Source organism: Tasmannia lanceolata, unplaced genomic scaffold (genome assembly GCF_043159265.1).
Source record: "Tasmannia lanceolata isolate RefF3 unplaced genomic scaffold, GAP_Taslan_0.1 ptg000023l, whole genome shotgun sequence".
Taxonomy (NCBI): Eukaryota; Viridiplantae; Streptophyta; class Magnoliopsida; order Canellales; family Winteraceae; genus Tasmannia; species Tasmannia lanceolata.
The window spans coordinates 16762450-16834538 of NW_027518700.1; the positions used below are offsets into that span (position 1 = coordinate 16762450).

A 72089-nucleotide genomic window follows, 5' to 3' on the forward strand; every position below is an offset into this window, starting at 1 on the left:
CAAAGATACATTCACAATTTACTTGGGCAGCATTCAGAGCAACTAAAACTTCTAAAGCTTTATACAGACAACCACCAAAATTGTTATTTACAAACCTTTCTCCCTTTAGTATTTATAACACTACTCTACCAATACATATACTCACACATATACTAATCCATAAAATCTCTCAAGTACTGGGTAGATCCCTCGCCTCAAACAGTCTCGGAGCCTAAAAAAATTTGATCAACCACAGTGACCTCGAAAGCCAACAAGTAATATAGCTCAACTAAAGTTAAGTCTAGGCATGCTGAAAATAAATACAGAATAGAAAATCACATTTTCAAAAATTCATAATTTACTGGGTACATACAGAGTTTAAAATACTGAATCAGAATCACTACTCATATGTATCAGAAAATGTATAATAACAAAACAATGCTCATGTGCTAGGAGGCGATAAAAGAACTGCTTTTGCAGTAGATATCAGATACAAGTCGACAGGGTCAATTGTTGAGCCTCCTTTGACATATGAGGGCCAACGTATCATCACATTAGCGAGGGCACAGACACACCACCCATCATGAGCCATACACGAGGGGCATTACTAAAATGCTAACCTCATGAATTTTCTAGATATACTCAGAATTTCAAAATCTTATACTAAATCATGTTTTTCTAAGAATAATTTTATTTGTAAAATCTTTTCAAAAATTTCCATGCGAAGACCGCTAAAGTTAGGCTAAATACTTACAGTATAAGTACTCCCAAACCTCTACGAACAACTACTCAATTACCTGCATAAAGAATTATATACAAATTAAATAATAACCTAAAATAATTATAACAAGCTATAGCACACTAAGAAGGGTTCAATTTTACAATCCAAAGCCTAAATCAGAGATTCCCTAGAAGTATAATTTTTCTCCCCAAAAATCCTCGAAGGTTATGATTTCCTAACCACTTGATGGAATTGCCCAGGGCCGGACTCGTTGGAAAGCTCACGATGAGATGATTCCAACGAGTCCAACTAATCCACCATAAATCTGTCGGAAAAGATTTCATAGTGAAAATAGGCAAAATTCCCCATTTACAAAACCTTAAATCCTATTCTACAGGTTGATAACTAAAATTTCAATACCACTCACCTCTAACGCCAAAAATCCGTGCTCAACAATTTTCTGGCAAAAATTCCCTTCTCCTTCTCTCCCTCAGACCCTCTCTCTGCAATTATGTAGAAGAGACATGACGTTTCTGTTATAAAAATCTAATCTCATGTAAATGACGAAAATACCCTTTATCATTTGACTATTTTGAAATTTTGAAGAGGGGTATTTGGGGTATTTCAACTTTTAAGGACTCTTTTTGCACTACATGGAGGTGGCCCATGGAAGAAAAGGAGTTGAATGTATCATATCCTTTTACAGGCTCCTCTGTCATATCCGCCTCTTCATCATGATCCTAACCCTTCGATCATTTGTGGTTCTAAAATTGATAGTGTGGTATAGGAACCTCTGCAGATCAGAGGGTTAGTATCTTTCTAAGGAGATGATTTCAGGGAGTGATATTTTCAGCCCCCGGCCACACGTGCAGTACGCATGCGCCCCCCTTTTAACGTGATTTGAGGTAAAAAAAGCCTTAAAGTTGCCCATTGTTTATGTCAAATCACGTTATAAGGGGGCGCATGCATACAGAGGGAGGAGAGGGGATATCATCTCCCATAAATATATGAAATTTTATATGATATTTGCGTAAATCTGGATATATTTGTTGGTGGGCATGTCGTAAAGATAGAATTCTGTAGAGTTGCTTCAAGGCGCGTAATCGCTTTCCTTAAGACAAATTTTGCCCCACCAATTGTGTGCAAAGGGGATCCGCGAATTGCCTCCAAGATACAATGAAGCCTTGTTGTAAGATCCTACAAATGTTTAATGGCGTTGACGGTTTGCACAAGTGGAATCAAACCCAAAACGCCTTTTGAAGAACTTCAAGCCTTAGAGAAATCACTAAAACTGTTTCTGCAGAAAACAATATTTAGTACATTGTTTTGAATAAAACTCAACCTTTTGAAAACAAGAGAATAGGAGATTGAAAGAGAGAAAGAAAATACAACACTGACTGTCCTTGAAAAGACAGATTTCTGTTCTTTTTATAAAGCACTTGATGTCTTTTCAGTGTGAAAAATATCCCTTCAAAACAACCTTTGAATTGGTTTGAATAATGGCCATTTGATCACAATTCTTAGCGATTCAAACGTTTTGGATCATCCACAAGGTGTCCCTTGTGTTTGAAAATCATCCATGACTGCTGGGAAGCAAAAGACACGAAAGAAGTTTGAAAACGGAAATGAAAAATCATTTCAATTTTGCCTCAACGGATAGAATTTCAAACTACCGTGGTCAGCCGGGCTACTGCGATCACCCGCCGATAGGCTTCTTGACTTTTTATTTTTTCCGATCCAAAGAACCGCGGTCGACCGGCCATACCTTTCTGGAAATTGTTTACATTTCCAGTAACCAATCCACAGTCGACCGGCCCAGTTTGAAAAATGTTTTTCTTTTAAAAATAACTTATGAAAAAAGGTTTTCAAAATCATAATTTAACCAATATCATTTTGAAAATCTCTTACAATATTTCTCAAGAGGTATGGTGGGGCCCACCTTGTCGAAGATCCAACCCATTCATTTGGATCGCCCCAATGTAAATAGGTTCGGGCCCAAATATCATCTCCAAAGGATGACACCCCAACCGCCCATTTTGTACATGGAGAATGCATAATAGAAACTCTACACATCAGAGGGTTAGGATCATGTGGAAATGATTTGGTTCTTTGAACATGATGAGCACTGTTAGGCCTAAAAGCGGTAACAGATACGGCAGTGACGTAAGAACTGGGCTTGAGGACCCGAGGAGCCGAAGTGAAGGAGCTGAGTCCTGTACAAGAGCACACGAGGTCAGAAGACCAACCCGGAGTCGTTGCTCCGGACGGGCCCTTCGACACTCAAGTCAATATGAGCAGGAGTGCAGAGCCAATAATTTAGGATTGGTAGCTTAGAAGTTATTACCCTTTACCTCGAGCCTTAAGAGGCCTTTTATAGAGAGACGCCTGGGGTGGTTGGATTACCTACCCCAGGACAGGTGTCGACCCTCCTGTGGGTTTAGGTTTACCTACTCATAGGTAATTACCGAATTGCCCCTGGGCCAACGCTGGATTTGTGGTGGGCCATCCTGGGGCCACATGTCGACAGCTGATTAGCTGCTGTTTTTCATACCCTATCAGTTGCCCCCCAGTTCTCCAAGTCATTGTAGTGATTTGGGGAAGTGTGATGAGTTATATTCCTGAACGGTAGAACGAGCCGATGTTCGGGACGGCTCGATGGAAAACCCGTCCGGCCTGGGGAATCTGTCCGGAAACTCTGTCCGGCTAAGCCGTCTGTCTGGCCTGGGGAATCTATCCGGAAAATCTGTACGACTAAGCCGTATTTCCGGCCTGGGAAAATCTGTTCGAAAATTATGTCCGGCTAGACTGTCTGTCCGGCCAGGGAAATCTGTCCAGCAAAAGCCGTCCGGCTAAGTCGTATGTCCGGCCTGGGAAATCTGTCCGGAAATTATGTCCGGCTAATCCGTCTGTCCGGCCAATCCGTCTGTCCGGCCTGGGAAATCTATCCGGCGAAAGCCGTCTGTTCGGAAACTTGGAGTGAAATCTGTCCGGCCAAGCCTTCTGTCCAGCCTGGGGAATCTGTTTGGCCAAGTCCTGTCCGGCTTGGGCCGGGCAGATTTTTGTCGTCTAGCGAAGGCGTCATATTCTATCCGGCTTTGGCCGGGCAGATTTTTGTCGTCTAGCGAATGCGTCATATTCTGTCCGGCTTGGGCCGGGCAGATTTTTGTCGTTTAGCGAATGCGTCATATTCTGTCCGGCTTGGGCCGGGCAGACTTTTGTCGTTTAGCGAATGCGCCATATTCTGTCCGGCTTGGGCCGGGCAGACTTTTGTCGTTTAGCGAATGCGCCATATTCTGTCCGGCTTGAAACGGGCATATTTTTGTGTATGGTTTGGACCGGACACAATTACTCCGAAGGTATCCCGCGCTCAAGCAGTTTAAATAACCGACCGTTTTCCGACTGTATTGCACGCGCATTTTCCGCCTCGGGATGTGAGCCCTTCATTAATGAGAAACACGTGGCACCATGCAAGGGCCCTCGAAGCACGTGCCTTTCATTAATGCGAACCGCCTTAAGCCAAGGCCTATAAAAGGAGGTTTTCACTTTTCACATTTCACTTATACTCTCTCGCTTTCTCTCCCCTTTTTCTTTTTCTTTCTTGCTCCGCCTGTTCGGCTCTGATAGCTCGGGGTTGTGGTCGTCCGCGAGTTAGGAGCCTTTCTCTTCAGGCCGGTAATCCTTCTTTTAGTGTAGCTATTTGATTTCTTTCAGCGTTCTTTATGTCCAGTAGTGCTTCAAGTTCTGAGTCCGGTTCTAGGTCTGATTCAGGGGAGTTCGGGTCCTCTAGTAGTTCGGCATCTAGCTCATCGGAGAGGACTCGAACTATTCTGACCAGAACTCTTGGCCCCTATATGGCGAGTCCTGAAGTTAGCGTAGAGGTCATAGATAGTGGGGACGAGGTGATTTTGGATTTGAATAGTACTCTGTCCCCGACGGATAGTTACTTCCGAGCAGAGGCGAGCGTTGGTAGTGACGCCGCCGAGGCGTCCACAACATTCCTCCCGGGCCGAGCCGTTGAGGTCATAGCTAGGGCCCGGATGGACGCCAATCCCCAATACAATGTTCAGGCTCTTTACGAGGAGAATATCCTTGATGAGTCCAGGCTGGGGGACATTAGGGATAGGTACTGTATTCCCCAAAGGTTTGGGCTGAGGGCCGCGATAGAGGGAGATAGGACTTGCAACGACAGCTCCGATGTCTGTATATACGACGAGTCGTTAAGGGCTGGGCTCAGGTTCCCTCTGCACCCATTCTTCACCGTGGTCCTTCAATATTACGAGCTGGCTCCGGCTCAGGTCGCGCCGAACTCATGGAGGACGCTGATCGGGTTTATATACCTTGTCCAGGGCCGGCTTCAAAGAAGTTTGTCTGTGCCGTTGTTCCGCATGTGTCGCACCTGAAGAGGCATAAGGACGGGGGTTGGATTTACATTAGCCAGCGCCCTGAGGTGAAAATGATTACCGGCATTCCCTCCTCCATACATCTATGGAAGAACTGGGTTCTTCTACGTCGAGGACGGCGAGCCCACTGAGCCCTGGCCGGTTCCTTTAAAGTGGGACACCCCAGATACACTTGCACTGAGCCGCAAGCCGCTCTTGGAGGGCGAGGATGTGAGAACGTCCACCCTAGTCTGTGAGGAGTTACGCCGGGAGGGCCACATTCACTGTGCGGACTTCTCTAAGGAGGAGGTTTTGGTCGCGCTCGGCATCAGTACAGCGACCCCGGAACCTATGTGGCGAGTCTTGATTTTAAGTCCTCTTTTCTCTTCTTTGTTCCTGACCGGTTTTTTGTTCGTGGTGTTTGAATTTCAGAAATGCAGTCGCAGTCTCAGCTGGAGAAGGTGAGGCAAGGGGCCTTCATCAGGGGCCAAGGCCAGCAGGGCCAAAAAAGGAAAGCCTCCGAGATCTCAAGTCCTGCACCATCTAAGGAAGCACCGCCACCCAAGGGCAAGCCAACAGTGAGGCTCGTCGGCGCATACGGGCGGGGAGCGAGAACACCCAAGCCAGGGGACCATTCTACCAGAGTCCGTCCCACCCCTGCGAGGTCCGGGGACAACCTCTTTCGGCCCAACTGGGCCGTTCAGAAGAGCGACACCGGCCTAGGTGACAGCCATGTTGCTAGGGAGATAATCACCAAAGGCCAACTGAACCAGGATCAGCTCCAGGTTCTTAACGAGCCTCCGAATGTGGCCGACGAGGCCATTTTCTCCTCGCTCTATCAAATCGGTGTGTACTATTACGACTTCTGCGAGAAGAGTCGAAAGTTCTCTTCCGCAATCACCAAGTCTGAGGAGGAGAACGGCAAGTTGGTCCAGGAGGCGGCCGAGCTCAATACGTCCATTAATGAGAGGGACGACGAGATAAAATGACTCAAGTCCGAGAATGTCGCCCAGTTGCAGAAGGCCACCGACGCCCTCGAATCGCAGAGAGGGAGAGCCCGGGAGAGGCAAATAGCGGCCGTGGCAGACGCCGTGCAGAGAAAGGAGGATGAGCTAATTAGCTTGTCCACAGAGTCGTACAAGCTAGGGTTCATGGATTGCCTCGAGCAGGTGAAGGGATCCAACCCGAATGTCGTTCTCACATGCCTTGTTTGCCCTGACCCGCCAGCGGGTCAGGGCGAGGACGGGCAGGATGCCACGGTGGGGGTACCTTCGCATCAGGGTGACCATGGGGTGCCTTGAGCTGCTCATTTTTCCTTTTTGGTAGTTCACTGTATTCATTTTGTAATGGCCCTTGGAGGCCCTACCTTTTGTAATGGCCCGCGGAGGCCCTACTCTTTTATGAAATAGAAGTTGCATTTCGCCGTCCACTATTTCCGCTCATGTTTGCTATTGGCTAATTATTGATTAACTCAACCCTGTGGGCCAGTAATACGTGTAAAACAGTTCGTTTTCGAGCAGAACGCTACTTGGGGCAGGCATCCAAGTTTTTGTTGGCCCGGGTCTTTGTAGAGACGAACCGGGGTGAATCAAGCAGTGAGTACCCACGTTCTGGTGAACTGGGTTTCCGAGATGGTTTGGTTTTTGTGCCCGGGCCCGTTCCCGACAAGGAGTGCGCTCCCGGTCTTTGTGGAGACGAGCTAAGGCGAACCAAGCACTGAGTACCCACGTTCTGGTGAACTGGGTTTCCGAGTGGGTTTGGTTTTTCTGCCCGGGCCCTTTCCCGGTCAGGAGTGCGCTCCCGGTCTTTGTGGAGGCGAGCCAAGGTGAACCAAGCAGCGAGTACCCAAGTTTTAGTGAACTGGGTTTCTGAGATGGTTTGGTTTTTGTGCGCGGGCCCATTCCCGACCAGGAGTGCGCTCCCGGTCTTTGTGGAGACGAGCAGGGGCGAACCAAGCAGCGAGTACCCAAGTTTTAGTAAACTGGGTTTCTGAGATGGTTTGATTTTTGTGCACGGGCCCGTTCCCGACCAGGAGTGCGCTCCCGGTCTTTGTGGAGACGAGCTGGGGCGAACCAAGCAGTGAGTACCCAAGTTTTAGTGAACTGGGTTTCTGAGATGGTTTGGTTTTTGTGCGCGGGCCCGTTCCCGACCAGGAGTGCGCTCCCGGTCTTTGTGGAGACAAGCCGGGGCGAACTAAGCAGCGAGTATCCAAGTTTTAGTGAACTGGGTTTCTAAGATGGTTTGGTTTTTCTGCGCGGGTCCGTTCTCGACCAGGAGTGCGCTCCCGGTCATTGTGGAGACGAGCCTAGGCGAACCAAGCAGCGAGTACCCAAGTTTTAGTGAACTGGATTTCTGAGATGGTTTGGTTTTTGTACGCGGGCCCGTTCCCGACCAGGAATACGCTCCCGGTCTTTGTGGAGACGAGCCAAGGCGAACCAAGCAGCGGTATGATCTGAGGAACTCGGAACTTTACAAAGAAGTAGTGGCCTTTTTTCATTATCCACACAAGCGTAACTACAATGGCATCCGCTGGAGACAAGTCGGGTGGCAGGCTATTAATAGTATTTTCTGAGGTCTTCGGCGGGTTCAGTCACTTGGGCTTCGTCTCTCAGATCAAGTAGCTCAATTGGCAACGATTCCGATGCATTTTTGCCTTTGAGCGCCATGGCATAGCACTACCTGGACTGTGGTTGATCTCCTTTGACCTCACCCACGCCGTTTGGTGTTATAAACTTCATCTTCTGGTGATATGCTGAGGCTACGGCGGGGATGAGGTTCTGGTCGGGTCGTCCCAAGATAGCGTTGTAGACCGAGGTGGCTCTCACTACCAAGAAGTTGACTATCGCGAAGGCTTGACAGGGCGGCTCCCCGACGAGGACTGGGAGTTCAATCTGCCCTTCTACTTTCACGATCTCTCCCGAGAAACCGAACAGGTCTGAGTTTACTGGCCTCAACCGGTCGTCTCCTATCATCATTTGCTTAAAAGCATGATAGTATAGGATATCGGCTGAACTTTCGTTGTCGACAAGGATTTTCTTCAGCTCCCAGTTTGCGACGAGCATGGTTATGACCAGTGCATCGTCGTGAGGTAGTATCAAGTTGTCGAGATCTGCATCTAAAAAGGCGATTTCGTTCTCCGTCTACATCTTTTTCCCGCACGTGCTCACGGCATTGACTCGGCGTGCGTAGGCTTTTCGAGCGGCGGATGATGTGCCCCCAGCGGCCGGTCAGCCCATAATCGTGTTGATGACCCCCTTTGGCTGGGATCAACGCGCCTCTGGTCGCGGACTGGAAGGCGGGGGAGATTGATCCCGCGCAGGGGGTGGCTGTGACCGTCGAGGGCTCTGGCCCTGGAGACTCTTCTCCCTGCGCTCTCTTCTGTGGCCGTCATCTTTGACATACTTTTTCAAGAATCCCCGACCAATCAGCAGCTCGATTTCTTCCTTGAGATGCCAGCACTCGTCTGTGTCGTGCCCGTGGTCCCTGTGGAACCGACAATACTTCGACTGATCTCTCTTATTTCCCTTGGAGATCATTCTGGTCGGCCACCTTACGAATTCTTCTCCTTTGATTGCAGCCAGTATGTGTCTCCAGGAGATGTTGAGAGGGGTAAAGATTTCTTCCCTCCTCTAGGGGGACCTCTCTCTTCTGGGGGCCTTATCATCCCTACGCTGCTTGATAGGGTTCTTTTCTTCGGAGGTTCTCCTCCGGTTTGAGTCTAAGGCCACTAGAGTCTCCTCCACGGATATATATTCCTCGGCCCCTGCCATTAGATCCGCCAGTGAGTGCGGGTTCTGGCGAGCAACTGATCGGCGGAAATTGTTGGATTTGGCACCTGCAAGGAGAGCATTCATGGCTACTGATGGATCCAAATTCGACACTTGGAGAGCCTCTCTGTTGAAGCGGCTGCCGAATGTTTTCAAAGGTTCATTATCATCCTGCCGCAAGGCCATCAAGGATGCTGTTGTTTTCCTTGGCCTCCGACTGCTCATAAAATTGCGGACCAGGTCGTCCCCAAAGTCCTCAAAGTTGCTAATGGAGTTCGGCTTGATCCTCGAGTACCAGTCCCGGGCTGCACCCGTCAGTGTGGTCGGGAATGCTCTGCAGAGGAATCCGTCAGAGGCACCGTGGAGGAGCATCATAGTCATGAACGTCTCCAGGTGGTCCACAGGGTCGGTGGTTCCATTATATTGCGGAACCGTCGGCATTTTGAACCCTCTGAGTGCTGGCGCGTTCCTAACATTATCAGTGAACGGAGGTTTACTTGAGTACGTCTTTACAGTGGGCCGGCCTTGATCCTTTGCCAGCTCTTCTATACGGTGGTCTATCTCTTCTATCCTCCGTAACATTGGGTCAGCCTTCCGGTCTGCTCAGTCCAACGACTCATTTTTCTCCACCGATGGGCTCGCAGCAGAGCCGGACTGACTTTCCGGACTCCTTCGATGAGGCAGGAATTTTTCCTGCGGTGCGCGGTCTTCCTGGGCTCGGTGCCTTCGCGCGAAGCGGGACCGTGACCTCTGACGGTGGTGGGGCTCTGTATGGGCATGCCTAGTTCTGGAGTGATGGACTTGCCTTGTGGAGTGGTGGGTCCGGTCTCCACTGGGGCGCGCTGGCTCTCCCCTGTGGGCATTCGACCTTTCCTGTACAGGTCGTGGAGCTTCTGGGGGATGTTGGGGAGGCGCTTGGATCAGGTGTTGGTACTGACCGACAAGAGCCGTCATTTGTTGAAAGATAGCTTGAACTTGATCCGGAGTGGGCGTGGGATTGAGGTGTTCCGAATGAGAGGGGCTCTGCTCTGCTGTAGCAGAGGGAGCCACCACCTGCGAGGCGATTCGCTCGCTCCGGGTCCTGCGGGGTATTACGGCTAGGGTAGTTCGTGCAGTTGGTACCCAAGCACTCTTTCGCCCTGCCATTTTGTATAGGGGATTCGAACACCTTTTAGTTCGGGGTCCCACGGATGGCGCCAATCTGTTAGGCCTAACATCGGTAACAGATACGGCAGTGACGTAAGAGCTGGGCTTGAGGACCAGAGGAGTCAAAGTGAAGAAGCTGAGTCCTGCACAAGAGCACACGAGGTCAAAAGACCAACCCGGAGTCGTTGCTCCGGACGGGCCCTTCGACACTCAAGTCAGTATGAGCAGGAGTGCAGAGCCAATAATTTAGGATTGGTAGCTTAGAAGTTATTACCCTTTACCTCGAGCCTTAAGAGGCCTTTTATAGAGAGAGGCCTGGGGTGGTTGGATTACCTACCCCAGGACAGGTGTCGACCCTCCTGTGGGTTTAGGTTTACCTACTCATAGGTAATTACCGGATTGCCCCTGGGCCGACGCTGGATTTGTGGTGGGCCATCCTGGGGCCACGTATCGACAGGTGATTAGCTGCTGTTTTTCATACCCCATCAAGCACTATCATAATTTTTGAAAAATAATGGTATCTATGGGTGGACATCGTATAAAAATTAAGTCCCCATTCGTTTTAGACATCGTATAAAAATTAAGGTCACATTCGGTTGAGAACCGGTTGGGTCTAAAACCGAATATTGGGCTCATTTTGAGCCATTGGAGCCCAATAATCAGTTAGGCGTAAATGTTATTTTCAATTCAATAATAAGTTTTGGATTCGAATTCCAATAATCAGGGAGAGCTCCCCCTTTTCCGTTTGACTCTTTGGTCTTAAGAATTTGTTAAAATCCGAAACTTAGGCCATCTTCATTTTAGAGTATAAACCGATTGAGTCCAAAGCCTATTACCAGACATAAAATTAAAGACATAAAATTAAACGTAATTTTCAGTCCAATAATAAGTTTTGGACTCTCAATCGGTTGTCATAATCTAAAATAAACATGGCCTAAATGTTATTTTGAGTCCGACAATCATTTTTGGATGCAAAATCGATTCTCAAAATCCAAAATGAACCGGCCTAAATCCATAGTTTGGATCTTCAAATATCGTACACATGAATACCATAAAAAGGCTATTGATATCCACACTACCATATTTTGATAATAGGGCAAACTCACCTTGTTTTACACTTTTTAACTAGAGACTGAGAGCTGACTTAGGATTTGTAATAGCCTTTGACAGCCGGTTATGTAAAACAGGATCGGTTTCCTTTAACGAACCCTTGTTTTACACTTTTACATGATTTCGCTCCATTAGTCGGGTATCACTGCCCTTCCAAAAATTCTAAAAGTAAAGTGATATGTTTGCTTTTTTTTTACTTGGGAGAGCTCCCTCTAGTAGGGATGTCCACTGATCTAGTTCAGATTGGATCCATCTATATCTTAGTCATGATCCATTCAAATCTCTTATCTGTCAGATCGGATTTGGAGTGTCCTTCGGATCATACTTCCTATGTCTTGGTCATAGTCCATTTCAAATTGGATTGTCCATCGGAATGCCCTAGTAGGTAATACTTATTTTTTGCATAGATAAAATTCTTAGAAAAGGGCGAGCGCAAACTTGACTAGTAGCTGAGAGGTTGAGCCTCAACGACGATGAGAAGAGGGTTTCTCATACTTGAGAGAGATGAATGAAATAAATTATAAAAATACGAATTGTTCTAAAAGATGCATATGCCGTATTTTTACTAAAATACTCCTAAAATAATACTTAAATTTATAAATAAATAGAGGGTATTTTCATAAAATAGTATAAGAAAATCGGATTTAGGATTGTCCCCGGGGTTTTGTTGGTTGTTCGATCCGATCGGTAATGATATCGGATCCTACGATAAGGTGTCAAAATGAGTCCTTGGATCCTAGGGTGCAACTCGGGTCGAATTGAGTCGGGTTGAAGCAAACCTGAGCCCGACTTGACCCAACTCTCAACCCAATGGAGGCTAACCCGACCCAACCTGAAAAATAAATATCTCAACCCGAACCTGACATGACTTCCAAATTTGGGTAGGGATGTAGTGTTGACATGTTGACACAGTTATGTTGATATCTTACTAGTAATCATGCTTTGAAGTGGTGATTGCATCTCTTTCCCTTTTAGGTTCTGGATTTTTGCTTATTAGTCCCCACATGGCAAAATAATTGCTTAATAGTCCCTAAGAAAAGCATATTTTCCAAACAGTCCTATTGTTGAAAAATAATTGCTAAAAGGTCCCTAAAACTAACATACGTCAATTTTCTCCATTTAAAATTTTAAAATGGCAGTTTTACCCCCAACTCCTTTAACCGTTTTTCGCTTATTTTATTTTCCTTCCAATATTTTTGGAAATAAATTAGGAAATAGGTGAAAATAGTATCTATTCCAACACTTTTGACAAAAATCTTGTAAAATCCTACAAAGTTTGTTAACGTTTTAGCGAATTGTGACTTTACCTTCGGTTGACGTTATCCCTCTAAATTAATCAGACATAATTCCCCTCTTAAATCATTGAAGAAAAAAAAATTCCTAAGAAATAACTCCCTAATTTTTAATCATAAATATTTTTCTTGCAATCCAACCCCGATAGGAATTATTTGGAAAAGTTTGAAAGGGAAAAATACTCCTAAAATTTCTCACCTTATTTACGCATGAAGAAAAAAAGATAACTCCAGGTCTCCAGCCGACCCTTATCTTTTTAGTGGGGTTTTCAATTTAATATGAAATTCTTCTAAATTAATTTTTTGTTGAAGGTTTTTTGTCGAAAATTTTGGAAGAGATCGTATTTTCACCTATTTCCTAATTTATTTTCGAAAATGTTGGAATGGAAATCAAAATAGGCTAATACTGTAACGCCCCGGATTTTTGGAAATACCAACTCGGTGCGTAGAAGAATATTACATCATCTTTCTCAAAAACTTTCATTATTCCCAAGATCTCAAATTCAACAACTACGTTTAGAGGGTTTACAGAAATTAGGTCTAACTTATTACATCTTAATTCAATACATAGTTGATACATATTTAAAACATATTTGTCCTTTAGAACAGTTCTGGATTCAACTCTAGCATTCCTCATCTTTCATCTATACTTCACCTGGGGGTTGGAACAATAAAACAAGAAAAAGAAAGGGGTGAGCTCAAATAGCCCAGTAGGGTATAAACAATAAGTGATGTAGAATTGTCAAGCTCATAAGAACATGATATTTTGCAGATATGACGTCTCACATTATAAACATGGAAAGAAAGAATAAGCACAACATACTTTCCAAACGTATAGAGAAAACTTACAGAACTTGATATCAAGAATTATATATATATAATTATATATATATACTTTATTAAGCATAGATGCTTTCATTCATAGTCATATCTCGGCCCATTCATAGCCATACTTCGGCTCATAATCCTCTAGATTTACACTCTCTAGAGTCGTCTTTACCCACGTGCACATGGAGGACTATAACGCGTCCACCCGTCATCATATCATAACTCAGTCCATATTCAGAATTAGGGTATCACAAGATAAACTCTAAACATAAACATATCTCACGGAAACAAGTTTCGAGGATACAAAATAGAATTATAGCTTTATCAGTAAAATCATTTATCTGAAAGGAATGGGGTCTGAAAGAAAGGATCCCCTTTGGATTCTCATCAGTTGTGGATCTTAGAAGGATAAAAACTCTTATAGCAATTGCGTATAAAGAGAATCAAAGAATATGAAATATTCACATCCAGTATATCAAAAGAGAATCAATGGAGAAAACTCTTACATATAGCAAAAGAGAATCAATGGAAGAAAATCCTTACATATAGCAAAAGAGAATCAATGGAAGAAAACCCTTACATATAACTTTTCGGTCACAGGTGTTTTGAGCTTACACCTTGGAGTGGATAACCTGTAAATATATTCTAATTTTATCAATTTCATGTTTTAAGGCAGTGTCTTTTCTGTCCAGGTAATGTCCATCTATGTCCAAAATAATATTCCCTGTGTTCAGTGTTCTTTCTATTAAATTTTTAAGATCATGGGGCCCAGCATGCACTATTCATATGGACCCCACATGTTACTATTCATGTGGACCCCACAGGTTACTATGCTCAGCAGTTCATCATTCTTTGATTTAGTTTATTTCTTGGCTACTATGCTCAGCAGTTCGCCTTTCTTTGATTAAAGTTTACTTTATGATTACTATGCTAGCATTTCACCGTTCAAATAAGATGGGCTACTATGCTCAGCAGTTCGCCTTTCTTTGATTAAAGTTTACTTTACGGTTACTATGCTAGCATTTCACCGTTCAAATAAGATGATAAAACTTGCATAATCTATAGCGAGTTATCGCTTCTTATGCATGCTTTATCCTAATATTTACATAGGTGGTAGAACCAACCATATTACCCATAATAAATACTTTAACTATCTATATGAAAGACTTACTTTGGTAGTGATGAAGTGGATTTCCTTTTCCTTCTCCTCTCTCTCTTTTTCCCTCTCTCTCTTACTCTTTCTTCTCTCTCGTTCTCTTTTCTCTCTCTCTTTTTTTTTTCTTCTTCTTCTTCTCTTCCTCTATTTATAGGTATTTTTTTTCAACTACAGTCTTAAATTCACAACTACTCTCTTAAATGCTTTTACAAAAATATAGGAATAGTAAAGGTATAAATAAATGAATAGTAAAGGCTGCTTGAATAGTAACAGGATGATTAATATTATTTAATTATTATTTTCGTCGGTGAAGCGCAACTACTCATTAATGATAGTGGTTGTGGAGTGACCCGCTTAAACCAATGAGTTAATGAAAGTGGTTGCGGTGTGTCTTTCTGGTAGTGGTTCCCACTAGTGATGGGTCCCGCTGGCGTTGGGTCCCGCTATTTGTGGGTCCTGCTTGTTGTGGGTCCCACTGGTGGTAGGACCCGCTTGTGTGGGGCCCGCTGATGTGGGACCCACTGTTGGTGGGACCCGCTTGTGAATAGTACTCGGTGGGTCCTACTGTGAATAGTAATTTTGAATAGTTTATCTCAATAGTGAACTTGCATAGTATTTCTGCATAGTAATCTTACGTAGTATTTCTGCATAGTAATCTTGCCTAGTGACTATTGTGAATAGTAATTATGAATAGTGACTATTGGTAATTTTTAATATGTGTAAGTATCTACTCATTTTTAGTTGACATCTGGGGCGGTGGTTTAGTGGTAGGAAGTCGTTCAATCCTCGCTCAGCGTTGGGTTCGAATCGCGTACGCCCCATTATGCCAGATGTCCTCATGCCCGATTAACTCGGGGAAAAATGAGTAATGGCCGATGATTACCCACCTATGAGGCCATTTTTATTTATTTGTATATATATATATATATATATATATATATTTTTTTTTTACCGGTTATTACATTCTACCCCCCTTAAAAAAAATTTCGTCCTCGAAATTTTCCATACTTTAAGAAGTAAATAGATGAGGATACTTTTGTTTCATCTCCTCCTCTGGTTCCCATGTTGCTTCCTCGGTGGCTTGGCTCCTCCACAGAATCTTCACCAGTGATATTCTTTTTGTCCGAAGAATTTGTTCCTTTCGATCAAGGATTTGTACTAGTTGCTCTTCATAAGACAAATCTTGTTCCAACTGCATTGGTTCTGTTTGCAGTACATGTGATGGGTCCGCCAAGTATTTCCTTAAAAGTGAGACGTGAAACACATTGTGAACATGTGACAAGGCTGGTGGCAAAGCTACACGGTATACTACTGGTCCAATTCGTTCAAGTATTTCATATGGTCCAATATATCTGGGACTGAGCTTCCCTTTCTTTCTGAACCTTATCACACCCTTCCAAGGTGATACTTTTAAGAATACACGGTCACCCACTGCAAACTCCAGGTCTCGACGACGATGATCGGCGTAGCTCTTCTGTCTGCTTTGAGCCGTCCTCATATGTTGTTGGATCATACGTACTTTGTCAGTAGTTTCTTGTACTAACTCTGGGCCTAGAAGTTTTCTTTCTCCGACCTCATCCCAACACGTCGGTGTTCTACACTTCTTACCATAGAGAGCTTCATAGGGTGCACTCTCTATACTAGAGTGATAACTGTTATTATAAGAAAATTCAACCAATGGTAAGTGTTGGTCCCAATTACCTTGGAAGTCTATTATGCAAGCTCTAAGCATATCCTCCAGTGTCTGAATTGTCCGTTCGGATTGACCTTCTGTTTGAGGATGAAAGGCAATGCTAAAGTTCAACTTTGTCCCCCAATGTTTTTGTATACTCCTCCAAAAATTAGATGTGAAGCGCGGGTCACGATCAGACACAATGGATGCTGGTATGCCGTGTAACCTGACTACTTCTTTGATGTAGAGTTTCGCCAATTGATCTAAGGAAAAAATTTCTCGTATTGGGATAAAATGAGCTACCTTCGTCAGTCAATCAATGATGACCCATATTGCGTCATTTCCTTTCGTAGTCCTCGGTAGTCCCGTTACGAAATCCATTGCTATCATATCCCACTTCCATATAGGCACCTCTAGTGGTTGTAAGGCTCCCTTTGGTAGCTGTCGTTCTGCTTTAACTTGTTGGCAAACCAAGCATGTAAACACATACTCAGCAATCTCTCTCTTCATATTATTCCACCAATAATGAGTTCGAAGATCTCGATACATCTTTGTACTCCCTGGGTGTATGGAGAATGCCGAATTATGTGCCTCAGTTAGCAACTTCCTTCTTAATTCTGGATCGGAGGGCACACACAGTCTTGTGTTGAATCTTAAGATGTCATCTTTATCAACATTGAATTCGGAAAGTTTGCCTTTCCGAACTGCTTCGATCTTTCCTTGTAATTCAGGATCGTCGACTTGAGTGGCCTTGATTTTCTCCAATAGTGATGGTTGAGCAACCATCTGTGCTATGTAGCCCTTGGTTCGCGGTTCTACTATTTCCATATCCAGTTTTCTCAGATCTTGGAGTAAATGCTTTTGAGTGGTTAGCATTCTTGCCAAGGTTCCGGAAGTTTTTCTACTCAATGCATCTGCCACTACATTCGCCTTTCCAGGATGATAATGAATGGTGCAGTCATAATCCTTTAGTAACTCTAGCCACCTTCTTTGTCTCATATTCAGCTTCTTCTGGGAAAATATGTATTTGAGACTCTTGTGATCAGTATAAATTTCACACTTTTCCCCGTAGAGATAATGTCGCCAGATCTTCAGTGCAAAGATTACTTCCGCCAATTCCATATCATGCGTGGGGTAGTTTTGCTCGTGGTATTTTAGTTGGCGTGATGCATAAGCTATAACTTTATCATTTTGCATTAATACGCAGCCGAGCCCTTCCTTTGATGCGTCACTGTAGATCACAAATCATCCGGTTGGTGTTGGTAATGCTAGCACAGGTGCGCTGACGAGTCTCTTCTTTAACGTTTGGAAGCTTTCCTCGCATTCTTTGGTCCAGATAAACTTCACACCTTTCCGAGTTAATTTCGTTAATGGATTTGCTAATCGAGCGAAGTTTTCCACGAACCTTCTATAATAGCCGGCAAGTCCCAAGAAACTCTGAATTTTTGTTGCTGTCGTGGGTCTTTGCCATTCTTCAACGGCTTTAGTCTTCGCTGGATCCACAGAAATTCCTTCTCGGGTGCTGTGTGACCCAAGAACGCCACTTGCTGCAACCAGAATTCACATTTACTGAATTTGGCATACAGCTTCTTCTGTCGAAGTGTTTGTAAAACAATCTTCAGATGTTCCTCATGTTTTTCGCGACTCTTAGAATAGACAAGAATGTCGTCGATAAACACCACGACAAACTTGTCAAGATAGTCGTGAAATACTCTGTTCATTAGATCCATGAATACGGCTGGGGCATTCGTTAGTCCGAATGGCATGACAATGAACTCATAATGTCCGTATCGCGTGCGGAACGCCGTCTTTGGAACGTCTTCCTTCTTTACTTTCAGTTGGTGGTAACCAGATCTGAGATCGATCTTGGAGAAGTACATGGCACCTTGAAGTTGGTCGAACAAGTCGTCGATTCTGGGCAACGGGTACTTGTTCTTTATTGTGACATTGTTCAGTTCTCGATAATCAATGCACAACCTCATTGATCCATCCTTCTTCTTTACGAACAGGACGGGAGCTCCCCAGGGTGATACACTGGGCCGGATGAATCCTTTGTCTAATAGTTCTTGCAGTTGCTTCTTTAGTTCCTCCAATTCTATCGGCGCCGTTCGATATGGTCTTTTGGATATTGGATTTGCTCCCGGTACTAGCTCGATAGAGAACTCCAGTTCTCGATTCGGTGGGGCTCCTGGTAGATCGTCAGGGAATACATCCACGTACTTTTGCACAATAGGCACGTCCTCCAATTTCATCTTCTTTTTACTCGTGTCCACAACTTGAACTTGAGCGAGATATCCTTCCCAGCCCTGTTTTAATAATCGTCTTGCCTGCAACGATGATATTAGTGCTGGAGTTTTGTTTCTGTCAAGGCTTTTATATACAAGTTAGGGTTGATCAGGAATAGTAAACCTGACTTCTTTCCTGTAACAGTCTATGTTGGCATGGTTTAAAGTCAACCAATCCATTCCTAATATAACATCGAATTCTAAAATAGGTAAGGAGATAAGATCTACCAATAAGTTTCTACCATAAATATCAACAGAGCATGCTCGATAAACTCCTGATGTAACTAGAGAATTTTCACCAGGCGTTTTAACAGAAAGTTCAAGATCTAACTTCTGAAGTGGTATGCTCAAATGCTTGGCAAACTTTGGTGAAACGAAAGAATGCGTAGAGCCAGAATCAAATAATATATGTGCATTCTTCGAACTTACATACAAAGTACCTTTCACCACATCATTCGTTGCCTCCACTTCAGCAGTTGTGATAGCAAAAGTACGGGCCCGTCCTCTTGGCTGTTGTTGTTGTTGTCGACCTCCTCTTACTGCTCTAGGCTTGGTGCATTGATTTGAATAGTGTCCCATTTCGTTACAATTGAAACACTTGATGTCTGGGTGAGCATTCAGAATCTGCTTGAGGGTTGGCTGACTGTTCCGAGTCAAAGTTGGATTTTGTTCCCATTTTGGGACCGTCTTGCAGTCCTTTGCCACATGTCCTTCCATTCCGCATTGGAAGCATTTTCGTGTCCCCACGTAACAGACACCCCCATGTCTCTTTCCACATTTTGAGCAATGTTGCTGGTCTCCTGCTTCCTTGACATTAGGTCTCTTTGTTCTAGATCCTCCTGGTTGGCTTTCATTCGTTCTCTTTACGCCGGTCAACTTATTTTTGGACTGCTGAAAGTCCAAATGTTCAATTTCCACTTTCGAAGCACATCTCACCATGGCTTCGTAGCTTTGAAAATCTAAAGCTGCTAATGCTCGCCTGACACTAGGCTTTAATCTGTATTAGAATTTGTCCACCTTACTTTGAACGTCAGTCACTAGGTGGGTTGCATATCGAGCCAGTCTTGTGAATATTGCTTCATATTGGGAGACTGTCTCTCCCTCTTCTTGCTTTAATGAAATAAATTCTTTCACTAGCTGAGCTTTTAGTGGTTGTGGGAAGTATTTTTCGAGGAAGATTCTTTTGAATTCATTCCAACACATTGCGTTCATTTCTTCTTCGGTTTTTGTATTTCGGACTAAATTCCACCACTGATCCGCGTCACCGTCCAATCTATACGTCGCCAATCTTACACGTGTTGGCTGGTGCAGTCAATCACTGAAAAGATCTTTTCGATGGAGTGAATCCATCTTTCAGCTTCTAAGGGATCTGTAGTTCCCAAGTAAGCAGCAGGACGTTGCCTTATAAACTGTTCCAGTATAGCTCCTTCGTTTTGAAGTGGAGCAGATGAGGCTCGTTGTTGGTTCATGTTTGCTGTCATTGCTTGGGCCAGCTGTGCCAATGCAGTGTCAATGGCATCATTTCCTGCGTTGTTGTTTCTAGCGTTGGCTGTAGGTTGTTCGTTTCTTGCTTGCCTTTCTCTGCGTGGCCTGCCACGTCCCCTCATTGCCTCAGCCTCGATTGCAAAAAATCTGTTCCTGATTCTCCGCCATCTTCATATCATAGTATCACATTAGTAATCTAAATTATAACTCATATTTAAAAGCATTTATATACAAAAGTATCACAGAAGTCATAAATAGCACATAAGTTTTATATTAACCAACGACTAGCGGTATAGTTAACATATTCTAACTTAACATTTAGATAGGGTAAATTCTAATCCTATCTTTTTGAATCCTAATTTCCAAAATCGACTAAACTTCGCTTTGATACCGAATGTAACGCCCCGGATTTTTGGAAATACCAACTCTGTGCGTAGAAGAATATTACATCATCTTTCTCAAAAACTTTCATTATTCCCAAGATCTCAAATACAACAACTACGTTTAGAGGGTTTACAGAAATTAGGTCTAACTTATTACATCTTAATTCAAGACATAGTTGATACATATTTAAAACATATTTGTCCTTTAGAACAGTTCTGGATTCAACTCTAGCATTCCTCATCTTTCATCTATACTTCACCTGGGGGTTGGAACAATAAAACAAGAAAAAGAAAGGGGTGAGCTCAAATAGCCCAGTAAGGTATAAACAACAAGTGATGTAGAATTGTCAAGCTCATAAGAACATGATATTTTGCAGATAGGACGTCTCACATTATAAACATGGAAAGAAAGAATAAGCACAACATACTTTCCAAACGTATAGAGAAAACTTACAGAACTTGATATCAAGAATTATATATATATATAATTATATATATAGACTTCATTAAGCATAGATGCTTTCATTCATAGCCATTTCTCGGCCCATTCATACCCATACTTCGACTCATAATCCTCTAGATTTACACTCTCTAGAGTCGTCTTTACCCACGTGCACATGGAGGACTATAACGCGTCCACCCGTCATCATATCATAACTCAGTCCATATTCAGAATTAAGGTATCACAAGATAAACTCTAAACATAAACATATCTCACAGAAACAAGTTTCGAGGATACAAAATAGAATTATAGCTTTATCAGTAAAATCATTTATCTGAAAGGAATGGGGTCTGAAAGAAAGGATCCCCTTGGATTCTCATCAGTTGTGGATCTTAAAAGGATAGAAACTCTTATAGCAATTGCATATAAAGAGAATCAAAGAATATGAAATATTCACATCCAGTATATCAAAAGAGAATCAATGGAGAAAACTCTTACATATAGCAAAAGAGAATCAATGGAAGAAAACCCTTACATATAGCAAAAGAGAATCAATGGAAGAAAACCCTTACATATAGCAAAAGAGAATCAATGGAAGAAAACCCTTACATATAACTTTCCGGTCACAGGTTTGTTTGAGCTTACACCTTGGAGTGGATAACCTGTAAATATATTCTAATTTTATCAATTTCATGTTTTAAGGCAGTGTTCTTTCTGTCCAGGTAATGTCCATCTATGTCCAAAATAATGTTCCCTGTGTTCAGTGTTCTTTCTATTAAATTTTTAAGATCATGGGGCCCAGCATGCACTATTCATATGGACCCCACATGTTACTATTCTTGTGGACCCTACATGTTACTATGCTCAGCAGTTCATCATTCTTTGATTTAGTTTATTTCTTTGCTACAATGCTCAGCAGTTTGCCTTTCTTTGATTAAAGTTTACTTTACGGTTACTATGCTAGCATTTCACCGTTCAAATAAGATGGGCTACTATGCTCAGCAGTTCGCCTTTCTTTGATTAAAGTTTACTTTACGGTTACTATGTTAGCATTTAACCGTTCAAATAAGATGATAAAACTTGCATAATCTATAGCGAGTTATCGCCTCTTATGCATGCTTTATCCTAATATTTACATAGGTGGTAGAACCAACCATATTACCCATAATAAATACTTTAACTATTTATATGAAAGACTTACCTTGGTAGTGATGAAGTGGATTTTCTTTTCCTTTTCCTCTCTCTCTTTTTCCCTCTCTCTTACTCTTTCTTCTCTCTCGTTCTCTTTTCTTTCTCTCTCTTTTTTTTTCTTCTTCTTCTTATCTTCCTCTATTTATAGGTATTTTTTTTCAACTACAGTCTTAAATTCACAACTACTCTCTTAAATGCTTTTACAAAAATATAGGAATAGTAAAGGTATAAATAAATGAATAGTAAAGGCTGCTTGAATAGTAACAGGATGATTAATATTATTTAATTATTATTTTCGTCGGTGAAGCGCAACTACTCATTAATGATAGTGGTTGTGGAGTGACCCGCTTAACCAATGAGTTAATGAAAGTGGTTGCGGTGTGTCATTCTGGTAGTGGTTCCCACTAGTGATGGGTCCCGCTGGCGTTGGGTCCCGCTATTTGTGGGTCCTGCTTGTTGTGGGTCCCACTGGTGGTAGGACCCGCTTGTGTGGGGCCCGCTGATGTGGGACCCACTGTTGGTGGGACCCGCTTGTGAATAGTACTCGGTGGGTCCTACTGTGAATAGTAATTTTGAATAGTTTATCTCAATAGTGAACTTGCATAGTATTTCTGCATAGTAATCTTACGTAGTATTTCTGCATAGTAATATTGCATAGTGACTATTGTGAATAGTAATTATGAATAGTGACTATTGGTAATTTTTAATATGTGTAAGTATCTACTCATTTTTAGTTGACATCTGGGGCGGTGGTTTAGTGGTAGGAAGCCGTTCAATCCTCGCTCAGCGTTGGGTTCGAAACGCGTACGCCCCATTATGCCAGATGTCCTCATGCCCGATTAACTCGGGGAAAAATGAGTAATGGCCGATGATTACCCACCTATGAGGCCATTTATATATATATATATATATATGCTTTTCTTAGGGACTATCAACCAATTATTTTGCCATGTAGGCTCTGTTCACTTGCGTTTCTGGGAAAGCAAATCCCTGGAAAACAACCTCTTTTTTCCTTGACAAGACAGAATTCTGGTGTTCACTTGCTTTCCCGGGAAAATAGAATTGCACATGTGGAATTTCTACAATAAGTCAAAAAATGACATGGAATAGCCCATCCCCCCCCCCTTTAGGGATTTCATTTCCGACAAAAAACACTCGGATTTCGTTTCCCGAGAAAACTAGTGCAAAAAGAAGGGCAAGCAGTTTTCCTGGAAACCTTTTCCTGCGCAAGTGAACAGTCCAGAAACAGTCTGTGGAAACCTTTTCCTGCACAGATTCCCTGGATTTCTTTTCTTAATGCCACGTCAGATTCCCGGGAAACATTTTCTTTTCCTTTCCCGGGAAAACAAGTGAACAGAGCCGTAGGGACTGATCAGCAAAAATCCCTTAGGTTTTATGTTATAAGATAACAAATCTGGAAAATGGTAAAAAAAATAAAAAAATAAAAAAATGAAAAAATGTCGGGTGATTATGTGGGTCGGGTTGCCCGACACTTCAACCCGAAACCAACCTGTCAGCACCTCGGGTTCAACTTCCTCAACCCGAGCCCGACCTTACTCTAACATAACCCCACTCGTGATTATTTCGGGTTGAACCCTTGCACCCATAAATTGGATCCTTGTAATGTGTCCGGATCCTATCCGTTTAAGTTTGGATTCTAGGGTTTTACCTTTAATTTTTCACTCTTAAATCTCCATCCTTCCTCCTGTTTCTATCTATTTCTGTTGAGAAATTTCTTCAATTCTCCGATCGTAATCGGAGCTACAGAAATCTCAATTTTCCTTTTTATTTTCTTTTCTTCGTTCTAGGGTTTATGCCCTAGATTACCTTTTTTGTTTTCTTGTTCTGTACTTCAAACTCCAAAGGAATCTTATTTCATCCCCCATTCAGAGATTTTATTGCCCTAGTTTTTCATTTTGGTTACCCTAGTTTTTCATTTTTGTTGCCCTAGTTTTTCCATTTTATTGCCCTAGTTTTTTCTTTTTGTTTGAGAAGATGCAACAGAGATTGAAGCAACAGCAACAGCAACAGCAACAGGCCCTTATGCAACAGGCATTGCTCCAACAGCAGCAGCAGCAGATGTACCATCCTGCAGTTGCCGCGGCCATGTCTCAGGTCCAATCCTTTTTAGTTTTTGCCCCCCTCTTTCGTCTCTCGCATTATGTATCTGTTTATTCTTTGTTTAAAATGTATTAATTTTCTGTTTCTTTTGTTTTTAGATCACTGTTTGTTACTTAGGGTTTGTTTAAGTTATTGTTGATATTGTAAGTTTGTAACTTGATTTTTCATTTTGATTAACATGGGCATGAAATTTGTTTTAAGACCATTTTAAGTTCAAAGAAACGGAGCCTTAGTGAAAATTACTAAAGTAGACCTGAAATCGTCTTCAATCCGTTGCTTATTTTTGTTGTTCTTTTTCTTTTGGGTAAGATTGCCATTGAAGAGATCAACTTAATGTGTTGCCATTCAAAAAATAAGAACTCAATATTTTTTTGGGTTTCTTTTGTCACTGTTTCTGTAAATTTTCCTTTTATGTTTTTTTCCCAAGTGTTATTAAAATGCTCGAGGTTTGAATTCCGATCCTTCTCTGTTATTCATGATGGGCTGGCATAGAATCATTTTCGGTTTTTGACTTCATTTATGTGATATTCTTTTGCTTACTCAATTTTCTTGTTTCATAATTACTTGTTGCAAAGTTTCTTTGCTTCCTCTTATTTTTTCTTTCTTTCTTTTTTTAAATATTTTGCCATCATACAGTCCCATGCGTTTCCCTTTTTTTTTTGGGTTTTAACTAGTTGACATTTATTAATAAGATGAGCAAAAGCCCTCGGCCGAGATGGTCTGGGAACAAGAAACAAGACAATAATAATACAAAGAAGCTACAGTAAGGATAATCAAGGGGGGAAGATAATAAAAAAATCTCCAACATCATCTTTCTATCAACTCTAGTGCAAGCGAGACGGTCTGCCTGTCTATTGGTTGACCGCTGAACATGATGAAAGCGGACCGGATGACCCTCCACTCGATCCAAAATCTCGTCCATCGTCTCTGGGAATATCTATGGGTTTGGACTTCCCCTTTCCATCCATCGAATTACATTTAGGGAGTCTCCCCCACTATCAAATTATGCAAGTCCATCATTTCCATTAACTTGTTGCCTTGAAGAACTGCCCTCACACCGGCTTTATTAGAATCCTTGATACCAATTGGACCAGTGAAGGCCTGTCTCGTCAAAACAGACTTTCCTTTTGAGGAAACCGCCAATTCTGGCCGGCCTTGCATTGCCTATGCTTGAGCCATCAAAGTTTGACCTTTCTTTGATGGTACAAATCCCCCTCAAGCAATGATTAATTTCAGCAGTCGAATTCATCTTAAAGCGGGGGAGGATTCTGGCCCAAGAAATGGCCAGTGTAATGGTCCTAGAAAAAGTGAAGGTAGCACCTTTGACCACTCTTAAATAAACGAGTGTTCCTTTCTTTGAAGAGGACCCATATGGTTGAGAATCATCTCTTTACTTGGACAAGGCGCAAAGAACCAACATTCAAGGAGATCAAATAAGAGAGCAGGTAAGATCCAAGAAATCCCAATTTTTTTCAAGATAAGGATCCATACACCACAGACTCCTAAACCTCCGCGCAGAGGGCACACTGATCGATGATAATCCTTTGGCGATGACAAAGGTGATCAACCATCTGGATTTTATCCTAGAATGTTGTCCAACCAAAGGCACAGACTCTAGGAGGAGCCGGTACCCTCTGAACGTTTGAAAGATATGATGGCGGAGAACCATTAGTTAAAAGGTAATAGAAAGACTTTACATTGAAAGACCTAGAGGAGTTGAAGATCAAATCCTTTCGTCACTGTGATACTTCCCTATGTAAATGAGCTTCCAAGCACTGAATGGCAACACTATCAACTTCCCAATCAAAGAAATTCAGTATAATGTTAAAATTTCAGGAGACCCGATCTCCTTCTCTCAAAGCAATCTTTCACAAAAACTTCTTTATTAAGGGCCATACCATAAATGTCCATGATTACCTCCATTAACATTGCATCCATGCACCTATTATCTTGCCAAAACTTGACTATGTCTCCAGCGTGAACTCTATATCTAATTTCCTCAAGGAATTTGTGCTTCTGCCTCAAGATATCTCTCCAAACCCTCAAAGCGCCAGAGTGTTACTTATCGGCAGAAAGTTTCCCAAGTTTTGGGATGGCTTTATTCAAAATCTTGACTCTGGAGCACTCCTGCTAGTAAATGAAAAAGTGATTGTAAATAGGTCTTCTTTATACCTAGGATATCCCTGCTCCTGACATGATTTCTTTTTGTGTTAAATATAACTTAGTTACCACTTCAAAGTATTTCTTACAGAGAAACATCAATCAATCATGCCAACTGATGACATTTTTTGCGACATTATCTTTCCACTTTTCTGTACGTTGTCATGTTGGGGAGTGGCCCAGAGTTTTGCATTGGCTGGGAGAAAACCAAAAGTATTCAAGTGTGCAAGTATGATTCTTGTCAGGCTACTTCCGAAGTGCAGCCATCTTTTCTCTTCTTTTTCTGCTTGTTTCATTTGTTCATTTTTAGTGTCAATAGTGACTTGTTTAGTTCTGGATGAAATTTATTCATGCATATAGGGATGGTTTTCTCCTTCTTTTGTTCTTTTTTCCCCTGTAACATCACTATCTTTGAACTCTTTTGGGTTTCTTAAGATGCTGCCACGTGTCATTTCTACCATAGTTTTAAAACTCCTCCGTGTCATTCGTGGAGTCCTCCGAGTTGGTTCCCTTTTACCTCGGTCGCGTTCCCTGTTTTGCCCTACATAGTCAATAAAAACTCCTTTGACTCTCCTGAATTATGACCGTGTCAACCGAGTACTCGACTGCGTCGTGCCGAGTCAACTAGGATTTTCTTTGGCCGCATTCTGCACTGCATCTGCATTTTGAAACACTTAACATACCTGTGTATTTTTTTTGTTCCTCCCAGCTCGTGCTATTTTCAGTCAAATTTATATCATCATATTTTCATTATTGTTTCTTTCCCTTGGCTTTTTCATTGATCACTAGAAGTGTGTTTTTTGGGCTTCAACCAGGCTGTTTCCTTCTAGTTCATAGGTTTTGGGATAATGTCTAATATTGTCTATACCTGGAGGACCACTAATATTTGCAACGGACCAGTTACATTTTATTCTGAGCTAGATGCTCTGACCAGACTGCCATTTTTATGACTGGGGATACCCAGTCCATTTTTTGAAGTATTGACTTTCGCATGTCTCTGATTTTTACTCTATATAAACTATATTTTATGGGCAGTGATAAATTGACTCCCCAAATGGATAAATTGACTCCCCATGTGTCTATCTCTCTCCTCTTTCTCCCTCTAACCTAGAGGAGAGACAAAGACACATGGGGAGTCGATTTATCAATTTGGGTAGTCGATTTATCACTCCCCTATTTTATTTGTACTTCGTTTTGTAAGTTCCCCACACCTTTTTCTTATCAACAGTAGGTTTTTTGGATTGCTTCTATAAATTTGGTCACTAAATCTTGACGCCTTCACTTGTCCAATGTCAACAGTTCTTTGTTATCGAATTCTTCTTTATTTTTGTTTGGTTATTAATTCCTTAGCCTGCAGATGCCATACTAAATCTCACGTGGGAAATGTGATGCCGTTTCTTATAAAAACTCATGTTAATCGACCTCGGTATAGATTTTTTTTTGAATGGTAACCTCGGTATAGATTTTACATAGTCAACATTTAACAATTCTATGCATTTTGAATGCATGCTGGAAACTTACATCTAATGAGACTTAGCAGAATTACTTTATTGATATATGTGTGATCTTTATCACTCACACTGTACAGCTTATTAATTCTGAACAGTATATGTCTGGGAAGGGACAATTTTGACCCAGCAGCTAGCTTACATGATAGTTCAATTAGGATTTTATTACATATGATTACATGGATAGACACACGTTGTTAATGTCTTTTGGCCGGACATCTCCAATGACACAATTAGATCCATGTTTTCCTTTTGGGTACATTTTGAGGCAAGTTACACTGGAACTACCTGCATTCAATGAGATTACCTTTGCCTCCTATTTTCTTTTATTCAGTCCCTCATTGTTAGTTGATGTGTGTATTCATCTTGAGCTGGTTATAGAGTGGTGAATTTGATCATTCTTTTTGCTACTTGGGAATCCATTTGGTATTTAATTTATTAAGCATTGACGAACATCTGGTCAATTTTTATGTCTTTGCTATTTTCTAGGGTAGGTTTTCTAGAATTTTATGTAGACATATTAGATTTTATTCTTTTCTTTCGAATCCTCAAGTACCCAATTTTTAGGGAGGGCTTCTAGATTCTTTAGGATTTATTTTCTTTATTTTCTTCTTTTTTACATTTATATTTTGCAGATGGAGCCGGTTCCAAGTGGAAATCTGCCTCCTGGGTTTGATCCATCTTCATGCCGCAGTGTGTGAGTGCTATTAAGACAGTTTTGCCTTTTTTTTTTTTTTTTGCAACTTAATTTTTTCAATCTTTATGGGACGTCTTGTGAGCAGGTTATTATAAGTACTTTTCCCTTGAGAATTTTTTTACGGTCCTCACTTTTAGGATTGCACGACTGGAACAAGATAACTTGTCTTGTGCAACACTTGGCCCCTTTTTTATTTTCTCACGTGACGCATCAAATTCTTCAAGATTAAATTATTATTATTCAGCAGCTGGAAGTGCTAAGTGATATAGCATGCATTTTGTTTTTTCCACTAGGTATTTAGTGTGCTCTGGACATTTCTGATGGTTTAATGCTTTATATAGGTACGTGGGCAATATCCATGTCAATGTCACTGAGAGCCTTCTTGCGGAGGTTTTTCAAAGTACCGGTCCACTTGAAGGATGCAAACTCATCAGAAAGGAGAAGGTTTGTATCTGAAAATTTATTTATTAGTATTCATCTCTTAGCGTGCAGAATTAGCTTTGCTTTGATTGGACATAACATCTAAATTTTACTGCATTGGATTGACTTTGATTTTTAAAGATTAGCCCATGGCAGTTTTTTTAAAGTAATGCGTATCCTACTTTATGGGTTGTATATGTTGTCTTTTCTTTTTGCAATTGGCTAGGAGGTAGCAGCCAATAAAATTTGAAATAAACACAAGAGCAACATATATTTTGCTTGATAATTGCTGTGTATATGAACTGACTCTTCTAGCAACAAATAGAACATTGATTCCTTAAGGGTAGGCTTGGTTGCACAAACACTCGGCATTCATTGAAATTTTAGGGCGTGTTCGTTAACGCTTCTCATTCTCGCCGAGTTAAACGGGTGAGAAGCGGATTTACGTGAAATCTTAGAAGTGACTCAGAGTCTCTCTGAAAAATCTCAGCTTTTGGTTGAGATAAAAGATGAAATGTAGGAAACGGACTCTTAGTGGGTCGGTAGCGGAACATGATTTTCGATTCTTCTTTGCTTTTCTCATACACCGTATCTAATAAACCGGGAAAAACACGTAAAAGAATGGTTGCCGAACATGCCCTCAAGTGCCAATGAATGCCGATTCCTTGTTTGGTTGGCAATATTCCATTGAAGTTCCATTTGACTGCCCAACATGTTCTAGACATCATTATTACTTTTTTGCACATGTGACGCCCATGTGGCACTAATGTCCCCTCATCTTTCAACCAAATTCTACCAAAAAGTTAAATTTTTGTTACAAGAATAGTGGAAAGGGTCCTGTCTTTTCTCTCGTTCTCTCTTTCTCTCTCTTCCTTGTCTCTCTCTTCACTCTCTTTTTTTGGTAATGACACCCCTACCTTTTCCACTACTATCTGAGAGAAGTTCCGCACAACCAAACACTACTTACCACTATTCCACTATTCTTCTAAAAAAATCAATGCCGGTCTCCTCCCTTTTGACTTCTTATTTTTCTACTCTCTGAGCCACCCCTGCGCAACCAACCATAGCCTAAGGAATGGTGTGATCTAATTGACTGACACGGTTGCCAGCTCAAGGGATGAAACAGGTGTGCAGAGAAAATTGTGGCAGAGAGATGGTTTTATTGTTGGGGAGCGGTGGAAAATCTGCTAACAGATGGAAATCAAGGGACTGACGATACCATAAATGACATTGGAGCCTGTAAGGATGAGTTCAGGCATGGTTACAGCAACATGCCATTGAAGAGGGACACAATTAAGGTTGCTTTCTATTATTTTTTTTCAACTTTGCAGGGATCAACTCGGATATTTTTGGTAGGTAAGCTGGGATTGAACCTCCGACCTCAGGGTGGAAGAAGATACTCTTTACCATTGAGCTAGAGGCTCAACCCATCAACTCATATTCATTCTGATCATTAATGACCTGAAATGTTGCCATTGGGGCTGATAAAGAGGGGGCCACTTTGTAGGCATGGATGTGAGGGGGTGAAGAGGTGGAAGCCATTGGAGGGAAGGGAGGCGTTCTCTTCCCCATGCTCTCTCATAGGTGAATGCTAAACTCAACTTCTCCCTTATCCACCCTCTGCCTCTTTCTTTTCTCTGTCTCATTTCTCCTTTTTTTTTTTTTTCTTAACTCTGCCTTGACACAGACCCAAGTCATTTTCAGCATGTATTTAAAGGTACTAGCATTCCCATGGATTTTTTTTTCTGTTTTTCTCCTCAGCAAAAATCTCTTCTTCTTGCCAATGCTGCGTAATGGTCCTCCGGCTATGAGATCCTTAAAGTAATTAACAAAACCATTACTTTGATAGCCCTCGTCCTAATAATCTCTTCATCCTTGCTCCGCAAGCTCAACTTTGGCAACAACTCTTATTTGGCTTTGTTCCCTTCTGCGACAAAATTTCATGTTTCCTCCTTGTCCCTCTCCTTTCCCTTCCTCCACAACCTTTGGTGTAAAATACTTTTCCATGGCTCCCTATACTTTTGGGTTTGGCTTTTCTTTGGGAAGAGCCAGCATTTTTAAAACCCATCTCTGGTTGAAAGCATGCGTGGTAGGGTAAATAGTTTCTACCCTCATGTAATGCGTCCATGATTTGTTCAGTGATATGCTAGAGTTGGAGAGTAGGCGATGATGATGAGAAACCTGTTAAGCAGCGTTTTATTAGGCACTCCATCTCATATTTTCATGCTATTGGAAGAAAATCTTGTTTAACTAAAATCAAGTTTTGATGATTTGGAATGGGGAGAGGGAGAGAGGGAGGGAGGAAAAGTATATGTTTGTGGCAGTTGTGGTTTCAAACGAGGCTAGTAATGATTATTGTCCCAACCAGTCGCAGAAAGAAAAGGACAAAGAATATGATGTGGAATGGTGGAGATTGACTATCAGGCTTATCTACAATATGGTATGTTATGGTCATTCATTGATTCTTCTTATCTCATGCATAGACTTATGATTTGACCCAGTACTACAGTGTACAATTGTTGTTCAGCAGGCTACCTAAAACATTATCTATTCATAGGAATCTGATTTCTGTATTAGAATTTTCTGTTCTATTAATTCTGCGAAGATCAATTTATTAACACATTTGATAAGCGAGGCTAGAAAGGATTATTGTCCCAAACCAGTCTCAGAAAGAAAAGGACAAAGAATAAGAGGTGGAGTATCAGGCTCATTTACAGCATGGTCATCTCATGGTCAATCATTGATTCTTCTTATCACATGCTTCGACTTATGATTTGATCCATTGTACAATTGTTGCTCAGCAGGCTACATAAAATATTATCTTTTCGTAAGAAACTGCAAAGATCATTCTATTAACGCATATGATAAGGGCATCAAGCTCTATGCATTCCACAGAAAATTTATTTGATAAAAAACAACATAGAAGGATCAAGACTAACGAGGAGACTTGGCGCGTGTATGCATCCGTGCGTCCGCATGCGTCTGTGCAACGTGCGTCCTCCCGTCCGCCCGTGTACTGGATTTCTCCTTCGGCTCGCCTTCAACCTCTTCTTTGTTTGCTTTTCAATGCACATAATATAATCCAAGAGTCAATAAATTTCTTAAAAGCAATGTGACTCATTTACCGATTGCTGGGGCATTAGAAGAAAATTAACTCTCATTCCGTTCGCGACATGGATAGTAATTGCTTTTGCCTGTGTTTTGTCATATACCTACTCTTATTCTTGTGCTGACTATCCATTGAATTCGGTTCAGCTCTTACTGTTAGTGCAAGTCTCGTGAGAATTTTACTATTTTATTGTTACTTTTTGCAGTCGTCTTTTGGTTTTGTGGACTACCATGACAGGCGATCAGCGGCTCTTGCGATCATGTCATTGCATGGTCGGCAGCTGTAAGGACTCTTATCCTTAAAGTTCTTGCATAGGCATGATATCTTTTGAGTCATGTCCGTCAACTGGTTGTAACAATTTGTTCAATTTTTTTGAATCAATTTTCTTTGCAGGTATGGTCAGGCAATTAAGGTGAATTGGGCTTATGCCAGTGGCCAGAGGGAGGATACTTCAGGTTACTATTTGCTTTTGCATTTCCCTTTCCCTTCACTTCCTTTTTGTTCGTTATTTGTACCCTTTCTACTTATTTGTTAACTATTATCTCTATGTTCTTCAGGTCACTTCAATATATTTGTTGGGGACCTGAGTCCTGAGGTTACCGATGCGACTCTGTATGCCTGCTTCTCGGTGTATCCCAGTTGTTCGTAAGTTCCAGCTTTCTATATTTTTGAGTTTATGCTATTGGTTTTTTAGCAAGGATAACTCTAGCCATATTGTTTTGGCGTAATATGTATGGAGTCTTCTCTTGAAGTGTAGTTTCTAATGCACGTGTTCTGTTAAGCAATGTTGTTTCAAGTGAATTTAAGACTGCCTTATCAGCATATACTAACATAATTAGTTATTTACAAAATTTTCAGAGATGCAAGGGTCATGTGGGATCATAAAACTGGGCGCTCAAGAGGGTTCGGCTTTGTTTCGTTCCGAAACCAGCAGGTTACTTTTATCATTGAAATAGATTAGTGACAAAATTGTAACATGTATTTGTCAATTTTTAGCGCCCAGGCCTACATGGAAACATTGTGTGAACTGTAATTGGTTTGTTGCTCATATGTTTTTGTAGGATGCTCAGAGTGCTATAAATGACGTGACTGGTAAGGCTTCTGTGCTTTTCTTTTATCTACAATTTTCAGTTTTTTATTTTTTCCTTTCTAAAATGCTCTTGCCTGGGTTCATTTCCCCCCCCCCCCCCACACCCCACACCCGGCTCTCTCTCTCTAACTCTGAACTTTACTGTGGTCCTTTTTTCAGGAAAATGGCTTGGTAATCGGCAAATAAGGTGTAATTGGGCAGCTAAAGGAGCTGGTTTTACTGAGGACAAGCAGAATAGTGACAACCAAAACATGGTGGTATTGACAAACGGATCTTCAGGTATTGACTTCTTCTCTCTCCAACTCAAAAATTAGGGCCAAATGTTTTAAAGGCTAATTTTTTTGAAAGAAAATGATGCTAAGACACGACCATTAAAAAAAATGATGCTAAGACACATCTTTTTAGGATTATCCCAAGCATTCACCCAAATGTTGCCACATGTACCAAAATAGGGGTATGCTTGGAAGTTACATAAAAAAAAGGCCATTATTGTCATAAAATTAGTTACTAATGTGTTGTTGACTTGTTGCACATGTGGCACAATCGAGAGGGCTGTTAGGACCAAGCTCTTATGTAAGACAACAACCATTCATAATGGTTTAACAACAACAAACACCTAGTGATGTGCTGGCGTCCATGTTTGATAATACAGTGCATACCACATGTCGCATGTAATTCATATAAACACTTATACATAATACATACTGCATTTCACACATACAAATATAATTATGCAACACATTGATATCGTATGCAACGGATACACTTACCGTTTTGGTTTTGGTATCTGTTTCGGTTTTGGTTCCGGCAATGCGTTTCAGTGGAGATGGAAAAAGAGAGTTCGGTCATTTCGTGTCAGTTTCGGTGGAAATTTGAAACCATGGTTAGGACCTACTCAAAATGGATGTCTTCCTAGCAGCTCTCTTTTTTGAATATTCAATTGTTCTTGTAATCCAAATCTTATGATTTATGCTTCATATCTCTATGTTAAATCCTAATCCGCGCAATCCTTCAAATCCCAATCTGCACAAACCTTCAAACTACCTAGATCTTTCTTATTGTCCTACAAATATACTTTGTGGATATATCTTAATGTTGTGGATGACAATGAGGATTGTAGTTCCAAACCCAAAACTATTATAAGGCGGTTTGGGTCAGCATTGGGATTATGGGCAAGTCTAGAAAAGAGCATGGTGGAAATTGAAGGGGTGTTTGTACAAACTTTGAAACCTTCTATGAGCTCCTCATCTTGTACTTGACTGAGAAGCAAGCCTCATGTTTTTCCCACTAAGGTGAAAATACAATGAAGGGTCAGACTGACTGGTCCCCATATTGTTTTGGAAGAAATCGCCCGGACTACTATTTTTTATTGAGAATGATGTGATTAAAAAACTCATTTTCAATTCATTTCTTCCACTTTATACCAAGATCCATTCCCTCCAATACATAACCTAGAAAGTACCAATCAATGTGGTCATCTGCTTTTCCCAAATATACCTAAAATAATTAGCTATTATTACCACATCTAGGATTTGCCTTGATAAGAGCTACTTGGGATGACAAAATGTTTCCTGGTTGGAGAGCTCATTAGTCTTAAGGAAAGGATTTTTGCCAATATTTTGAACACTTCATTATTCAAACTAATGGGTTGAAAATCTTTTACATCACCAAACTTCCTTTTTAAGAATAATGACAATAAAAGTCGCATTAACTTCTTTATTGATATATTTTGAACATTTCATTGACCAAGCTAATGGATTGAAAATCTTTTACATCACCAAACTTCCTTTTTAAGAATGATGATGATAAAAGTCGTATTAACTCCTTTATTGATGAATCCCCATCTTGTAACTCATTCATCTCTCAAATGACCTCGTCTTTAATTAGAATCCCAAAAAGTAAGCCATGGAATTGTCATTTGAACTCGATGGTTTGTCTCTTTACATGCTAAAACCCTCCTTTCTACTCCTATCCTCATCGAAGTCATTCTCCAACCAGGAGATTTCCTCTCATTCCATCAAGTTTTGGCCTTCAATCTCTATTTGTTGTGTATAACTTTTTATTTTTAATATTATAGTTGCTAACTACAACCTCTTTTGTCTAGCTCCTCTCTTGCACAAGCTAATTGTCGTTATTTATGCACTAGCAATTTTCTTATCTTTCTTGCATTAGCCAGTTGGTTGAAAGAGGCCATGTTGTTACTCCCCTTCTTAAGCCATGTTGGTCTTGACATTTAACCCCACAGGCCATGTTCTTTATTCCTCTTCGTAACCCATATTGCTATTGACTTTTGACATTTAACCTCAATTAACTTGTTCCCATCTTAGAATGTTCTCTCGCTCTATACTACTTTTTGTTCCATATTCCTTCTTTGCTTTCTGATAGAGTATCCTCTAATCTATACAAACTACCTATCTATTACCTTTCTCTTGTTGACTTCTCGACTATAAAGGGGGTGCGATAGATATTAATCCCGGTAGAACTCTATCGCACACACCCAAAGAGGGTTCCTTTCACTGTTGTAAACTGTGATAATCCTTCTAACCTAGTTGACTTCTTGATATTGAGTTCTTGATGATATCAATCTTGGCAGAACTCTATGGCATAACACCCAAAGAGGGTTCCTTTCACTATTTTGACATGAGATATGTACGTCTATTCAACACCTGATTCTCTTGCTGACTTGCCCAACATGCTCTCCCTAGTGGAAAGCCTATACTTCATTTTTTTTTTTGTATTTTGAATGGTGCCAGAACTTTCATTTGTTTTGATTGATCTAGGAAAACCTCATCATATTTTTTGTAGGTCTAATCTGAGATTTCTCAGGGGCATTATTTATGGTGTTGAAATCCTCATTGGTACACCAGGAAATCCCGTCTTGCTCTAATCTCATTCAACTCAGTCTATAACCTTTTCCTTTGTGTAGAACTGAATGGTTCACACAACTGTGCCAATGACAATCAGTCCACTGGAAATTGTCCTCCGGTCTCCATTGCAGATTTCACTGAAACTGTGAATGCACTGACACTGACCGCATAAATAATAAAACTAAAGAACTCCATTATGAGGCCCCATGAAGCCTCTTTAGCCATACATGATTTGTTATGAACTCACTAACATTATGAATCTTGAATTCATACACTGATACAGCATCTAATTTTTCTTTTCCTTTTAGCTATGACCTCTAATTTTCTTCCATTTCATTTATTTGACTGCTCTTCTTTTTATTTTTCTCTCTCAGCACTTCTTAGTACCCTTGTATTCCATGCTACGGGCTAACACTTCCATTATGAAACATTAGATGGTCCCCCTCTCCCCTTCGTGAGGTCCCTGACTATCTTTGACATATATTTTGTTCGTAATATACATCTGAAATCAGACCCTCCAGCTCTTCTCCTTCGCTTCCCTCTACCAGAAGTTTCTATTCCCATATTTTTTTAATGAAGCTTCTATTACCTTATTATATATTTTAAATCTCTCTCTTCTTTCTAGTTTATCTAGGAGGTAACATGTCTAAGTTTCTTGTTCTTCCATAGCCACCTCCAAGTCCGTCCCAATTTTTCAGATGTTTTGGAAGTTTTTTGTTTTTTTCCTTCATAACGGCAATAATTTAGGTCCTTAAACAAATAAACATCACACCACGTCATGATTTTAAATTTCCACCAGAACCGACATGAAACGACCGAAATGTTTTGGTTTCGGTGGGGACCAAAATGCATAAACCAAATCGTAAGTGAATCCTTTTATCGTCAGTTAGTGCCATGCCCTGTGTCCTCTAAAGTGGCCAAAGTATAGAGCATCCAAGCGACTCCGAGAGTATGCGCCTTTGCGTGTGCGGCTATTCTGAAAAGCATACAGACAATCTATTTTTTGAGGAAAAGGAAAATGTTAATCATAGACCATTGTCCCCTATGCTTAGAGGCAGGGGAAATGGTGGACCACCTGATGGTACAATGCATGGTGGCAAGAGAGATGTGGTGCATATTAATAACTAGATTTGGAATTGAATAGGTTCATCCGGACAAATTACCGAAGTTTTTTTTTTTTTTTTTTTTTTTAAAGATGACAAGTTTCATTAATATTCAAATAGTAATCGGGACCAGGGGTCCCATCCTGCAATTACAGAATATTAAGGTGAATTAGCACGGGCATACCCGAAGCCAATTCAAAAGCAATCAGAAGATATTACAAAACTTAACTATTCCTTTCCTCTATTATAATACCCGTATCCCTGTACCTATATATGATTCTATTATCTACGTAATCCTTTCCTTTATACGTTGTTCATTCCTTTCCTCAGCCCTTTCACCTGTACCTTTTTGTTTTTTGGGCTGCACAAAATTCTAGTTTTCCTAAGTTCTTCTTGAGATTATATGAAGTCGGAGTTCATGAAAACCACCAGTGCTACAAGATTCTGAACCAGAAGTCACACCATCTGAAATTCTATGGCTCAAGATTTATCTTAGATTTTCAAGGGAGTCAGCTGGCTTTGCGCAATCAAACTGGATAACCTTAGCGAAAGAACGAGTCTCTCAAGCTTTGGCTATTAGAGATCAAAATCTTAGACGACGACCAGCAATCACCTTAAATTTAAGCAAAACAAACCCTGGGTGGTATTGAGGGGATTACTCCCTATCATCCTACAGCCCAGATCCTGAAGGTGCAACCAGAGTCACCAAACTAACATAATCCTATACAATCCAGCACTAACTCCTCAAACACTTTACGAAGGGGAACGCCCACTCCCAACTTTCAATATGAATTATTTAAACATTTATTCCAGGCTTGTTTTAATCATCTACTCCAGGCTTGGTTTAAATTTCTTTAGCTCTTGCCTTTTGTTCTTCCCTATCTCTTTCCTTCATTGCAAGGAACATTTTTTTGGTTGCCCCCAAGTCTTCCTCGTATGTAATCCTAAAAACATCCCCTATCGACAATAGGTCATTAAACTCTTCCGAGAATGATCCCCTACTCCTAGAATCGTAAGAACTATTATTAACCTGCTTTGCCTTACCTTTAGAGTCCTTGGGGACTTGGGGCTCCCCTACTCGCAAGTCTTCAATCCGCCCTGAGTTGCCTAGTGCAACAGCTACCCTCGGAGTCAAACTAGATTGATTGAGTTCCAGATTGCTGATAACAGATTTTCTTTCCTCCTCCCAAAGGCGCCGCCGAGTACGTATTTCCTTTTCTAGAACCTTACTGAATATGGGAAGATCAAGGATGAGTTTTTTTAGAACCTTATCACTAGTCGACTCCGAAGTAGAATCCAGATTATTGATGGAGGATGAGTTTTTCTTTAGCTGAACCCAATGCTTTTTTAGCGGACTAAGAGAAATCTCACAGGAGGTCGGAGATTCCTTCCGTGCAAGTTTTTCATTGTAGCGAAGGTCTTTCAGCAATTCAATATCCCCGTCCCCAAACGAGAAGCCCTGAACAGGCGAAGAGCTTCCATCCTGGACCGATTCTTTCCCCGACATAGCTGGCGAATTGATGGTGTCGAAGTTTTGGAAAAGCTTCTGAGATTCGACAGTTAGTCTCCTCGTATGATTTTCTTTCCTAACAATACCGTGTAATTTTCTTGTAAAGACTGAGAGGCCCCCTCGAGTGGCTAATACTTGTATTTCCGAGTTAGTATTTCTCCGGTGTATGTTAACTTTTCCTATACGCAGACGCTTTACTTTAGAATTCTTATTATTGTCCTTATGGAATCTAGTTTTAATCTTTAGCGCCTTTTTGTCCTTTACTGAGATCAAAGTACAGCTATCCGCAACATCTTTTCGAGATGCCTTTACTTTCTCTTCACGAGACCCTGCATTTAATGTTTTCCATGTCAAACCACTTTTAGCCTGGCCCCACTTTCCAGTCACATCAGCTTTCCTACTCTCTGACATTCCAGATGAGACAATAGCGGTAAGCTTGGGAGATTCAAAATTCAAACCGGGTCCCACCAACGGCTCCTTGTCAAGGTCGCAGGTATCGGGATTAGTGCTCATCACCTAGTCCGGTGAGTCAGCCATTGCCGGTAATTGGGCACCGGAAATCTGTTCAGGACCGTCACAAACGTCCAAATTATCTTTACTGCTGGATTCCCCCATAACCGAAACAGCCATACTATTAATGCTATCCTCAGAGATCATCTTAACTCCAATAGAATAAATGCTGGACTCCACCTTTAAATTAATGGATGAGGGTATAGATTTCCACAAGGGGGTTAATACCAATGCTGATGCAAAACACATGCAGTGGTCGTGATTATCAAAAAGCTGGGTTTGGATCACCTGACCCAGATGCTGCCCAAGGTATTCCACAATTACCGGAGTTGTTTGAACATTGGAAAATGGCTCCATGGAAAGGAAAAAGGAAATTTATGTGGGAAGTATCTTTTTTGGCAATTCTATGGGTTCTGTGGAAAGAAAGAAATGCGAGGGTATTCAAAGGACTCTCAAAAAGACCTCTCTATCTATTTAACAAAATGATAACACTCTCAATATCATGGGTGAGGACCATCCCAAGTTTTGCATTTGTGTCTGCTTATGACTTGTGGTATGGATGGAGAGAAATATGCGTAGGAGTAAGGAATGAGCCTAAAGTCATCCAATCTTTACCATTCAAAAAAAAAAAAAAAAAAGTCATCCAATCTTGGGAACCTCCCACACAAGGCTTTTTGAAACTCAATTTCGATTGTTCCAGTATGGGAAGCCCAGGCCCATCTGGAATTGGGGGAGTGTTAAGAGATGATCAAGGCAATGTAATATGGGCTTATTCGGGTCCAATCGGGGTAGCTGATGCGAATCAGGCAGAAGTCCGGGCTATACACCATGCTATCAAGCTTATTACGAACATAGACTTTGAAATGGTGGAAATAGAATGAGACTTAATGGCTTGCATTCAATACCGTGGAGGTTTGCGGGTTTTTTTTTTTTATGAAATCCAAGATCAGGTTGGAGATTTAAAGCCTATCATGTAAAGAGATCCGTGAATGGTGTAGCGGATAAACTTGCCCAACAAGGGGTATTCCGGGCGAATTTGCAGCAGTTTGATTTCTTGCCTCCATGACTTGTCCCTAGCATCTCTGTTTTTTCTTCCCTTCTTGTTCTCCTTGTATTGACCTCCTCGGTCTCTTTCTTTTATATTACTGATACTTACCATTCAAAAACAAATAAAAATAGTGCTATACTATATTAGCATGTATTACACAATTATATTTATATGAATTACACGTGGAATGTGGCGCATTTATTATGTAATAATATTTAGATGTATTGCATGTGAAATTTGATATGTACTAAATTATTAGACATGCGCGATAGTGCATGTTAGTAGGTGTTTGATGTTTTTAAACCATTATGGTTGGTTGTCTTGCCATTAGATGGGTACAAACATAGAGGTTCTATTGTTTGGCGAGGCATTATGGCAGAATTGTCTCTTTTCTAGAAGGGGATTTGGTTCAGGGTGTGTAAAGGAGATACAATTAGGCTTCAGTACGACCTGTGGTGTGGTAAAAATTTCAGACCTTTTCCTAGTGGCTTCTGCGTTGGAATGCATCTTAAGACATGATCAAGTGAGTAGTTGGAGAGTTGAACTTTTTTGACAAAAAGCTTGATTGTGTAGCTAAGTTTACAGAAACTTTGGATTCAATATGAGGATTTAGATTTGAGAACCAGGTAGTACATTCTCCATTCACTCTTCTACTAGTCCTAGTTGCCAACGATGCCCTCCTCGCCAGCCTCCAAAGTATGGAGAACTCAACACCCTCCCCCTCCCCCCCTGCACACACACACACACACACACACACACACACACACACACACACACACACACGCACACACACACACACACACAATGGTTTTAAATTTCCCCGTAAGGCTGAAACAATCTAAATGTTTCTGTTTCCATCCCCACCGAAGCGAAATCTCAATGAATTCGTTCCACGTCATTATTTCCGACCGAAATTTTTGAAATTTGACTGAAATGGTTGGAACGACAAAAAAAATGGAAAGTTCTTATGACATCATATAAAGCTAGTTGCATCGTATTGACATAGAATTGGAGTCCTAGGAGAGGAGACTGGTCATTGTACTTTCTTATATTTATTACATTGTACTTTTTTATTGACTTTATTGTTCCAGACATGTGTGACAACACGTCAATGGCTGTTCAATGTGATTAAGTCATTAAGGATGGCTTTCTTGCGTATGCGATGGTTTCTAAGTAAGTATTTGTGCTTATTGTAACATTTCCCAAAGTTCCATCTTAAAATTTCATCATTTACATGTGGAAAGTTTCCATACGTTTCCGTAGTTTTACAAGATTTCCATTGAAACTGAAATGTTCCCATTTCTGTGTCGACTAAAAAACCTTGCCACACACACATAGTTTGTGCTTTTGCCTGGATTGTATGCCTTAAATAAAATCCTTACAATTGATCATTTGAGAAGTTAATGGATGCTCATTGTTGATCATTATGCCCCTTGCATTGAGGCTGGAGAGTCCGTCGATCACCTACTTATTCACTGCAGTTTTGCTCGGACGATATGTCCTTGTGTTCCAACCTTTGGCATTGCTTTGGTTCTCCCATCTCACATTCAGGACCACTTTGAGAGTTGGTCTTTTGCCCCTTCGCCAAAAAGAGTCCGAGCGTTGTGACGATTTGTTCAACAAGCAGTTCTCTGGAGTATATTGAAAGAATGGAGTAGCCATACCTTCAAAGGAGTCTCCAAAGATGTTTGAAGCTATCAACATTGCATTTTTTTCTTTGTTGGTGTGGTATGTGATGATTCTGCCGGAGTTTAGGGAGCCATGGAAAACACACTTAGAAGATCGTCGGATGAGGTTCAAGGTAAGCACTGTTCCTCAACTCAGGGTGATCGCCAGATGGTTGTTGCCCCCACCAGGCTATACCAAGCTGTGCTTTGATTGCTCTAGCATGGGGAACCCTGGACCGAAAGGAGTTGGTGATCTATTATGAGAGAATAGCGGGGCCACAAGGTGAGCATACTTGGGTCCTCTGAATCAGATAGACACTACTAATGTTAAAGTGCAGGCCCTTTTAGTTGGGATTCACTTAGTAGAAGTAAGTGATCTGGATCATTTCTTTGTTGAAGATTCCAAAAATATAATTAACTGGATGATTAATAGATCAGATTACTCCTGGAGATGTGCGAACACAATTGAAGGGGTCTTGGACAGAGTCGAGGGAGATGCAGTCAGATTTTAGCACACAAAGAGAACCGGCAATAAAGAGGCTGATCAATTAGCGCGGTCTGGAGTTAAAAGACTAGCCTTGGAAGTCTTCGACTTTCTTCCATTTTGACTTGGCCAGCTCGCAACCGTCTTAGACACGCACTCGCACACACACACACACACACATATTATGTTACCATTCAAAAAATATCAGATGACCGTCGAACCAAGCTTAGAAAATGTATAACGGAGTTAGGAGTTTAGAAAATGCATAATGTAGTTAGGAGTAGTGTTTCGAAGTGTGGTGTCAGGATGAGAATGCGGTAGCAAGGTAAAAGGGAGTCGGCTCGGTCGAATCGACGATTACACAACTTTTTGGGTGGAAAATCGACGCGCAATGTGTGGGCATGAGGATGAAAGTGTCGTTGAGTGTGTTGATCTTACCAAGGACGGCGTTGTTCATACCATAGTTGCCAAAAACTTCTTAGTTGGATGGGAAGCTCGCTTCCCCGGAAACTCGCTTTGGAAGCTTAGTTCTTCTCGCTTCCCAAATTTCTTTATTTATTTATTTATTTTTATTTTATTTTTGTGCTTCCTCTGTGTTTCCTCCTAATTAATAGTAAACTTCCTATTTAAGTAAATACTTTTCTAAGAGAGTTTTTTCTCCTTTTGATTGTGATAAGAAGTGTATTTAAAACTTAAAAAATTGTCTAAAATTTTAATCACTTGCGAAGTCGTCTTTACTACTTGTAATCCTTACATGTATTAACCTATCCTCCCCACCCTAATTTAACCCAACTCTTTCTATGAACATCTTTTTCACTTCTGATGAGGTTTATTACATGTTTCATGTTGACTTTCATTCACGCTTCCTACACGCATCCTATTTACTTTCTTTTGTGTTTTTCGCTTCCCTCATTTTCTCTTTCCTAGAGCCATCGCTTCCCGCTTCTGCTTCCCCGCATTGCTTCACGTACTCGCTTCCCACACTGAGCAACTATGGTTCATACAAAACATTGTATTCTGTAGGGATATCTGATTCGCACGTCCTCCAAAAGTTCTCAACACTTTTCTCAATTAGAGTGGAGAAAAAGGACCTAACTGAAACAACAGCATTATAGTGATTTCCATTCCCTCATCATTTTTTATTATTTCCTTCACACCTGCTTTTCCTAAAATATTTGTTCTCACTCCCCTATTGAGACAACTTATTGAAAGGTGGCATACCTTACCACTTTATGGGAGAAACTCTACCATTCCCGGTGCTTTACATCTTTGTAGCACCCTAGGGGTAGGTTGCAGTAGCTGTGCACCACTCGTGGCTGTTACTTGGCCGAACCCTTTTGTGAGCAGTCACCGAGGCATTGGTTATCCAAGCCTCCCGCGCTTGTGAACCATCCTGATTGGGCTGCTTTCGCTGGGAAAGGCCAAAACACAGGAGGCAATAAGATTGCAATTACAACAACATGGAGATTTGATCGAATGGAGTCGGATCCATATTCTCTTTAACCTATTTTGCCATAAACGAGTGCTTATTGCATTGACACGCTATGAGTACTTTCTGCAAGAACCTTGGTCCTTGAATATTACAGGCTTCATCTGTCCCCTAATCTTTCTTTCCAGCACAACTCAGGCAGACCTGAGGCTCTTCGCCTCAAATCGTTGAAAAAATCTAGAGGAATGGCATAGAACCACAAACAGATGATTCTAGCTTCTGCCATCAAAGCTGTATGATAACAAGGCGATAATGGCTATTCAACTATTCCTCAATAGAATACTCAGGTTCTTCAACTCCTTTGGCTTTTGTTCTCTGATTGTCCAACTATTCCTCATGTAGTGAAGAATCATTGGATCATCTCTTAGCACATTGCTCCTCTTACCAATTATGGATGAAAATAATGAGAATATTCAAACTTGAGAGGTTGCTCCAAAGAGCTATCAAGAGGATATTATTGGAGTGGATATCTTTGAAGCACGGAGCGGGTGCAGGGGCGGGGAAGCATGGAGCCTAGTAGAGTCCAAGGTCGGGGGCGTCATGAGAGTGTTTGTGTAACATTTTCTTTATTTGTCTTTCAAAATTCAAGTACGTAAAAAAACAGTAATTTTTAACTATCTTCATATTTATCTTTCAAAAATTTAAGTACATCAAAACAAAGGGTGGCCCAGTGCACGAGGCTCCCGCCATTGCAGGGTCTGGGGAGGGCTAGATGTACGCAGCCTTACCCTTGTTTTGCAGAGTCTGTTTCCGCAACTCGAACTCCGTGACCCAATGGAGCAACCTTACCGTTGCGCCAAGGCTCGCCCTCTAAAAATTTAAGTACATCAAAAAGTAGTAATTTCTAACCATCTTCATTTTCGTGCCCTCTTTCCTCGTACCTAAGACGCCTTTGTGCTAGCTCCAATGAATTATTTTGAAGAGTTGGAGGAGTTTGATGCATGGAAGTTCGTAATGGTGGGACTAATAGAGTAATAAGAGTAGGTGATATGGAGAGAATGACATCATTACTAGGGTTTGACAAGTTCCTTGGTCGCTCCTTCCTAAGGAGCGCTGGATTGCGGGTTGGATAGAAAGAAACAACTGAATCTCCAAAGAGCAAAAACGGAGTTGGGGGAGACTAGTACTTGATACTAAATCCAATTTCATAGCATGGATTGGCATCAGCAAAGAGGCACCCAGTTTTAGTGTTGGTGAGATTTTAAGGAATTGGAAGATGGTAATTTTTGAGAAATAGATAACACAAAAGGAGACGTCAAGATGGATCCCACCGCTGAGTGGGCGGTTCAAGCTAAACTTTGATGGAAGCTCAAAAGGGAATCCAGGCCCGGCAAGTATTGGTGGCCTTTTTTGGGACTCGAATGAACTCTTCTATATTTCTCGGGGCCAATAGATATATGTGATGCCAATCACTTAGCGGAAGTGCGACCCTTGTTATGGGGATTGAGGTGGTTTGCAACACATGGATCGGTCCGGTTGATTATTGAAGGGGACTTGACAAATGTCATATCGTGAGTGAGCAACAAGGCGGGAGGCCCTATGATATTATCGGACATCATTTCAGAGATTAGGGACCTTGTAGCAACAATTGCCCCAACATTCCAACACATGCGTAGATCTGCTAATGAATATGTGGACAAATTGGCCAAGTATGGAGCGGAAAGGGAACATATAACTCCATTAAAAAAAAGGGAACATATAACTATTCTTCCCGTTGATCATGCAAATGCACCGAGTGGGAGTGAGTAGCACGCTGTAGTTGGTGGCTCAATTTTGCGGCGGCCAACATAAACTATCGACTAGCAGGCAAGCACTGGATGGAATCAATCTAAGATGACAAACAGAACAGCATGGTGTTGGAAAACATATATGCTGCAGGATGTTTGAAAACTGTTACTGGTTCTGCACATTTTTGAATACTTTTCTGGATTCTGCACACTTTTGAATCAGGTTCTGCAGCTCTAACAGAATAGTTTGGAACTGTTATGGGTTGCATTAGAACGGTTACATCTCACATGAGGTAGGGTGTGGCAGAAACTGATATGGGTCACCTGTGTGTTTTTGCCTTGCGGCGGCAGGCCTGTTACCTGTCACCCCTTACAACTGCATTCTTGGTGAGTCATTGGGCTGCTCCCTTTTCCATCTGAGGGAGTCCCTGCAATTTCAAGAGTTTGCTTCATCTATTAAAGGTCCAGGACCTTGTCCTTTCAACATGAAGCTTGTGGTGTAATGGTTGCTCACTGATTTGCTCATGGGTTGGAGGGCGAAAGTTGAGTTCAAGCGCATATCGTTGTTAATCAAGGACTGATGGTGTGCAAAAACTCCTAGTGGGTTTAAATCTTTAAATTGTATTTTGTGTAAACGTATCTTTGGTGATGTATTTCATGCTGCATCAGTGGGACATCTTGTCCCTGGTGATGTAATCTTGTTTTTCCTCATTAATAAAGCTATTTCTTTTCTTTTCAAAACAAAATAAAATAAAGCTATTTCTTTTTTAAAAAAAAGGACATCTCTTCTGTTTAATTCTTTTGGAAACTAGGGAGATATGACTAGCTCGTTCCATTTCTCTCCCGACTTTACCTTCCCTTCCCCTCTGCAACACCTTCTTGTCCTCATACTACCGACTGAAGCTTGTTAATAGATGCTTCTTCTTCGGCCAGCTCATGTTCTGGAATCTGGACTACCTGACTGTTGAATTTCTATATGCCTCGTCTGTCCCACTTGTGTACAAATGGTATTTACTTTTACACACCCTAAAGCGTGAAAATCTGATCCCTTGCCTCCAATTGGAAGCTCGTCCTGGAATTACTTGGAGAGCATCTCCATTCCCATGTCAACTTGAAGCTCCAACAACCTTAGACCTTATTTTTCTAGTCTCCTTGACCGCAGCACAACGACTAGGACTCTTGTCAGAGGAGTTTAGAGCGTGAGCTACCACTCATGCAGTGGCAAGGACCCGCAATTCTCGAAGGGGCCACCAACCGCCCGAATCACTGTAGCAAACCCTCCCTTCCCTTTACTCTATGGATAGCACTTATCCTCTTTCACCTCCAATCTCCTTTCGGGGTGAACTTCCTGATTGATTGGTCCCTAATCACCCATCAGCACAGACCAATTCCATCAGCCAGATATGACCTTACTGCACCTTTAGATGTCCTAATGTACGAAAGGACCTGAAAAAACTGCTGATGACATCCTTAATTGAGTATACCAGGTTTAGACCTGGCAAACGAGTGGGCCGGGCCGGGTTTCACCCGACCCCTACAGGTCCAGGTCATACGGGCCAGGTAAAAAATGACCCAGAATTTTACGGGTCACTACTTGGTGGACCCGGACCCCACCAGCACGGGCCGTGTTGACCTGTGGGTCACCCTTTTTTTAAAAGAATTTTGGTTGTTTTTAAAATAAATAAAAAACTCTTCGGGCACGTGTCATATCCTTTGAAAGCCTGTCACTCTCTTCGTTCTTTTCTTTCTCCCTCTTTAATAGCTTTCACTCTATTCTTTCTTTTCTTGTGTTTTTCTCAATACCCACGCATGGGTAACTGCTTCCATTTTTGCCTCGGGACGAGGCAATCCTTATCTGCATGAAATGACCATCGACAAGAAGAAAAAGCATTTGGGAATTCGTCACATCCTCTCCCCCAAATAGTATTCTGCTTTTTAACGGGCACCCGCAGGTCCACCCGGCCTGGACCAGTTTTGACGGGCCGGGTCGACCCGCGGGTCAAACTGAAACGGGTCATTGACCCGGACCCGAAAATTACTGGTGGGCCAGGTCGGCCTGTGGGTCCGGGTCACTTCTTGCCAGGTCTAATTGGGTTCTTTCGGTTCAGATATATTCTGGCCTGTGATATCCTTATCAAAAACACTAATACTTCCAATAAGTTCCAATGTCCAAATTTTATGGCCTTCCTTTGCTTTGCTGCCTATAAATGAGTGGTTTTTCCCAGCTATTTTAGTTGGTGGCGGAAGTCTCTTGGACTCATAAATGATAGTTACTGTTAAACAAGTGGCCCACGTGGCAACTCCCACTGTGTCATTAAACTATGCCATTTCCATCTGAGATAACACCATATTCCTTTTGCACATGCACTTCCGGGCATAAACTCAGAACCCTATTAAAATTTTGTAGCATGCGACGCCGAAAGGGACATATCTCATTTTCTGATCAATATTCAATTTTTTTTTCCAGATGGAGGTCAGGAGAATTTGAACGAGGAATCTCCTGAAAATAACCCAGCATTTACCACAGTCTATGTTGGAAACCTTGCTCATGAGGTAAAAAGAATGAAAAAATTAGTTGTTACTGTTGTGGTATCAGTTCGCTTTAGATTTGTTGATCAAGAAAGACTGAATTCAGTGGCTGTTTGCTTTCTTCCTCTGTTGAAATTGATCCACTGTCTATAGAAAAGATATTACTCTTTCCGAATTCATCTTGTCTATGGTGATTACAGGTTACTCAAGCGGAACTCCATCGTCAGTTTCATATACTTGGGGTCGGTATCATTGAGGAAGTGCGCATACAGAGGGATAAAGGATTTGGATTTGTAAGGTACCATTCGCATGACGAAGCAGCTCTTGCCATTCAATTGGCCAATGGGAGGATGGTGTTCGGCAAGTCCATGAAAGTATGAGCCTTTTCTCTGTACCATCCATTTTCTTCCCTTGAGAGTATGTAACGCATAGCATTAGGGTTAGGAATGCAACTTGGGGTCGAATTTTAGGAATTCTGGTTGAGCTTTTACCGTAACATGGGGTCTGGTTCGTGTTGATTCGAATTCATTTTTTTAGCGAAAGCTCAAACCAACCAGTCCCAAGTTGCACCCGTACTTAATAGTCCAAGGAAAATAAAGCATATTTGGTTCATAGTTTTAAATTTTGGCAAAAGCTGAAACAAATACACCATGAATCGGATTTTTACACGATTTCTCGCAGAAATTTTGGTTGAAATTTTGTTTTTCACCCTTGTTTACAAAATTTCCACTGAAATAAATTTCCACCCAAATTGCCGAAATTTTAGACATTTTGACGGAAAATTTTAGAATACTGAAAATTTTAACCTAATTTTACATGATTTCGGCTGAAATTTCCACTGATTTCGGTGGTGGCCAAAACCGACACTGAAACCGAAATTTAAAACCTTGAATTTTGGTTGTGGTTGCAGTGCTCATGGGGCAACAAGCCAACTCCCCCAGGAACAACATCAAACCCGTTGCCACCACCAGTTCCCCCATTCCAAATCCTCCCAACGCCTGGCCTGAATCAGCCCTACTCAGCTGCAGAGCTTTTGGCTTACCAGCGCCAGCTTGCCTTAAACCAGGCCGCAGGGTCTGGTCTCTCCAGCCAAGCTCTCCTTCAGATGGCCGGACAGCAAGGCTTTGCTGCCGCACAAGCATCTGTTGGCCTCAACTCTGGTGGGTCCCAAGCTTTGTATGATGGCTATCCAAGCAACGCATCTCAGCAGCCCATGTACTACCAGTGATGGGAGAGACTTTCTTATTTCTGGCCTTTTTTCCAGCTTGATGGTGGGCTCAATGGTACAGATCTCTTTTCTTCTTTAGATTCTAGGGTTTCCTTCTTTTTTTTTTAAATCTCTAATGGTGTATCTTAGATTTTAGATTCTTGTGGTTTTTTGTTGGTTTTCTGATTTGGGTTTTATGTTTGACATCCATTGTGTTTGAAAGCTTGGGTTCTGTAATATGACGATTAAAACTATTTTGTAATGTATTTGTTCAGTTGGGATTTTGGATCTCTCCCTAAATTATATTTCACAGGCAATTTAGGTGTCTCCCTCCCTAATTATTTTTTTCATTGATATGGCAGTCTGGTAAGTAAATTTTCTGAATTCCCAATTTAGAGTGAGGAATAACTTTGCCTCTAACACCATCGTTTCCCTCCCCTAGTACCCATTTCTCCTACTTTAAAATCCACAGCCTGTGTTTGGATTGTCGGAATCAGAATCGACATCATGTTCCGATTACTTGAAAGTGAAAAAAAAAAAATCTAAAAAAAAAAAAATTTGAATAAAACAATTCTAATAAAAATTCCATTCTAAGTGGGGCAGATTCAGAATACCCCCTCTTGCGCCCCCCCCCCAAAACTCTGCGCAGATGTCGATTCTGCATTCCATTCTTTTTTTGAACTAAATGCCATGGAATCGGAATCACAATCAAATGCTGATTCTAATGCGTGTTGATGCAATCCAAAACTCTGGACGCTATTCGTTACGCAGCAGCGGATAAAAGATTGATAAAATAAATGAAAAATTGACCCTTCGAACACCGTCGTAGGGAAAATAATACTTCGATCACCTTCGAAGGGGATGTGATTTACTTCGATCCTGTCAAAGTCGAGTTTCTCAGAGCGAAACTAGAAAATACTCCTGCAGGTGCTAATCCAAGCAACCAAAAGTTTTGAAAAGAACTCAAAAGCCAAAGGCAAATTTCGTACATTAATTAAAGTTCCATTAGATGTCTCATCCACCTCCTTCTATAGATTAGGAGGAATTCTAAAAATGGAATCTCATACAAACAAAAGAAACATCTAAAATTGCCACCATCATATTAAAGGCAACCTAAATATAAAAAGTAAATTCAATCCTAAATGACCTTATTTAGCAATGCATGGAATGAACAAATTCCTTATTTGGTTGTGCATAGAAATAGAAAAAAATCTATCCTAATTGAAATTAAAGAAAACGGTAATAAATCTAGCCTAAATGATATGCAAGAAAATAGAAACAAATCAGCCTGTAGGATTTGGGTTGCATCAGTCTCTCCGGGTTGGAGAAAATCCGTCATCGGATTTGAATCTTTCAAACAACACATGCTTTCGGTGGTCTTCGCCTCCATTATTCTTCCATGGTTTAAAAATACTCGTCCTCTAGTTTTGAAGTAACGGAGAATGATCATCAACTGAAATTGACACAGACTAAGCCATACTATATAATTTTCAAAATGAAAAGATAATGTGAGTTGATCTTGAGCATGCTTGAATTTATAAAATTTTAAGGTAGCCGCCACTGTATGATCTAATAAAAATGGATCGACATAAACTGCTGAAGAATTTGACATAATATTCCCGTATTCGCCCATCACTTCAATCTCCAAGCCGTCGTATCAAATTTCCTCAATTTCCACATTCATGTTTTCATTAGCCGCATCAACTAGCTTTTCAAGTGAATCATTGATCACTTTGTCACCACCAAGAATCAACGATTAATCTGAACTCTTAGGAAAAATTAAATACCCATCTTCCGAATATTCATCATAAATTGGTGGAGAGTCCCAATTTATGATTACTTCTTCTAGGTAATAATAAAACGTTTTTAATTGCGGTGTTACCTCCCAATCTTGGAATTTAAAAACCCTCCTTAGGAGTGACCGAAGATAGTCTCTAGCCATCGCGAATCTACGCAATTCTCGCTAGCTTTTCAAGTGAATCATTGATCACTTTATCACCATCAAGAATCAACGATTCATCTGAACTCTTAGGAAAAATTAAATACCCATCTTCCAAATATTCATCATAGATTAGTGGAGTGTCCCAATTTATGATTTCTTCTCCTAGCTAATAATAAAACGATTTTAATTGCGGTGTTACCTCCCAATCTTGGAATTAGAAACCCTCCTTTGGAGTGACCGAAGATAGTCTGTAACGATCGCGAATCCACGTAATTCTCGCTACCAATTTTCCTCTTCAACCCAAGCAAGGAATCTGCTTTGATACCAACTGATGCAGTCTAAAAATCTGGACGCTCTTCGTTGCGCAGCAGCGGATGCAAGATTGATAAAATAAATGAAAAGTGGCCCTTCGAACATCGTCGTAGGGAATATAACACTTCGATCATCGTCGAAGGGGATGTGATTTACTTCGATCCCGTCGAAGTCGAGTTTCTCAGAGCGAAACTAGAAAATACTCCTGCAGGTGTTAAGGAGGAATTCTAAGAATGGAATCTCGTACAAGCAAAAGAAACATCTAAAATTGTCACCTTCATATTAAAGGCAACCTAAATATAAAAAGTAAATTCAATCCTAAATGACCTTATTTTAGCTATGCATGGAATGGACAAATTCCTTATTTGGTTGTGCATAGAAATAGAAATCAATCTATCCTAATTGGCATGAAAAAAATGGAAATAAATCTAGCCTAAATGATATGCAAGAAAATAGAAGCAAATCAGCCTGTAGGATTTGGGTTGCATCAGTCTCCCCTGGTTGGTGAAAATTCTTCCTCAGATTTGAATCTTTCAAAAAACACATGCTTTCGGTGGTCTTCGCCTCCATCATTCTTCCATGGTTTAAAAATACTCGTCCTCTAGTTTTGAAGTAACGGAGAAAGATCATAGATTGAAATTGACAGAAACTAAGCCATACTATATAATTTCCAAAATGAAAAGATAATGTCCGTTGATCTTGAATATGCTTGAATTTATAAATTTTTAAGGTAGCCGCCACTGTATGATCTAATAAAAATAGATCGACATAAACTGCTGAAGAATTTGACATAATATTCCTGTATTGGCCCATCACCTCAATCTCCAAGCCGTCGTTTCCAATTTCCTACATTTCCACATTCATGCTTTCATTAGGTGCATCAACTAGCTTTTCAAGTGAATCATTGATCAGTTTGTCACCATCAAGAATCAACGATTCATCTGAACTCTTAGGAGCAATTAAATACCCAACTTCCGAATATTCATCATAGATTGGTGGAGGGCCCCAATTTATGATTTCTTCTTCTAGGTAATAGTAAAACGATTTTAATTGCGGTGTTACCTCCCAATCTTCGAATTTAAAAACTCTCCTTTGAAGTGACCGAAGATAGGCTGTAGCCATCGTGAATCCACGCAAATCTCGCTACCAATTTTCCTCTTCAACCCAAGGAAGGAATCTGCTTTCATACCAACTGATGCAGTCCAAAAATCTGGACACTCTTCGTTGCGCAACAGTGGATGCAAGATAGGTAAAATAAATGAAAAAGGGGCCCTTCGAACACCGTCGTAGGGAATATAATACTTCGATCACCGTCGATGGGGATGTGATTTACTTCGATGCCATCGAAGTCGAGTTTCTCAGAGTGAAACTAGAAAATACTCCTGCAGGTGCTAATCCAAGCAACCAAAAAAGTTCTCAAAAGAACTCAAAAGCCAAAGGCAAATTTCATACAATAATCAAAGTCTCATTACATGTCTCATCCACCTCCTTCTATAGATTAGGAGGAATTCTAAAAATGGAATCTCATACAAGCAAAAGAAACATCTAAAATTGCCACATTCATATTAAAGGCAACCTAAATATAAAAAGTAAATTCAATCATAAATAATCTTATTTCGCTATGCATGGAATGGACAAATTCCTTGTTTGGTTATGCATGAAAATAGAAATAAATCTATCCTAATTGGCGTGAAAGAAAATGGAAATAAATCTAGCCTAAATGATATGCAAGAAAATAGAAACAAATCAGCCTGTAGGATTTGGGTTGCATCAGTCTCCCGGGGTTAAAGAAAATCCGTCCTCAGATTTGAATCTTTCAAACAACACATGCTTTCGGTGGTCTTCGCCTCCATCATTCTTCCATGGTTTGAAAATACTCGTCCTCTAGTTTTGAAGTAACAGAGAAAGATCATCAATTGAAATTGACACAGACTAAGCCATACTATATAATTTCCAAAATGAAAATATAATGTCGGTTGATCATGAACATGCTTGAATTTATAAATTTTTAAGGTAGCCGCCGCTGTATGATCTAATAAAAATGGATCGACATAAACTGCTGAAGAATTCGACATAATATTCACGTATTGGCCCATCACTTCAATCTCCAAGCCGTCGTATCCAATTTCCTCAATTTCCACATTCATGTTTTCATTAGGCGTATCAGCTAGCTTTGCAAGTGAATCATTGATCACTTTGTCACCATCAAGAATCAACAATTCATCTGAACTCTTAGGAACAATTAAATACCCATCTTCTGAATATTCATCATAGATTGGTGGTGGGTCCAAATTTATGATTTCTTCCCCTAGGTTATAATAAAACGATTTTAACTGCGGTGTTACCTCCCAATCTTGGAATTTAGAAACCCTCATTTGAAGTGACCGAAGATAGTTTGTAGCCATCGCGAATCCACGCAAATCTCGCTACCAATGTTCCTCTTCAACCCAAGGAAGGAATCTGCTTTGATACCAACTGATGCAGTACAAAAATGTAGACGCTCTTCGTTGCGCAGCAGCGGATGCAAGATTGATAAAATAAATGAAAAAGGGGCCCTTCGAACACCGTCGTAGGGAATATAATACTTCGATCACCATCGAAGGGGATTTAATTTACTCGATCCCGTCGAAGTCGAGTTTCTCAGAGCGTAACTAGAAAATACTCCTGCAGGTGCTAATCAAAGCAACCAAAAGTTCTCAAAAGAACTCAAAAGCCAAAGGCAAATTTCATAATTTAATCAAAGTCCCATTACATGTCTCATCCACCTCCTTCTATAGATTAAGAGGAATTCTAAAAATGGAATCTCATACAAGCAAAAGAAACATCTAAAATTGCCTCCTTCATTTTAAAGGCAACCTAAATATAGAAAGTAAATTCAATCCTTAATGACCTTATTTAGCTATGCATGGAGTGGAGAAATTCCTTATTTGGTCGTGCATAGAAATAGAAATAAATCTATCCTAATTGGCATGAAAGAAAATGGAAATAAATCTATATATGCAAGAAAATAGAAACAAATCAACCTGTAGGATTTGGGTTGCATCAGTCTCCCTGGGTTGCAGAAAATCCGTCCTCGGATTTGAATCTTTCAAACAACACATGCTTTCAGTGGTCTTCGCGTCCATCATTCTTCCATGGTTTAAAAATACTCGTCCTCTAGTTTTGAAATAACGCAGAAAGATCATCAATTGAAATTGAGACAAACTAAGTGTAAGCCCATGGGTACATACATCTCTTGTTTTGATTATCAACAAATCCAAATTGATAGTAGTTTGCTAATGGTTGCTCTAGTGTGTTGATTAAGACAGGTCTCACTCATATCAACACTTGGCGCAAGAAGAACAAGGGCTATTCTTGGAGAAAGTCAAGTCTTGGTGGGTATCCTTGAAGCCGTATGGTGTATTGAAGAATCAAGGGAACCACAAGTGTAAGAATATGTTTGAAGACTATATCAAGACAAGAAGAAGCTCATACAAGCACCCATGAAGATGAAGAACAAGAAGACTCAAGGTTCATATGTTTAGAATGCATAGGAGTCCTCTTGGCATTAAATGTTTGCATGTTTTGATGTTTTCAAATCATCTTTAAAACTAATTTTCTAAGTGCATTAATGTATTTGAAAACACATGTTTAAAGCCTAAAGACCAAGGCCCTAAGTCCCTCTCATAAACATTTTAAAATCAAGTTTTTTAAAGCAGGGCCGGTCGACCAGGATAGTCCGTGCGACCGCAGGATGCTACCTGGAATGCCAGGGCATCTCGAATTTTATCGGCCCAGTCGACCAGGCCAATACCGGTCGACCGGGCCAATACCGGTCGACCGCAGAATGATTTCTCAATTTTGAGAAATTTGAGAAGTCATCCAGGTTGGTCTCGACGGTCGACCGCTAAATATTTTTCAAATCTTGAATTAGCCCAGGGAGGTCGACCGCGAGGGTCCGGTTGACCGCGATATTATTTTCGAGCCAAAATACTTTTCGAACAGGTAGCCATCGGCGGGCGACCACAGTGACCCCGGTTGACCGCGATGGTTTAGAATTTGAAAATAAAAAGAGGAGTTCGATAAGGGCGGGCGACCACGGTGGCTCGGTCAATCGCGCCGGTATCGCGAAAGAGCCGTTGGGGTTTGCAGATGGTAGGTGCAACCACCCAGTTTTGTTACAGTTTTGCCCTTTGTTCTTTTAAAATGAACTAGGGCTACTTAAACCCCATCAAAGACCCTTATTTTCACCTTTTGAGCAAATATCAAGCCCTAGAGCTTTCTTCTTTGAAAATCAAAAGGATCATTCTTCAAACCTCTTGTGCATTCAATACTTGCATTCATTTCTTGTCAAGAGGAACTCCCCAAAGCATTTAGTTTCAATCAATGGGAGTCTTGTGAGCTTTGAGAGTTGTATTCGCCTTAAAGAGGCTTGAGAGTTTTTCATTTTTCTTCTTCCTTCTTCTATTTGTATTTGGAATCGCAAAGAGGAGTTTCTTGCTTGGAGGCGGTGCAACGAAGAAGAACGTCATTGGAAGCGGAGTTGTAATACAAGGGTGTGTCCTCTTGTGGAGGTGGAGTGTGCTTGTAACGCTTTGTGAGGCAGCGTTGAGGAGCCTTACCGTAGTGGAGAAAATCCCAAGAAAAGACCAAGTACTTGGGTAGTGGAGTAGGTCAAGTTATGACCGAACCACTATCAAATCGTCGTCTAGTCTCCTTGCCCTCTCTCATCTCTCTTGTGGTTTGATTGGTAATCTCTTTCCATTTTCTATTTGAATATAATTTTGAACAAGGGTTAGAATTAACTAGGTTAATTTTATAAGCCCTAACTTTTAGAATAGAAAATTTTTAAAACACCCAATTCACCCCCTCTTGTGTGTTGCCCATTAGGATTTCACTAAGCCATACTATATAATTTCCAAAATGAAAAGATAAAGCCCATTGATCTTGAACATGCTTGAATTTATAAATTTTTAAGGTAGCCGCCACCGTATGATCTAATAAAAATGGATCGACATAAACTGCTGAAGAATTCGACATAATATTTCGGTATTGGCCCATCACTTCAATCTCCAAGCCGTATATCCAATTTCCTCAATTTCCACATTCATGTTTTCATTAGGCGCATCAACTAGCTTTTCAAGTGAATCATTGATCACTTTGTCACCACCAAGAATCAACGATTCATCTGAACTCTTAGGAAAAATAAAATACCCATCTTCCAAATATATCATAGATTGGTGGAGAGTCCCAATTTATGATTTATTATTCTAGGTAATAATAAAACGATTTTAATTGCGGTGTTACCTCCCAATCTTAGAATTTAGAAACTCTCATTTGAAGAGACCGAAGATAGTCTGTAGTCATCGCGAATCCATGCAAATCTCGCTACCAATTTTCCTCTTCAACCCAAGGAAGGAATCTACTTTGATACCTCCTGATGCAGTCCAAAAATTTAGACGCTCTTCGTTGCGCGGCAGCGGATGCGAGATCGATAAAATAAATGAAAAAGGAGCCCTTCGAACACCGTCGTAGGGAATATAATACTTCGAACACCGTCGTAGGGAATATAATACTTCGATCACAGTCGAAGGAGATGTGATTTACTTCGATCACGTCGAAATCGAATTTCTCATAGAGAAACTAGAAAATAGTCCTGCAGGTGCTAATCCAAGCAACCAAAAGTTCTCAAAAGCCAAAGGCAAATTTCATACAATAATAGAAGTCCCATTACATGTATCATCTACCTCCTTCTATAGATTATGAGGAATTCTAAAAATGGAATCTCATACAAGCAAAAAAAACATCTAAAATTGCCACCGTCATATTAAAGGCAACCTAAATATAAAAAGTAAATTCAATCATAAATGACCTTATTTAGCTATGTATGGAATGAACAAATTCCTTATTTGGTCATGCATGAAAATAGAAATAAATCTATCCTAATTGGCATGAAAGAAAATGGAAATAAATCTAGCCTAAATGATATGCAAGAAAATATAAACAAATCAACCTGTAGGATTTGGGTTGCATCAGTCTCCCCGGGTTGGAGAAAATCCGTCCTCAGATTTGAATCTTTCAAACAACACACGCTTTCGGTGGTCTTCGCTTCCATCATTCTTCCATGGCTTAAAAATACTCGTCCTCTAGTTTTGAAGTAACGGAGAAAGATCATCAATTGAAATTGACACAGACTAAGCCATACTATATAATTTCCAAAATAAAAAGATAATGTCCGTTGATCTTGAACATGCTTGAATTTATAAATTTTTAAGGTACCCGCCACTGTATGATCTAATAAAAATTGATCGGCATAAATTGCTGAAGAATTTGACATAATATTCCCGTATTGGCCCATCACTTCAATCTCCAAGCCATCATATCCAATTTCCTCAATTTCTACATTCATGTTTTCAGTACGCGTATCAACTAGCTTTTCAAGTGAATCATTGCTCACTTTGTCACCGTAAAAAATCAACGATTCATCTGAACTCTTAGGAAAAATTAAATACCCATCTTCCGAATATTCATCATAAATTGGTGGAGAGTCCCAATTTATGATTTCTTGTTCTAGCTAATAATAAAACGATTTTAATTGCGGTGTTACCTCCCAATCTTAGAATTTAAAAACCCTCATTTGAAGTGATCGAAGCTAGTCTGTAGCCATCGCGAATCCACGCAATTCTCGCTACCAATTTTCCTCTTCAACCCAAGGAAGGAATCTGCTTTGATACCAACTGATGCAGTCTAAAAATCTGGACTCTCTTCTTTGCGCAGCAGAGGATGCACGATTGATAAAACAAATGAAAAAGGGGCCCTTAGAACACCGTCGTAGGGAATATAATACTTCGATCACCGTAAAAGGGGATGTGATTTACTTTGATCCCGTTAAAGTCAAGTTTCTCAGAGCGAAACTAGAAAATACTCCTGCAGGTGCTAACCCAAGCAACCAAAAGTTCTCAAAAGAACTCAAAAGCGAAAGGCAAATTTCATACAATAATCAAAGTCCCATTACATGTGTCATCCACCTCCTTCTATAGATTAGGAGGAATTTTAAAAATGAAATTTCATATAAGCAAAAGAAACATCTATAATTGACACATTTGTATTGAAGGCAACCTAAATATAAAAAGTAAATTCAATCCAAAATGACCTTATTTAGCTATGCATGGAATGGACAAATTCCTTATTGGGTCGTGCATGGAAATAGAAATAAATCTATCCCAATTGGCAATAAAGAAAATGGAAATAAATCTAGCTAAATGATATGCAAGAAAATATAAACAAATTAGCCTGTAGGATTTGGTTTGCATCAGTATCCCCGGGTTGGAGGAAATTCGTCCTCGGATTTGAATCTTTCTAACAACACATGCTTTTGGTGGTCTTCACCTCCATCATTCTTCCGTTATTTAAAAATATTCGTTCTCTAGTTTTGAAGTAACGGAGAAAGATCATCAGTTGAAATTGTCACAGACTAAGCCACACTATATAATTTCCAAAATGAAAAGTTAATGTCCGTTGATCTTGAACATGCTTGAATTTATAAATTTTTAAGGTAGCCGCCACTATATGATCTAATAAAAATGGATCGACATAAACTGCTGAAGAATTCGACATAATATTCCCGTATTGGCCCATCACTTCAATCTCCAAGCTGTCATATCAAATTTCCTCAATTTCCTCATTCATGTTTTCATTAGGCGCGTCAACTAGCTTTTCAAGTGAATCATTGTTCACTTTGTCACCACCAAGAATCAACGATTCATCTGAACTCTTAGGAAAAATTAAATACCCATCTTTCTAATATTCACCATAGATTGGTGGAGAGTCCCAATTTATGATTTCTTCTTCTAGTTACTAATAAAACGATTTTAATTGCGGTGTTACCTCCCAATCTTAGTATTTAGAAACCCTCATTTGAAGTGACCGAATATTGTCTGTAGCCATCGCGAATCCACGCAAATCTCGCTACCAATTTTCCTCTTCAACCCAAGGAAGGAATATGCTTTGATACCAACTGATCCAGTCCAAAAATCTGGACGCTCTTTGTTACACAGCAGCGGATGCAAGATTGATAAAATAAATGAAGAAGGGGCCCTACGAACACCGTCGTAGGGAATATAATACTTCGATTATCGTCGAAGGGGATGTGATTTACTTCGATCCGGTCGAAGTCGAGTTTCTCAGGGCGAAACTAGAAAATACTCCTGCAGGTGCTAATATAAGCAACCAAAAGTTCTCAAAAGAACTCAAAAGCCAAAGGCAAATTTCTTACAATAATCAAAGTCCCATCATATGTCTCATCCACCTCCTTCTATAGTTTCGGACGAATTCTAAAATTGGAATCTCATACAAGCAAAAGAAACGTCTAAAATTACCACCTTCATATTAAAGGCAACCTAAATATAAAAAGTAAATTCAATCCTAAATGACCTTATTTAACTATGCATGGAATGGACAAATTCCTTATTTTGTCGTGCATGGAAATAGAAGTAAATCTATCCTAATTAGCATGAAAGAAAATGGAAATAAATTTAGCCTAAATGATATGCAAGAAAATAGAAACAAATGAGCCTGTAGGATTTGGGTTGCATCAGTCTCCCCAAGTTGGAGAAAATCCGTCATCGGATTTGAATCTTTCAAACAACACATGCTTTCGGTGGTCTTCGCCTCCATCATTCTTCCATGGTTTAAAAATACTCGTCCTCTAGTTTTGAAGTAATGGAGAAAGATCATCAATTGAAATTGACACAGACTAAGCCATTTATTATATAGTTTCCAAAATGAAAAGATAATGTCCGTTGATCTTGAACATGCTTGAATTTATAAATTTTTAAGGTAGCCGCCACTATATGATCTAATAAAAATGGATCGATATAAACTGCTGAAGAGTTCGATATAATATTCCCGTATTGGCCCACCACTTCAATCTCCAAGCCGTCATATCAAATTTCCTCAATTTCCACGTTCATGTTTCCCTTAGGCGCATCAATTAGCTTTTCCAGTGAATAATTGATCACTTTGTCACCACCAAGAATCAACGATTCATCTGAACTCTTAGGAAAAATTAAATACCCATCTTCCTAATATTCATCATAGATTGGTGGAGAGTCCCAATTTATGATTTCTTCTTCTAGCTAATAATAAAACGATTTTAATTGCGGTACCTAATCTTGGAATTTAAAAACCCTCTTTTGAAGTGAGTAAAGATAGTATGTAGCCATTGCGAATCCATGTAAATCTCGCTACCAATTTTCCTCTTCAACCCAAGGAAGGAATCTGCTTTGATACCAACTGATGCAGTCAAAAAATCTGGACGCTCTTCGTTGCGCAGCAGCGGATGCAAGATTGATAAAATAAATGAAAAATGGCCCTTCGAACATCGTCGTAGGGAATATAATACTTCAATCACCGTCGAATGGGATGTGATTTACTTCGATCCCGTCGAAGTTGAGTTTCTCATAGCGAAACTAGAAAATACTCATGCAGGTGCTAATCCAAGCAATCAAAATTTCTCAAAAGAACTCAAAAGCCAAATGTAAATTTCATACAATAATCAAAGTCCCATTAGATGTCTCATCCACCTCCTTCTATAGATTAGGAGGAATTCTAAAAATGGAATCTCATACAAGCAAAAGAAACATCTTAAATTGCCACCTTCATATTAAAGGCAACCTAAATATAAAGGTAAACTCAATCCTAAATGACCTTATTTAGCTATGCATGGAATTGACAAATTTCTTATTTGATCGTGCATGAAAATAGAAATAAATCTATCCTAATTGGCGTGAAAGAGGGAAATAAATCTAGCCTCAATGATATGCCTGAAAATAGAAACAAATCAGGCTATAGGATTTGGGTTGCGTCACTGATTCCAGCAATGCATGCACCCCTTATGTTTTCTCTTCTATGTAATCCGTTTCTCTTTTTTTCTTTGTTTTTCGCCAACCACCCTTCTGTTATTGTTCTTGACATTTTAATCTTTATTCTTTTTGCTATGTTCTACACTTTATATTTATACAGCAACGGCCTAACAAAGTTAGGTTGTTTAACACTTAATTGTCGTCTTAATTCTATTTTTAGTCATTTGATAAATGGTTGAGATCAGTTGTCAAATAATCCTCAAACATCAATGTGGCGGGGTGGATGCCCTTTCATGTCTAAAACCCATCTGGACCACTTAGGACCAAGTCATTTCTCATTTATTATGTGAATTGATATCCGTAACTCCTTGTTTTAATAATAACACCCGCTCTTTACTCACCACTTTTCTAATAGATGTTACAGGATTACATACGCAAGTCGTCAAAAAATATGTGCTTTCATAATTAAAATTCTAGTAGGTAAAAATAGAAATAGAGCTTAATAATGTAAGATATTTAGGGCATGTTTGCAAACCATGAAAAATTATTCCATAGAATATTTGTGAGCCCAATTGTGAGATAAGAGCTAAGGAGGAGGGAGGGGATATATTTGAGAGGGAAAGAGTGGAGAGAGCATGAGAAATTCCTCAAAAATAGTGAAAAAATAGCCTATGTTAAATTGGGTTTTTTTTCCCTAATTTCTTTTAGAGCTTTTCAAGCTCCCTCGCTCCCATCCTCTCAAGTCTCTTCTTCTCTGCTCATCCCTCTGCCCCCACTAATTTTCTACACAATATTTTTTCATGGTTGCCAAGCACGCCCTTAATAGCTATTAGGGGATTGATATCTGCACTATCATATTTTCATAATAGCACTACCTTCTTTGTTTTACACTTTTCTGATTGGATGCTGATAGCATCTTGGATATTGTAACATAACATCCATGAAAAGCAGATTAAAAAAGTGTAAAACAAAGAAAAGAGTGCAATTATCGAAACAAGGGAGTGTTGATATCATTTCTCCTCCTATGGTATTATTTTAAATATTAATGTGGATATAATTTCCTTTTACATATTGCATTATTTTACACATTGGGAGATGCCGTAGATGTATACTCACATATGTATATAACATGGGATTTGCTAGGCCATTTTGAGGAAAACCATTTCGCATCTCACTTTTGCAGGTGAGAACAACCGCACATGCTGACTTTTTACGGGATTTTCTCTTATTCATTTAATTCCTTTGAGGTGGGTGTTCTCTCCTGCAAAACTGAGCCGCGAAATTGCCTAGCGAATCCCATACACACAGTAAATTAGAGAGTGGAAGAATTTTTTTCCATAATTTAGAGGGAAATAGTCTTATTCTAGTTGACTCACAGGGATTTTATAATAAATTGAAGGTCCCTAAAAATTGAATAGGGTTGGTTCAAATTCCTTTTAGTGTGTAAAAATAGTACAGAACTTTTGGAAATATTTTTCCTCTCCAAACTTTTCCAAAAACTCGACGCGGACTCAGTGAAACGATATCATCACTTCTTTATTTTGATAATGTTACTTCTAACTTTATTAAACACTCTTCCGATTAGTTATTAATTTTTTTCAACAACTAATTACTGTAACGGGAATGCCAAATTGGGAACCATAATAGGCGTCTGATTTTGTATCCGTTGATTCCGGTGTTTGGTTCAAAGCATCAACCTCAATGGGAAATCCCAGCCAGAATTTTTTGGAATTTCAGGCAGATTTTTATCATACCGTCTGAAGAGGTGTTGTTTGTTTGATACACGAGCAGGTATTTTCTTTTTGTTGAATTATATATTTACAGTCAGGGCTCTTATAATTAATATTTTCGGTGGCTTATTTTTATATTAAATATTAAAACCTATCACCCAAATTTTTATACCAAAATAAAAATAAAATCCTATCACCCAAATTTTTTCAAAGTTTCACCCCACTTTACATTTATTTCATTTTTAGCATTTAGTGCTTTTGATACTGATAGAGAGAGTAGAAAGAGAGAAATGAACTTTACACTCGTCATTTCAAAGAGAAGGAGATGAGGCTTACACTTGTCATTTCAAAGAGAAGATGAGTGGTGACTGCCTATAGCATTTAATGCTCTGACACTTGAGAGAGAGAGAGAGAGAGAGAGTATTCTTAATGCTCTTTCACCACTGTCTTTTCTCTTCGTTCTCCTATATATTTTGTACCAACATATAGTAAAATACAGGTACTTTGAACAACATTTTCTAGAAAGGTACTCTCTTTTATCTTATATCATTTAGATTTTTCTATTTTTCTTTATTAAGCAATAGAAATCAGAGATTATGAAGGGAAGTGATATATCCGCCCCTTCTGATCACCAGGAAGGAACACCCCTGTCAGTGTTTGTGGCAATCAATGGCATTGAATTCTTCTCACGTAAGTACAACAACCCCTCTTTAGTTATTGATACACTGACAGGGGGTGTTCCTGGTGATCAAAAGGGGCGGAAATATCATTTCCCATTATAAATTACCAACGCAGGAACGATGTCGATTCCTGGACTAGCAATAGGATATAAGAGATTATAAATTTTTGGAGCATTAATTTTGAGAGCCCCGACTGCACCTGCATTAGCTTTGAGTAACTCTTACCCAAACACAAATGTAATAGTTAGAATTCAGATTCCATTTACAGGATGAATCGGAATAGGAATGACATCTGATGTGGATTACATTATTTAAAAATGGGAGTGGAAATATCATATATCCCTTCTATATTGGCGCTCCTTTGTTTTCATATTGACACTTCGCCAATTAACATGCATATCTTCGCTGACTTGACAAGACATTAGGGGTGCAACTTGGGTCTAGCGGGTCGGGTTTTCCAAAACCCTACCCCACCCGAGAATTAGCTTGGGTCGGTCGGATCGGGTCTAATTTTTTACTTTTTACAGGAAAACTTGAGATTCGTAAACCTGACCTTACCCAAGATAGTTTCTTGGGTGGGTCGGGGTCGGGTCTTTATTTTTTAGCGTAGGATAGTGACTAATTTTAAAGATTGTAGAAAAAAAATACAAATCTTCACACCAAAAATCTCTAAATTTATGTCATCAAAGTGTATAAATTTAAGGATTTTATACGATGTAAGTTCTTATAGTCCCTTATTTTTCAAGAAGTATTGTACGGACCACACTATCAGATGATCCAAACCATCCATGTGATGGGCCATAACGTAAATAGGTTGTGCCCAAAAAATCATTTCCATAGGATGATCGTAGCCCTCCGATCTATGTTTGTATCATCTTATACTGTGGTCTGTACAGTACTTTTTGAAAAATAAGGGACTATAAGGGCTTACGCCATATAAAATCTCAAATTTAAGAGCAATGATTGATACAAGGGAGCCCTTGCATAAAGAGGTGCAAAAGGACCCTTCATTGGATCCACAACATTTTCAGTTACATTTTAAAATCAGTTGAATAAATAAAATCAGTTACACTTGATGACGTGGATCCAATCGAGAGCCCTTTTGCGGCTCTTTATGCAAGGGCTCCCTTGTATCTATCATTCCTCCAAATTTAATTAGCACACAATATTTTCACATAACATAAATGATCACCTCAATGAAAACAATTGTATAGTTTTGGAAAATAATTTTCTATATTATTCAAGAGATATTTAAGAAAAAAGGAGGTGATATTTACACCCCTTTTGATCACTAGGGATCAAAAAGGGGCGTAAATATCACTTCCCTTAAGAAAATCAAAGTACACCCATATGAGTTGGGTCGGGTTTCGGGGTTCCGGTTTTTTTTATTTAAACCTGACCCTATTCCCAAGACCCATGATTTCTAAACCCTACCCATGTTATTTTTGGGTCGGGTCGGGTTTAGTTGGGATAGTGGTTAAAAAGCTCCCAACCATGGTTTTAAATTTCAAATCCGAAATACCAAAGCCGAAATTCCCCGAAATTCCGAATTTCGGCCTTTACCTAATTTCGTCCGAAATTTTGAGAAATTGAAATCTTTTAAATATATATATGTTACAAAATTTTGGAATTTCGGTCCAAAATTTCGGAATTTTGGTCCGAAATTTCGAAATCAATTAAATATTCTTTTTAAATTATTACCAAAGTTCGACCTAAATTTCAGAATTTCGGTTTTTGGGAAGTCCGAAACCGGTACCGAAATTGAAAATTTAAACCATGCTCCCAGCCTTATATGACAAATTAATTAGTTACCCCCAGAGTTCGGAGATTGGTCGTTAATATATATCTATAGAGAACTGACGGGATAAATTGTCTCAAAACCCTTCTCGGTTTTCTCTTGGGCTAGGTTTTCACAGATCGTTGCCAGGTTTGGAGTTGTAACTTTTTTCTTCATTCTCTTAATTCTTTTTTGCCGAGAGAGACAGAGAGATGACTTATCACTAATCTTGATAGTTTGCAAAGAGCCCTAATGAGTGTTTATATAGAACATTCAAGGGATACACATAGAAGGATAATGATCAATTTAGAAAGAGATAATGATCGTATATATTCCTACACTTATGTATTTTTTTTACTGAAACACATTTTTAATCTAAAGTTTTGGACGGGAATGTTGATAGTTGTAAATTAGAAAACATTGTTACCAAAACTCTTGTAGATGTTGATTGTGATGATTTGCTTGTTTTGGGTCAATTAAATGGTGTTAAAATCCATTAGCCATGAACTGTTTTTGAGATGATAATTGTTGGAAAATTTTAAAAACTTTATTTTTCCTATGTTGCAATAGGTTCTTATGCTAGTTCCCTTTATCAACCTGCTTTGCTGGTTATAGAAAAATTGGTCCAATGACTTATGCTGGTTATTTTTCTTATATTGCAGTAGTTCCATATCCTAGTTTCCTATATTGCATAGTTGGATGATAATGAGTGCGGAGTAAGCCAGATTTAATTTTTTCACGAACAAAATGACAATCAAGTTCAATGTGTTTAGTGCGTTCATGAAAGATGGGGTTGGCTGCGATGTACATGGCAGCTTGAGTGTCAGAAAATAGGATTACTGGATCAGTTATTGTGACGCCTAATTCATGTAAGATATTTGAAACTCAGGTGAGCTCACAACTTGTGGCAGCTATGGCACGGTATTATGCTTCTGCGGAAGATTGAGAAATAGTGTATTGTTTCTTCAATTTCCAATGATAATGGATAGTTGCCTAGCATGGAACAATAACCAGTCGTGGACGTGTCACCGGACAACTCACCTAGTCAAAATTACAAAAAACTTTCAACTGCAATGTGTTGTTGGGTGGTATGAGAAGACCTTGGCTAGGAGATCGCTTTAAGTATTGTATGATCCACATAACAGTTTCAAGGTCAGGCTTGCATGGTTGATGCATGATCTAACTTAGGATGTAGAAGTGTATACGATGTCGGGTTGTGTGATGGTGAGATAGATTAAACGTCCCACAAGACGCCGATAGGATGTGGGTTATTTAAATTATCACCATTATCAATGGTCAGCTTCAAGTTCTGTTGCGTGGGAAAATTGACAGGCCGAGCACCAAGGAGACCCACTTCATAAAAAATTTCAAGATTGTATTTCTGTTATGATATGCATATTCCTTGACGAGATCGATATACCTATTTGCAGCTGTTAAAGTATAAAAGATTAAATAATTCCTTCTCCAACAGCTTAAGCTTCTGGAGTAACTGGTTGTTTCACATGGTATCAGAGCAAAGGTACCGAGTTCAAACTTCCTTGATGTCAAAAATCCACATGCAATGGTCAACCCAAAAGTGGGCCCACATGTGCCACGTGTAGGCCAACCCAAAGAAGGAGGGCCACACTTGAGGGGGAGTGTTAAAGTATAAAAGATTAAATAACGCCTTCTCCAACAGCTTATGCTTTTGGAGTAACATGTAGTTTCACAGCAGCCAATGAGTTTTTTGTCTAGTTGAAGAGCTACAATAATCCATGTTTGTTTCTTTAAGTGCATTAAGTTGAGTCGCAATGGCATCAAGCCAATGAGGGTCGTGCACAACTTGAGCAAATATCCCATTCAAAGGTTCGGAAGTAGTAGAGACGGTTGCAATAAAGTGACGATGAGTCATATGAAATGAGATAATAGAAAGTGGGTACCTGTAGACACCCCATTTTGACCTTGCCCTAAACCTCCCGTTTTTGTGCAAAACCCCATCAAATCAATGAGGTAGGGCCCCAAATTGTACCTTAAGCTAGGGTAGGATCCCAGCTAGGTCCCTATAAAATTTCGTCAAAATCCGAGCGCGTTTGCTTAGCGAACGAACCGAAGAAGAGCCGTAGTGCAAATGTGTATAAGGAGGGTGAATTATCCTGGAACGGTGCAGAGTGGATTTCGAATAAGATACGACCAACCGCGTGCCTTATCAACTTTTTCGCCCAACCGCGCGCTCATCAAAATTAGTGGTGCCAATATCAGCACCCAAAATATCTTTAAATAGGACATTTGAGTTCATTTTCAAGGGGATCTCATTTTTTTTTTGCAAAAAACCAGAGAGAGCTGAGAGATAGAAATAGCGATCTCTGAAACCCTAACCTAATCACCTTTTTTTCTTCTCCGATCAAGTTTCGACAAGCTCCGGCCGACCATCTCTTTAGCTAATTTCTTCTTTTTTCACCATTAAAATCATCTATTTTCAACAGATCTTAGAGATCATCCCCAAAATCCTAAGGTTTCTGATCTATGTTGAAATTCATCATTCCTATGACCTTAAATCCTAATTCAAGATCTGAAACTCTAACTCATGGCCTCCATTTTCAACCTTAGATCTGTTGATTGTTCTTGAATCATTGTGTTTCTACTTATAACATCTCAGAAATCTTGGTTCTAGCTGGTTATTGTTCAGATCTGATACTTTTGTTAGAATGATTATCATTATTTGAAAGTAGAACACGGAATCAGTAGTCCTATTTGTGAGTAAGGTGGATTCCTCTCTTAAAGCTAAAAGTTCTTCTCAAGATCAGCTCAGGTATTTTAATTGATAATATTTGCTTGAATTTTGTGTTGAGATGATTCTCGTGCTTTATTGTATAAGATGATTCATGATTCTCTGGTAGTTTTAAAGATACACTTACTTATATGCCTAAATGATTATCACAATTTCCATGATTTATCCTAGTTGATAAGATCTACTTGAAATTTTGCTGAAATTATAATAATGTGTCTGTTGATTTATTGATTGAATGAATAAAAGAGTAGAAATTTTGTTCTGTCATGTTCACGTGAATCATTTTGAATTTTATTTTTTTTGGGGAAAATGTCGTTAATAGATTTGTAGATTTTGTAGTCTTGTTTTGTTTTGTAATCACACTAAATTTTCAATGATTTTAAGAATGTACTTTTAAACTCTATTTCTGAAATAAGATATAACTAGATACTTTTTTTTTTGTATATCTTGTAATAGGTTATCATGTTCATTTCATCATGAAATTGTTCTGTCCATGGTGTACACTCTCATGTTTAATTCTTTATGTGATTATTCTGCATATAGTTTAAGCTCTCATATTCAATCCTTTGCATGATTGTCATTTACAGCATAAATTTTTCATGTTAAGTTTTTCTTTGATCATTCATGCTTTCTTATCCTTGTTTCAGTGTATAATGTCAGTACATTAGCTCACCTTTTAAAACTTATCAAAGTTTGAGTTGATACTTTGATTATGAGGGGTCATTGAAATAAGTAGAAGATGTTTTGTTGACCTTCCCATTTCCTTGAGATTAATGGTGGCTGCTTTACAAGACTTCCATGTGCTTTATGTCATCCATGATATTTGTTGTAGGTGTTTAGAAGAGCTTGTTACTTAAGTGTCAGTCAGTAAGGGATTAATGAGTTTGCTTCGTGTTCTACTTAGGTTGATCCCTTGTTGACCCCTTCCATTGTATCTATGGCTGTTGGTAACATTACAAGAGACCGGCCTGGGCATAAACAGAGGAGTTAGATTACCAACTTTCATTCTAGAATGACCCAATTAGTCAAGATGTAAGCATCATGGTTTAGTATTTCCTTTGCTTGGCACACTATTTACCTGAGCCTCGCATTGGCCTCATGAATGAAACAAGTCCCTGAATTTTTACATTGTCTGTTTGAATTGTTTATCCCCAAGCCCAAATTAGAGCTAGTTTGGCGACTAGTTGTGGACTAAAACCTTAATCTTTGATGGATATTTTGATGCAAATACCTTATTGCATAGAAGAGATAGAGACAGGACCCTACTCCTAATTTGAGTTTCATATTGACACTGATTTTTTTTTAGGCACTGTGTGGACAAGGGCTTGGACCCTTTTCTTTCTTTAATGATTGATTTCAAGATCTCCATTGTGGGCCCCAAAAGATAAATTGATATTCACTGTCCCAAAGTCATTTGTTCACTTCACCTGTTGCATTGCAAGTTGCACAAATTCACTTTACTCTTCACAGTTTGCACCACTAGTTATACAAAGTTCAGTGCTCTTCTTTACAGCCAACACTATATATCACATAAGTTCAGTCTATCTTTACAGTGTTAGCACTATGTGTATAAATACTGGTTCAAGTTCAGTTTCTCTCTATATTGTCAGCACTATGCGTATTAGTGGTGGTACAAGTTCATACCCTCATTTTGATACTTGCAACCATTTTTTTCATTTTGGTAATGACAGTCCCCACTCTCTTAATAATGTCAGTCTTTCATTTGCACAGCAGCCCTTTCTTTTGTCCAGGTCTTGTAATGTTCCAGTAACGGCTTACCCAATTAGTTTTGACAAAAGTACTGTCCTTAATAAATGTAAGAAATCGGCCTGGAAAATTATTTCAAAACAGTCATGTACATATATATGATAATATCTTCCACTATTGATTGATATGATTTTGCTTTACAGTCTGTATAAGTTTGATGATTTTGGTTTAATTTGTAAGCTTTCTTCGTAGAGTTGTGAGAAGGTTTGGATTATGTTTTACAAGAGTGGTTGATTCCTAAAAAGGAGCCTCTCTGAATTTTATTTGAGATAATGATCAAGAATGTTGACATTGTATTTCTTGTTAAAAGGAATTCTCATGGGAGTAATCAAGTAATTGATGTAGCTTGTCATGATAGCATATACTGAAAAGACAATAAATGTAGGAACCCTTATTTTTAGATTAGCCCCCTGTTTTGTATTCATTGTTTGATTATGTGTCCTAAGGTTTTGATAGGTTTATGTGTGCTGTAATTTTTATATTTTGTTGAGTATTGATTAAAGGAAAGAGATTAGTTAATGTCACTAATGTCATGTATGTTTGAAATCCTCTAACTGGGGTCAGGACTATTTGAATGAAGGGTCTTATCATTAGGTAAATAAATAGTTAAAGTATCTTACATATTTGTCTTATTGAACAAAATGCATTTATAGATTGATATAAGTATTCTGATGGATGAGGTTGCATCATATTCCTTTCATATAGAATTGAGCCTTTATTATTTTACTCCTTGTTAACTGTTATGTTGAGGGAATGTAAGGTTTAGGTTTTTCTTTATAAGCTTGGCCTTTCATATTATGCTCATAAGAGATAATGTTGATGCAACTACCAATTGTCATGCATCTTATTTCATTTAGTGTTGTATATTTAGTTACAAGTAATATCAGGATGAGTATATTTTGAAGTGTCGAATGGATATTATTAAAGAATATTAGGAGCATTCCTTTACTTTTAAATCATGAATTGATGTTTCCAAAATATAATCAGATAATTGCATTTTATTAGATAGTCCAAGCCTATCATTAGGGGACTTGCTCCGTCCAAGTAGCACTCCCCTCTTCTATTCAAAAGACTTGCCTAGTCTTTTAGATGTGTATTGCCTAGACATTATATCCCCTCTGTCATTTCAAGGACAATGAAAGAGTCATCTAGAGCCTTTATTTTAGGAGACATGCTTTGTCTCTGTAGCGGGTCCCTCTTTTAGGAGACAAGCTATGTCTCGTGTAGAAATATCATACCCCTTTAGAGAGACATGCTTTGTCTCATAGAAAGTCACACCATTTAGAGAGACTTTGTCTCATAGAAAGCTTACCCTTTAGAGATATGTCTTGTCTCATTAGTGAGTCTGCCCATTATGAGACTACCCGAGTCTCACAAGTAGTTGTACCCCCACTAGAAGACCAACTTGGTCTATTAGTTGCCTCTCTTTGCATCATTGCATGGGCAATGATAAGGTTACTTGGAGCCCACCTCTGTGTATAGGAGACTTGTTCAGTCTCATTAGCATCCTTCTTTAACTCATCTTCTTCTAGAAGGCATGCCTTGTCTCATTAATATCCTCCTCTTAGAGTCACTAGTATAAGAGTCTGTCTTTAGTTAGAGAGTCAGTCTTTAGCATAGGAGTCAGTCCTTCAGTCCTTCAGTTTCAGGAGTCTGTCCTATCATCGTAGGGGTTAGGAGTTTGTCCAACCTCTCATTAAGTCACGTTTTTTTTATCCACTCCTGCAAGGTATAGGATGCTATCCAACCCTTGCAGAGGTGTGATTCTGTCCAATTCTCCCGTAAAACATAGGATGCTGTCCAACCTTTGCGGGATATCAGAAGTCTATCCTCCCCTCATAATGATAGGATTATGTCCTCTTGTGTCAAAAACAGTAAAAACACTTCAAAAACATCTGAAAAACCAAAAATCTAAAAATTCCTGAGTCATTAGGAGTAGTTAGGAAAATCCGTATCGAACTACGTTGGCTTGATCCTCTTTCACGAGGTACATAGTGCAGCTTGGGATCCATATCCTAAGTCCAGCCAAACCTTTAAAAATAAACATTTCAAACCTTCCAAAAATACAAAAATTCTTCAGAATCTTTTCAAAAAGATCTTCCCCTAAAGTTAGGAGTTTGTCCTAGATGTTTGGGGTGTTTTAGAGTTAAGAGTCTGTCCTGTTTGTGTTGATATGCTGTGTCTTGTCGA

The 72089-nt window shown here is 39.9% G+C and overlaps 2 protein-coding genes across 2 annotated transcripts; one reads left to right on the top strand and one right to left on the bottom strand.

Annotated features, from left to right (window-relative positions):
* Positions 1–15387: 15387 nt before the first annotated feature.
* Positions 15388–19942, bottom strand: LOC143855887 (uncharacterized). The gene is made up of 6 exons (XM_077365942.1): positions 19629–19942; positions 18465–19332; positions 17611–18377; positions 17312–17569; positions 16896–16990; positions 15388–16082 (listed from the first exon to the last, which is right to left on the bottom strand). Exons 1-6 carry the CDS (start codon positions 19940–19942, stop codon positions 15388–15390), a joined length of 2997 nt encoding a protein of 998 aa, XP_077222057.1.
* A 3527-nt stretch (positions 19943–23469) lies between these two features.
* Positions 23470–49372, top strand: LOC143856441 (oligouridylate-binding protein 1-like). The gene is made up of 12 exons (XM_077366655.1): positions 23470–23951; positions 28261–28322; positions 28664–28766; positions 32057–32133; positions 32245–32306; positions 32409–32496; positions 32710–32785; positions 32913–32943; positions 33101–33220; positions 47814–47899; positions 48076–48249; positions 48786–49372. Exons 1-12 carry the CDS (start codon positions 23832–23834, stop codon positions 49101–49103), a joined length of 1317 nt encoding a protein of 438 aa, XP_077222770.1. The 5' UTR covers positions 23470–23831; the 3' UTR covers positions 49104–49372.
* The last annotated feature ends 22717 nt before the right edge of the window (positions 49373–72089 follow it).

Bases quoted from the DNA above. Each gene is read 5' to 3' on its own strand.
- LOC143855887 (XM_077365942.1), bottom strand. From the start codon at position 19,942: ATGAGGGGACGTGGCAGGCCACGCAGAGAAAGGCAAGCAAGAAACGAA. The intron at 19,333-19,628 runs GTAAGATTGGCG...ATTCTAATACAG, and splicing joins GACTGCACCAGCCAACACGT to ATTAAAGCCTAGTGTCAGGC. The intron at 18,378-18,464 runs GTCAGGTTTACT...TCATCGTTGCAG, and splicing joins TAGACTGTTACAGGAAAGAA to GCAAGACGATTATTAAAACA.
- LOC143856441 (XM_077366655.1), top strand. From the start codon at position 23,832: ATGCAACAGAGATTGAAGCAACAGCAACAGCAACAGCAACAGGCCCTT. The intron at 32,134-32,244 runs GTAAGGACTCTT...TTTTCTTTGCAG, and splicing joins TCATTGCATGGTCGGCAGCT to GTATGGTCAGGCAATTAAGG. The intron at 48,250-48,785 runs GTATGAGCCTTT...TTGTGGTTGCAG, and splicing joins TGTTCGGCAAGTCCATGAAA to TGCTCATGGGGCAACAAGCC.